This window comes from Phascolarctos cinereus, unplaced genomic scaffold (assembly GCF_003287225.1).
Source record: "Phascolarctos cinereus isolate Bilbo 61053 unplaced genomic scaffold, phaCin_HiC Scaffold_5;HRSCAF=322, whole genome shotgun sequence".
Lineage (NCBI taxonomy): Eukaryota > Metazoa > Chordata > Mammalia > Diprotodontia > Phascolarctidae > Phascolarctos > Phascolarctos cinereus.
Genome location: NW_027555958.1, coordinates 256107419 through 256178812, shown reverse-complemented (window position 1 = coordinate 256178812; position 71394 = coordinate 256107419). Strand labels below are relative to the sequence as shown.

General features: G+C 39.1%; 6 protein-coding genes and 1 pseudogene across 12 annotated transcripts; 5 read left to right on the top strand and 2 right to left on the bottom strand.

Annotated features, from left to right (window-relative positions):
• Positions 1-4922: 4922 nt before the first annotated feature.
• LOC144457679 (histone H3) lies at positions 4923-5570 on the top strand. Its single transcript, XM_078155710.1, has one exon. It carries the CDS (start codon positions 5103-5105, stop codon positions 5511-5513), a length of 411 nt encoding a protein of 136 aa, XP_078011836.1. The 5' UTR covers positions 4923-5102; the 3' UTR covers positions 5514-5570.
• Positions 5571-9331: 3761 nt separating this feature from the next.
• On the top strand, positions 9332-9951 carry LOC110194233 (histone H3-like; annotated as a pseudogene).
• A 16466-nt stretch (positions 9952-26417) lies between these two features.
• On the top strand, positions 26418-27261 carry LOC144457680 (histone H3). Its single transcript, XM_078155711.1, has one exon. The coding sequence runs from the start codon at positions 26545-26547 to the stop codon at positions 26953-26955; it is 411 nt and encodes a 136-aa protein (XP_078011837.1). The 5' UTR covers positions 26418-26544; the 3' UTR covers positions 26956-27261.
• A 2067-nt stretch (positions 27262-29328) lies between these two features.
• HFE (homeostatic iron regulator) lies at positions 29329-38680 on the top strand. 5 transcript variants are annotated; one of them, XM_020966785.2, is made up of 7 exons: positions 29329-29607; positions 30359-30622; positions 32344-32622; positions 33639-33914; positions 34065-34175; positions 34818-34850; positions 38314-38680. In XM_020966785.2, exons 1-7 carry the CDS (start codon positions 29535-29537, stop codon positions 38493-38495), a joined length of 1218 nt encoding a protein of 405 aa, XP_020822444.1. In that variant the 5' UTR covers positions 29329-29534; the 3' UTR covers positions 38496-38680. The 5 variants fall into 5 exon arrangements, with proteins under 5 accessions (XP_020822444.1, XP_020822445.1, XP_020822447.1 ...); XM_020966786.2 differs by having other exon boundaries at positions 29330-29607; positions 32458-32622; XM_020966787.2 differs by lacking the exon at positions 38314-38680 and adding an exon at positions 35952-37255 and having other exon boundaries at positions 29332-29607.
• Positions 38681-40934: 2254 nt separating this feature from the next.
• On the bottom strand, positions 40935-42913 carry LOC110194434 (histone H1.5-like). Its single transcript, XM_020966794.2, has 2 exons — positions 41462-42913; positions 40935-41373 (listed from the first exon to the last, which is right to left on the bottom strand). The coding sequence occupies exon 1, from the start codon at positions 42686-42688 to the stop codon at positions 42044-42046; it is 645 nt and encodes a 214-aa protein (XP_020822453.1). The 5' UTR covers positions 42689-42913; the 3' UTR covers positions 40935-41373; positions 41462-42043.
• Positions 42914-62384: 19471 nt separating this feature from the next.
• Positions 62385-64826, bottom strand: LOC110194448 (histone H2B type 1-B-like). The gene has a single exon (XM_020966810.2). It carries the CDS (start codon positions 64714-64716, stop codon positions 64339-64341), a length of 378 nt encoding a protein of 125 aa, XP_020822469.1. The 5' UTR covers positions 64717-64826; the 3' UTR covers positions 62385-64338.
• Positions 64827-65004: 178 nt separating this feature from the next.
• On the top strand, positions 65005-71000 carry LOC110194439 (histone H2A type 1-J). 3 transcript variants are annotated; one of them, XM_078155713.1, is made up of 3 exons: positions 65005-65576; positions 67086-67200; positions 70028-71000. In XM_078155713.1, exon 1 carries the CDS (start codon positions 65058-65060, stop codon positions 65448-65450), a length of 393 nt encoding a protein of 130 aa, XP_078011839.1. In that variant the 5' UTR covers positions 65005-65057; the 3' UTR covers positions 65451-65576; positions 67086-67200; positions 70028-71000. The 3 variants fall into 3 exon arrangements, with proteins under 3 accessions (XP_078011839.1, XP_020822458.1, XP_078011838.1); XM_020966799.2 differs by having other exon boundaries at positions 66684-67200; XM_078155712.1 differs by having other exon boundaries at positions 65005-67200.
• Positions 71001-71394: the final 394 nt, after the last annotated feature.

The window sequence follows — 71394 nt, the reverse complement described above, 5'->3', positions numbered from 1 at the left end:
TATAGCTCTGATGTTTACAAGGTTAACTCCATAAGGTTTGAACCGGCTACTATCACTTGAATGAATTCCTGGAAGGCCAAGGTGAATAGGTTTTGTTAGGCCCGACAAAATTATACTGTCTTATTGCTAGGAGTTTTTAGCAGCATTACCTAAGGAACCTCCATCAGTGTCTTAGAACCTGAAAAGTGTGTACATTGGAATCAACATCACTCTAAAATCACCCTAGAAAACAAGACATAGTTAATACCTGACACCCCATTTAAGACACCAGGATGTTCATTCTGAGATGCATGTCTCTTTGAATAGACTGAACTGGACATTTTGTGGATAGTGGATAAAGACCCCCTTTTGACAAAGAATTTTTAAGGAAGCAGATGACTTCATGAGGTAGACAGCTAAACCCAAGATTACAAAATGAGAAATCTGTCACTTAAATGGACACTAATTGAATGTTGCACATACGTATTTGGTCAGCACCTGAATTGTACTGGGGAATTAGGGAAGGTTCTAGAGGAGATTAAACATGAATGGATATCTGTCTGGAACATTTAGGCTTGGTTGCATATAATGTTAATAATTATTGTATTGCATTGTATTGATTTTACTTTATTGTTGGGTCCAATGCTTCCCATTATTTGTATCTGCCTGTGGAAATGCTTATCAGAAAATTTGTTATGGCATCCAGAAAAGAGTTCTCTAGGATATACAAAAATACAGTGGAGTTGCACATACCATGGTGATCTGCAACCAAAAGTGGGGACTGTGATAAAAGAGTTTTTGGTTTAACTTGCTTTTCTCCATTTACTTAAGATGAGCAAGTAATGTAACTAGCTATAGTTCCAGTATTAATGATTAGTTTACAAATCCCAACCATACCCCTAGTGTTTATTGATCAGTTTACAGTTTTACCTAATGCTGATCTTCCCCTTCTTCTCCCTTCTATAAAATTTCATTGTGTCCACTCTGTCTATGTAACTTAAACCTATATAAGGTTGCTGAAACTGCACATTTTTGTATATAGTGAATCGATGCTCTGAGCCTATAATAAACCAGTTTTACCATATCTCTGAATATTGATGATTATGACTGGCAGCAATACCTATCAAAGGAGCCTTGGACAACACACCCTTCAAGTCTTTTCTTTCCCTGTATTTCCAGTTTTCTTTCATTTTACTCCCCTCCTGGTACCCTATGATTTAGTGAGCTCCTTAAGGTCAGGGACTGTTTTTGCCTAACAACAGGAAAAAAAAATTGTGTTGCTCAGCAATGGTTTTGAGTAGAACCTGAGTTAACTTTCTATGAGCCAAGTTGTATGGGTGACCCCAGGCACTTTACTAGGAACTTCTAGTACTTTTTGTTAGATTTGGGGTGAGATGATTTACTAGAGTGAAGCAAGATGAACTGGAAATTCTTTGGGCTTTAGTCAGGTGAGAGAACAAGGATGCAAGGGATTTTATACTGTTTCTGGCCTGGTATTCTAGAGGGTGAACCAGAGGGAATTCTCTTTGCTCTCTTAAGGTCCCAGTAGTTCCCAGGGACTTTGATTGGACTCTATAGGTCCTTAGATGTTGAGCCCAGAGAGATGATAATAATGATGATAATGATGATGATGATGATGATGATGATGATGATGATGATGATGATGATGATAACAGCATTTAAATATTGTTTTAAGGTTTATAAAGCACTTTACATATGTTATTTTATTTGCTCCTCATAAAAACCCTGAAGTAGGTACTGTCACCATTTTACAGATACAGAAAGTGAGGCTGAGAGAAATTAAGTAACTTGCCTAGGTAGGACTTGAACTCAGGCCTTGACTCCAAGTCTCTCTCTATTCAATGACTAGCTGCCTGCCTAGCTAGAGAGATGGACTCCTCAGGGTCTAGTAGATGGTGTCCCCAGATCTGAAAAACCTGGGTTAGCTCATGGAGAGAAGATTTAAAAGAAGGCCTTAGCAAATTTTTGGCCCTTTTAGTCAAACAGAGAGGTATGCGGGACCTGGGTAGTAGATGATCCATATATCTATATATGTATAAACTGTTGAAGAGAGTAACATACCATCACCAAACATATCAGTTAGTAAAGATTCCAGGGCCCCAGGACAGCAGGACCATGTGGCTCCGTAGAAATGGAAAACAGCCAAAAGCTCTCCCGTTCTCCTGGAATTGTTTTTTCCCCTCTCCTTTTCTGTTTTTCCCAAACTTCACCTTGACCTTTATTAATTAATTTGTTTGTTTTGATAGAGTGGGGTGTAGTGGGCAGAGTTTGGTTTGGCTTTTTTTTTGGTTTGACTAGGTAATGGGGTGAAGTGACTTGCCCAGGGTCACACAGCTAGTAAGTGTTATGTGTCTGAGGCTGGATTTGAACTCAGGTCCTTCTGAATCCAGGGCCTGTGCTCTATCCACTTTGACATCTAGCTGCCCCAAGTGAGCAGAGTTTCAAAATTATTGAAGAGGCTTTGGTAGAGTTGGCTCAGTTAGTTTTTTATTCTTCCAACATCTGACGGGAAGATGAATCTTGAACACATCTTGACAAGACAAACTTTCAAAATGTCAAGCAAACAAATAAACCCAACTTTCTATTGGTAAAATATGTTTCTGAAATATTTAAAAACTAGAAGCAATTCATGCTAATAGTTTCAGTTAAGACTTTATCTTTGAAGCAGAAATAAAACCTCAGTATTTCCTGAGGGCACAGACTTAAAGTAACCTACTCAATAAACCCTACCTTTTTTTTTTCACCTAGAAGGCATTTTCTTCCCTACTGCTCTAATTCTATCTCCCCCTGGTAGTAAAAGTAGTTTTAAGGCCTTCTGAAAAATCATGAAAAGCATTCCAAGCAACCACCATGAGGAACATAATTAAAACCCTAGGATTTAGGCTGGGATGGACTCAAATGCTTTACAATAAAGAAACAAATCTCTTTATCAGTCTCTTAACGCCTAAATTGTGGTAGAGGAATGACTACATCAGTTTAAAAAGGAGAGCCAACATTAACTATCTGTCTTCTGTTTCCGGAACTTTTAACAAGTAGTTTTCTGTACTTTTCATGAGGGTTTGTGGAGGAGCAGTTTATCAATTCCCCTATCCCAACTGAAATAGCAAACTATAATCACATGGGAGGTTAGAACTCAGGGGTCAGACTTGACTGACAAGAAAGGGAATTTCTGCATTACTGAGTATGATCTCTATAACTAGTCAGAAGATATACAGAACTGAGATAAAATGTGAAATTAAGGACATATTGATGATGTTAAGTATCAACTTCCTGAGAGAATATAACTAGTTATAAGTTCCTATATTCTTATTGTGAATCAGTGTGCATATGTAAGCCTGTGTTAATATTTCTTTCATAGGAATCATAGTCTGTCCTAGTTCAGTGGGGTCCCATTCAAAACTACATTGCATATATATTAGTTGAGGGGTCTGTCTTCAGCCACTGTTTTTTTAATTGAAAAATGAAAGAATTTTTAAGTGAAAGAATGAAAGAAACAGGAAGGGAAAAGTCAATTCTAGAATCCTAAGAGGTAAAAGTTGTTCTTGAAATAAAAAGTGTAACACAGTCTATAATATTGGCTGAAATGGAAAGTCTAATGCATACAGTGAATTAATCAAGTGATCTTTCAGGGGAACAGTAATTTAAATTTTTAATAATTACATTGATCTTTCCAGTGTTTTCATTCTGGCCTATTAGACTTGAAGGCAGTGATTACTTTTCCCTGTCTTACCTCTATATTCCCACAGCCCAGCTCAATGCCTTACAAAAGTTTAATAAATGCTTGTTGTAAAGAGCGCTGAATTTAGAATCTGAGCACCTGTTACCAAACCCTAGGTTTTCAACTTCATCACTTGTATGACCTGGGTCCCTAGGATGAAATACAAAATTCCCTTTGACATTTAAAGCCTTCAGAGACTGGCCTCAACCACCTTTACTCCATTGCATGGAGTATCCTCCAACCAAACTGGTCCTCTTAACTGCTCCTCACACATGACACTCCATCTCTTGAGCCTCATGCTAGAACATCTTCCCTTGTCACTTCTGCATCCGAGTTCGCCTTTAAGTTTACGTTCACCTTTACGGTGCACCTCAGGCACTCCTTTCCATAAGAGACATTTCCTTTTCCCACCAGGTTCTAGTGCTTTCTCCCATCCCTTCATATCACCTTCTACAGACATCACTGGGTAAAATATAGTCATTTTAAGGGCATATTTCTATCTTTCTATGCCTAGCACAATACCTTAATCAACGCTTACTGATTGACTGTTGGAGTAATGTGAATAAATTTTTTATAAGAAATTTAATTTTCTTTCTTTCTTAAAAAAAAACCACGAATTGAGAGGTAGCATGGTGAAAAGGTGGGGAGTGGGGGGAGGACTCTAAAACCCCGGGATCCGTCATGCCTCTGACATATTCTGGCTACATGACTATCAGCAAGTCAAACAGCTTCTTAGAGGTCCCAGTCGACTCTCTAAAACTAGAATTGCTCACACGAGGCGTCCATTAACAGATGAAATCAAGAGTCTATACCAAGGAGTTTCCACAAGTCACTAAGAAGGACATAGGTTTTAGAGGGCATGTGACGAAAGCATAGAAAAGAGGTGGTAGGGAATGAAATTAATCTGGGTAGGGAAGAGAAAGGAACAGATGTAAACATTGACCAATCAGAAGCCGCCGAGTGCTTTTTTCAAATAAAAGCAATTTTGGTTGCAAACTACCCCAAAACTAAGTTCATCTTAAAGAACAAATTGAAATTAAACTCAAGAGGGAAGATAATATTGAAAGGAAATAAATTATGCAAAAACTAGAGTACTGAATAGACATTTGTACAAATGAAGGAAGAATTTTCCAAACAAAGAAAGAACCAGGGGGTGGGCGAATGTAAATGTTTATAAATATAAGCTATAAAGGTGAGACTTCATTAACCAGTGCAACTGTTGCGTTCATCAGTAGAGAGGATTGAAATATGAACCAATTAGGTTGAAGCACAAGTCTCAGAATGTGACGTCAGTCCAATCAGTACGACCCTGCCTCTATAAAAGGCGGCAGTAGGTGCCACCTTTTTGTCAGTGTCTTTTAGAAATTGTTCTAGTGTCTTCAACATGGCTCGTACCAAGCAAACTGCTCGTAAGTCTACGGGTGGTAAAGCACCGCGCAAGCAGCTTGCTACGAAAGCTGCCCGTAAGAGTGCGCCGGCTACTGGCGGCGTGAAGAAGCCTCACCGCTACCGGCCCGGCACCGTGGCCCTGCGGGAGATCCGGCGCTACCAGAAGTCGACCGAGCTGCTGATCCGCAAGCTGCCCTTCCAGCGGCTGGTGCGCGAAATCGCGCAGGACTTCAAGACCGACCTGCGCTTCCAGAGCTCGGCCGTGATGGCCTTGCAGGAGGCCAGCGAAGCCTATCTGGTTGGGCTGTTTGAGGACACGAACCTGTGCGCCATCCACGCCAAGCGCGTGACCATCATGCCCAAGGACATCCAGCTAGCTCGCCGTATCCGCGGGGAGAGAGCTTAGACAGAAATTTGAATTTTTGTTATTCAAAAACCAAAAGGCTCTTTTCAGAGCCACTTACATTTTCCTTGAAAATAGCTGTAATGCGATTTTTAGCGTTGGTTACCTAATCCAATTGGCCTGAGCACGTTCCCCTTAAATTGTGTCTGCAGGCAAACTTTGTGTTTTCAAAGGAGCGTTATGCACCGTTCGACGTTGGGGGGGTTACTCTTCCGGATCTCGCGAGAGCTTTTGGCAGACGTCTTGCCAGTTACAGGTTGAGAAAATACCAAAAGAATATAGGGTGCTCATTGCTTTAGGAGAAATTTCTAGCTTAAATTTACTGTTTCCGTTTCTCGCCATCTTTCTAAAAGCTTGTGATTATTCAGTTATATCCGACTCTGACCTCAGGGTGAGGAACAGGCAGACGTAATCTGATCCATTACTCGCCAAGCTTGCCCAATCAGGCAGGTCTTAAGCGTAGATGACTGCGTATTCCGGCATGGCTAACAAAAGGACAACCATGGCATCACAAAACTAAAAAGTGCAAACGCCTGAATGCTGGATATTTATTCTTCGTGTATGCAAATAACGGCTCACCCTCTAGAGCGTATGCAAATTAAGAATGTTGATTTTTTTTTTCCTATTGGCCAATAATCAACCAATCAGAATGTCCGATGTGAAACTAGTGACGTTAAGAAACTTCTATCCTAGATCTTTTGTATAGAGTCTCTATTTTTAATTTTGCTCTTAATTTAAATCTTTTTTTATTTTGCTTTTTAAAACTTGTATTTTCAGTTCCAAATTTCCTCCCTCCCACCACTGCCCCGCCCAACGGACTTCTTTTCTTGTATTCTCTGCTTTTGTTTCTATCTTCTGAGTATGTGTGGGGGCGCGGGAAGCAGGCGGGAAAAGCAAGTGCCAAAGCTAAGCTTTTATGTCCTTTATCTGGATTGCAGTTCCCGTGGGCTCTTGGAGGGAAACTACACAGAATGAGTTGGCACCAGGGCACCTGAAAGTATGTCTCGAACACTTAACTGAAATTTTAGAATAAGCTGGTAATGCATCCCGTGACAACAAAAATGAGTCGTATCGTTTCACCGGCACCAGCAGCAAGCCATAGGAAAGGGATAGGAATTCAACCAGCCCCCGAGCAAAGTAACACTCCCAGGGTGGTGTTCTACTCCATATCCAATCTATGCTATCACCTAAGAATATTTGAAATCGCCATAATCCTCCTGTGCCCTGGAAATCTTGGACACGAGTTCTATAACCCAAAGGATCTTTTCAGAGCCCTCTAATATAACTCTTGCTTTCTCGTTTTGTCTTAATAAATGTTAGCTGATTCCTAGAAGTAATTTTCCAGCTTTGAGATTCAAAGGATTTAGAACCAGAGGACCTGGGTTCAAATCCTGTTTCATCACTTACTGTGTGACCTTGGACAAGTCACACTGACTTCTTTGTATCCTTGTTCCTCATCTGTAAAAATGAGAGTTCGGCTAGATTTCTCTTGTCCTTTCTATGATCTATGATCCCGTGAATTTAACGGCAAAGCAGAATTCAACTAACACTGATGAAAGAGGGAGGCAGGTAACCAAGATGTCCAACCCTGTCAAAAGTTTTTAGTTCTGAGTGCCTCACTGAGGAAAAGGTAAATCAATTACAGCATATAATTCTATCCTAACAAGTTCATTATTGATTGCCACTCCCTTACAAGTATCAATCTGACCGTTTATTACCTAACATTCCTGCTTCTTATTCATACAGATGACACTCCTGTAGAGAATTTGTCTTGCTTTCAAAATACATGCAAAATCTAGTAGTTTTGCCCAAATAAACTAGCTTTTAATTTAGCTTATATATCAATAGCTGTGTGTTTACATATATAAAATATATATAAAATGTGTGTACATATATACACATACATATACGCATATATGACCCAGGCAATTTTTTTTTTAAGCAATAGCCTCCAAGGCTTCTTCCAGCTCTAAATATCTTTTTTCTTCTTGGGGAAACTCATAATATGGAAGCTTTCCCTCCATAGATGCAGTTAGGTCATTCTGTAATTTAATCCTAAACATTGACTGAGAAACTGGAGTATTACGTCAAGTAGAGAAACTGGTAAATTGGAGAGAGATCAGCCTGGTGAAGGGAATAGGAAAGTTTAGCCTGGAGAGCAACAGAGAGAGATGGGATTCGGTGGGTATATAGGTATCCACATTTTTAAATAGCTGTGGTGTGGAAAGGGGAATACATTTAGGATCTTAGAAACATGGGATATAGATTTAGAGGCAAAAGAAATATCAGAGGGAGCTTAATAGCAATATTTCTCTCCATATGTCTCCAATTTTTAAATAATGAAGTCAAAAGGCATTATTAATCTTTACTATGTGCCAGGCGCTGTGCTAAGTGCTGGGGATACACTGAAAGGCAAAGAGATGGCCTTTGGCCTCAGAAAGCTCACATTCTAAAGGGATGTTTCTCACCTATAGGAAAATGAGGCCTCTAAGAGGTTGAGTGCCTTCCACATTTGTTCTTCCTTGGCCCAAAGAAACAGAGAGTGCAGGATTTGGGTCCAGAGGATTAGCCCTGCCTCTTAATATTTGACTCTTGGCAATTCACATAGTTCAATTCTCTGGACTTCATCTATGAAATGAGAGGGCTAGGCTATATGAACTCTAATTTAAGCTCCCTTGCAGCTCTAAACCTATGAACCTATGACCTTCAGTTACAAAGAGGCAGCTTTAGACTTCATATAAGGTAAAAGTTCTAAATAATAAGTATCTAAGAGTGAACTGGGCTTTTTCTGCAGATAAGGGGGTCTTCCTTGAGGCATCCAACAGAAGTACAAATGACGACTTTTCTGGTAAGCTTAACAGGGAATTCTTGCCCTGAAAGTCTTTTTCAACCATGAGACTGTGATTTTAAAAGATTATATCTGTGTGCCACTTCAAATTTCATCACAACAAACTCGTGAAGAAACTAGCACAAGTATTACTCCTATTTTACAAATGAGGAAACAGATTTAGGTAGCTTAAGATTTGCCCGTGTTCAAATCTAAATCTGATTCTCAAGTCTTTCCATTATAACACTCTGTGCTTTCCAACTCTAAAAAAACCATGATCTTTTACTCTTTAATGCTCTGCCTCCTCATCCTCTCCTGGCTTCCTTGATTTTCTTCAAGTTCCAGCTTAAATCCCATCTTCTACAGGAGGGTTTTTCATCAGAAAAGCTTTTCATTCTAGTGCCTTCCAAATATTGATTATTTATAATTTATCCTCTATATAGATTGTTTGCACCTAGTTGTTTGCATGTTGTCTCATTAGATTATGATCTTTAGAACAGATACTACCTTTTGCCTTTCTTTATGTCCTGAAGTGCTTAACACTGCCTGGCATATACCAGATACCTAATGTATGTTATTGACTTTTTTCTTTTTAAGATTAAAGACTTTCCATAATTGGAATTATGAATTGAAAACAGACCTCCAAAGGAGGAAACACAGTATACATACATACATACATACATACATACATACATACATACATATATACAGAGAGTTCTGTTCTAACTTTTGTGCTTTAAAGTTGGTGGGTTTTTTTTAAGCCCAGTTCAAGTTTCTAGTAAATCACTGAAATTTTCACTTAGAAATTGGAGGAAATCTCCATATCAAGGGTAAAATGTTTCCTCTTTTTAGATAAAGCGATATGGTACAAAATGGATGACATTAAAAAGACACAGCAAGAGAAAAAAATGAACAAAAGAATCGAAACAAAACCCCACAGTTACACAGGGTTAGGAAGGATATTTTACTTAAACTAAGATTTAAAAAAATCAAAGAAACAGGGGGATGAAAAACGGACCAATCCTATCACAGCGCGCGATTTCGAAAGTTTCCTAATCCAATCATGTGGCAGCTTCAGTAGGTCTGGGTCTATAAATACGGAGCAGCAAAACACATTCTCAGATTCTGCCATTTCTTTCTCTCCTGTAAGACAATGGCTCGTACTAAGCAAACCGCTCGGAAATCTACAGGAGGCAAGGCTCCTAGGAAGCAATTGGCTACTAAAGCGGCTCGAAAAAGTGCTCCAGCTACAGGTGGCGTGAAGAAGCCTCACCGCTACCGCCCTGGCACCGTGGCTCTGCGGGAGATCCGCGGTACCAAAAGTCCACTGAGCTCCTTGTTCGGAAGTTGCCCTTCCAGCGGCTGGTGCGCGAGATCGCGCAGGACTTCAAGACCGACCTGCGCTTCCAGAGCTCGGCCGTGATGGCCTTGCAGGAGGCCAGCGAAGCCTATCTGGTCGGGCTGTTCGAGGACACGAACCTGTGCGCCATCCATGCCAAGCGCGTGACTATCATGCCCAAGGACATCCAGCTGGCTCGCCGTATCCGCGGGGAGAGGGCTTAAACTTCCTGATCTTTTGTAAACTTTTCCAAAGGCTCTTCTTAGAGCCACCTACGGTTTCTTCAAGAGCAGCTGCTGCACTCCTGGTCCTTACAGGACGAGTGGTTCTGGCGAGAAAAAACCTGGTTAACAAATGGTTTAATGGAAAAACTCAGTAGCCGACTTAAGTCTTGAACCCTGTTTTTCTTAGGTTTCCAATAGACTTGTAAAATAATGTAGGTGGGAATACGTCTAGGAAGTGCCGAGGCTAGTGCTGAATCAAGTATTCTGTGCAGTTCTCAGTATGTAGCTAATTTTAGAGGCCATCTACGAGAAGTGCTTTAATGTCCTTTTCCCTACTAATCTTTCAACCTATATTCTGACTTGACTTAAAACAGCTCTCTCCAAAGTTAATCTCTTCCGTTTGAGGCAGCTAGGTGGCGCAGTGGATAGTGTTAGGCGTATAATCAAGACCTGATACTTGGGTAAGCGTTGTGAGGATTGAATAAGATGTTTGTAAAGCACTTAGCCCTGTCACATAACAGATTCCAAACGAATATTGACATTGATCCAGGGATAGCTACGTGGCACAGTGGATAGAGCTCTGACCTTGGAGTCAGGAGGACCTGAGTTCAAATGTGGCCTCACACAACACTCACTAGCTGCGTGACTGGGCAAGTCACTTAACTCCAATTGCCTCACCAAAAAAAACAAAAGGAAGATCCAGCCATACTTAATTTAATTAAACAACAGGAGTTTATGCATAAGACATTAGTTATAGAGGATGCAAAAATAAAAGATCATTGTCTCCACCCTCAAGGAGTTCACATTTTTCTATTTGGGTTAAGAGACTTGCAAAACATAACTTAGTACAGAATGTTTTAAGTGCAAAGGAGAAATACAAAATACTTTGAGAGAAATTAAAAGAGGGAAAGCTCCCTTGTAGACATGGCAACAAAAGGCTTCATGGGAAAAAAAATAGCCACTGAGTTGGAGACAAGGAAAGCATAGATCTGGGTGTAACTTCAGGCATGAAAATGGGAGGGAGGAAACCTGGGTCATGAGAAATAATTAACCAGATTTATTAAGCACCTACTGTATGCCTGTATATTGTATCCCCAGTGGGCAGACAAAAAAGACAAAAATGAAACAGTCCCAGTCCTCAAGAAGTTTTGAATGCCAAGATAATGAGTTTATACTCATTAACTTGTATTTATTTTGTATATACTCATACATGTATGAGAAGTAGCATGGCATAGTGAATATATAAAGAGACAGCCTTAAAGACTAGAAGGCCTAGGCAAGACCAGATTCTCTCTGATACATCCTGGCTTTGTGACTGTGGGCCAGTCACTTAATCTCTCAGCACTCCAGATAATGTGTGGACTCTTTGTGACTCCTGAGTTTGTATTAATCTGATCAGCCACAATAGGATATGCTATACCTTAACTCCAACATAGGATGTCATTTTGGTCCTCTTCAAGAAAGAACACCAGCCAGTCCAGGCAATTCTCTAAAACTGCATGTTGAAGAAAAGTTTCAGTCCTACATTGGTAGAGGGAATTTCTTCTCTTCTGGGAGTTCTCTATACCAATGAAATCATATGTCTAGTCCCCATCTCTATGTATGTACAGGTTGTACTACATGATAGAATGTAAGCTTTTTGAGGACAGAGACTGTTTCATTTTTGTCATTTTTATTTGTATGAAGCACCTGGCACTATATTTAGTTTACAGTAGGTTCTTAAATAAATGTTTGTTGATTGATTAGGACTTGAATGGAATCCTAAGACGTTAGAGCCTAAGTACTCTAGATATCACATTGATTTAAAGGTGAGGAAATCATAGGCAATCATTGCTACAGGTTTCTGAGCAGAGAGATAATGTGGTCAGATTGGTGCCTTAGGAATGTTACAAAGGCTCTGAATCTGGAATTTTCAGTATATCAGCTACAGAACTCTGGAGATTCTAGAGACCTTTTCAGTGGATCTGTGAAGACAAAAATTTCCATGACTATGACATTTTAATTTCTAACATGGTAAATATCAATACATAAAACCTGGATGAATGTAAGCTCTTTGGGGTGATCCTCAGTTTTTAAGCGTGTAAAAGGATCCTAATACCAAAAAGTTTGAGAACCACTGCTCTAAGAACATCATCCTCAGCTCCCCATTTTTTTCTCATCCCAAATATACAATCCGTTCTCAAATCTTATCATTTCTACCTTCTTAACATCTCTTCTGTATCTCATTCTCTCCATTCACAGAGCCACAAACTTATTTCAGGCCCTGATCACCTCCTACCTCACAACTACAATAACCTACTAATTGATCTTTCAAATCTCTCTCTACTCCATTCATTCTCTATTCAGCTGCCATGATGATTTTTCTAAGGTGTATTATCTGACCATGTCTTCCCACTCGCTACTGATGACTTCCAAAGGCTATATTATTGCCCTAGCTTGCATTTCTAGCACTACATCATATAGTAATTATATTAATGGACATCCTTGCTCTACCTTTGACCTTATTGAAAAGGCCTCTAGTTTATTGGATTTTGTTTTATCTAAAATGGGATAACTTCATTAGAAATAATGCTGACTGAGGGTTTTAGATAGATACAGCTTATATTAAGAAAAGATCTCCTATGCTTTCTAGCATTTTTAATGGAAATGTGCATTATATTGAAGAAATTAATTTTTGGTTCTATATTTTATATTTGACTTTGTGCTATAACAATTCTGTTAAATCTGAAGACCTTTTCTCTGAGGTTTGGGTGGAGAAGCTTAGGTGTGCTAAAGTCAAAAACTCCCCTCTTTCTGATGTTAGATACCAAGGATACAATGCTGATACTAAAAGAAAAACTCTCTTCTCAATACTCCCATAAAACATTGTCTTGTCATGTCCTGCTAGGTTTGTGGCATATTCCTGAGAAGTTAGGGCAACTTGGGCTTGTCCCATCTTTAACCAATTAAAGTGGCCTTATGGAATTCCCCAGTCCCTAGCAAGTTTGCCCTTATCAGGAACCTCAGGGAATAGCTAGAACCTGTAAATTTACAAAAGCATTCCTTAGCAATGGTGAGAGGTGGTCCTCATAGTATGTGGGGGCTATGTCAGATTTCTTTGATACAGCCAATAATTATCTTTCATCTCTGTCCTGCTGGCCAGTTAAGATGCTTTCTGTTCTGTTCTTTGTTCTACAATTATAAAAATGTAGTGCATCTTTAATTCAGTGTCTCTTAGCCAGAGGCAGGGCCATTTGACATATTATTAAGTCACCTGCCCCTCACTTAACTCCAATTCACTTGCAAGTCATAACATCTCCTTGTTGGCATGATCCTCTTCGAGAACAAAGGACAAACAACAACCAGCCTGTCATAATAAGCGATGTCTTACGCGGAGATTTGCCTCAGTTTGCCTCTTTGTTAAATTTCAAATGAAATAGTATCTTTTCAAAAGCTTTTTCTGTGATTTATTGCTATAATCATAAGTTTTTTTGTTCTTATTATTAATATGGTCAATTATTTTAATAGTTTTCCTAATATTAGACCAGTCCTGCATTCCTGGTATAAATCCAACCTTGTCATAGTGCATAATTTTTGATACATTGCTGTACTGTCCTTACTAATATCATATTTAAGGTTTTTTTAAATCAATATTCATTAGGGATATGGGTCTATAGTTTTTTCTCATTTTTGACTGTTCCTGGTTTAGCTATCAAGACCATTTTGATATCAAAGGAATTTGGAAGGACCCTTTCTTTACCTATTTTTCTTGAACAACTTAATGTAATGTTGGAATTAATTGTTTTTCTTAATTAATTGTAAATGTTTGATATAATTCAGTCATTAATCCATTTGGTACTGTGTTTTTTTTCTTTGAGAATTCATTTGTGCCTTGTTCAATTTCCTTTTCTAAGATTGGGTTATTTAGATTTTCTTTCTTGTCTACTAATCTGGGCATTTAATATTTTTGTAAATATTTATCCATTTTATCTAAATTATTTATTATTGGTATATGATTATGTTCTTACATTATATATAAGTATATAATAAGTTCTTAATAAGTTATTTTCTTTTTTATTGGTAGTAAATTAACATTTTTTCATTTCTGATAATTTGGTTTACCTCTTTCTTTTTAAAAACAAAGTAGCAAATAGTTTACCTATTTGATTTTTTAAAAAAACAGCTAATTTTTAAATTAATTCAATGATTTTTTTCCTTTTAATTTTGTTAATCTCTTTGATTTTCATGATTTTCATTTTGGTGTTTAACTAGAGGATTTTAATTTATTGTTTTTTCAGGGTTTTTTTTTTAGTTGTGTGCCCAATTTGATATTCTTTCTTTTATGGATGAAAGTGTTTAAAGATATAAATTTTCCTCCAAAGACTGCTTTGACTTCATCTCCAAAATATTGGTATATTATTTCATTTAAGTAAATTATTGATTGTTTCTATGATTCTTGCTCCATCCATTCTTTAGGATTATTTAGTCTCCAATTAATGTTAATTGTATCTACCCAATTAAAATTAATTGGCTCTTTATCAGTGGCCCTTTGAATATAATTTTTATTGCATTGTGGTTTATAAAGGATGTGTTTAATATCTGTGTATTCCTGCATTTGTTTGTGAGATTTTTATGCCCTAATACAGGGTTAGTGTTTTTTAAGTTTCCATGAACAGCTGAGAAATAAGTAAAATTTATATTCATTTCTATTCTCATTCTATAATCTCCAGAGGTATATTATATCTAACTTTTCAAAAGTTCTTTTCAAGACTTTTACTTCTTTATTATTGTAGTTTGTTTTGCCTTAACTAGATCTGAAAGGAGTAAATTGAGGTCCCCGGCTATTATAATTTTACTATTTCCTCTGATAATTCATTTAACTTTGCCTTTAGGTATATGGATGCTGTGTCAGTCAGTACATATATGCTTAGTATTGATATTAATTCATTGTCTGTGGTACGTTTCAGTAAAATGTAGTTTCCTTGTTTATCTCTTTTGATTGTTTTTGCTTTTGCTTTGTCTGAGATCATGATTGCTTTCCTTGCCTTATTTTAACTCTCTATGGAGTTGTTTCAAATGTGTGTCTTATAAACAACATGACATTGGATTCTACTTTCTAATCTCTTTTGCTATTTTCAGATTTATGGCTGATTTCATATCATTCATATTCAAAGTTATGATTGTTAATTTAATATTTCCCTCCATCCTATTCTCATACTTTTCCTTCTATTTGTTACTATCTTGTCTTCATAAAGAGGATGATGAAAATAAGTTTGGTCAAATTTTCTTCTGTTCTCCTGCCCCTCTTCTTCTTCTCTGACTCAGAGCCCATTAACAACCTCTTATTCTTTCTTTTCTTTTTAGCTCCTCTTTGAAATTCACCACCTTCATTATAGTTATTTTGCTCAAAATTAATCCCTGCCTTCTCTCTTACTGCCTCCCCCTTTCCATTTTCTCTTTCCCTCCTATTTCTAAATTGAGTGATACCCAATTATGCATGTGTATATGTGCATTTGTGTGCTTCTCTGTGTGTATATTCTTCCTTCATTTGACTATTTCAGATAAGACTAAAATTCAAGTGTTGGCTACTCCCCCAACCTAGCCTCTAAAGATATCTACTTATGCACCCTAATTATAAGATTATTTCCCCCCATATTGCCTTTCACTCCTCCCCACTCACACCTAGTATATTCCTTTTCCCCCTCCCTTTTCATTCTTTATAAGATAATCGAAACGTAACAGAATGGGTTTGTTTGGGGGTTTTTTGCTTTTTGGTGAGGCAATTGGGACTTACCCAGAGTCACTCAGCTAGTGAGTGTTATGCATCTGAGGCCAGATTTGAACTCAGGTCCTCCTGACTCCAGGGCCAGTGATTTATACACTGTGCCACCTAGCTGCCCCTGTAACAGAACCATTTTCTGGCTGTCTGCTCCATTAGACTCCCTTTATGACCCCTGATGATGATAAGGTTCAGAGGGAATTCATGCATCATCTCCCTATATTTGAATGTAAACAATTTACCTTAAGTCTCTTGTGATTGCTTGCTTATCTTCACTTTTTAGGTTTCTCTTGACTCTTATGTTTGTATTTCAAAGTTTTCATGCAGCTCTTGTCTTTCTTTTCATCAGAGATGCTTGAAAGTTCTCTCTTTCATTAAAGATCCATTCCCTCCCCCTTCCCCCATCACGGTATTGCACTCAGTTTTTCTGGGTAAGTTAACCTTTGTTGTAAGCCTATATCTTTTGCCTTCTGGAATATCATATTATAAGCTCTTTGTTTTTTATAGTATCAGCTGTTAAATCATGTGTGATCCTGACTATGGCTCTTCTCTAACTGAATTTTTTCTGACTGCTTACAGTATTTTTTCTTTGAGCTGAAAGTTCTGGATTTGGGAAATACTATTCCTGGGAATTTTCATTTTGGGGTTTCTTCCAAGAGGTGACTGGTGGATTCTATTTCCATTTTCTGGTTCTGAGAAATCTGCAGTTTTCTTTTACTTTTTTTGAAATATGATGTTTACGTTTTTTAGGGTTTTTTTTTTTTGGTAATGGCTCTCAGGTAGTCCAATGATTTCTTCAATTCTCTCTCTTTGATCTATCTTCCAGGTGAGTTGTTTTTGTCATGAGATATTTCACTTTTTTTCAGCCTTCATTTTAAAACTTCTTATTGTCTCATAAAGTCATTAACTTCTGTTTTGTCGATTCTAATTTTAGGGAATAATTTTGTTAGATAAGTTTTTATACATCTTCTTCCAAATTGTTAATTCTCAAATCATTCTTCCATAACTTTCATATCTTTCGCCATTTTTCCCTCTACCACTTTCATCTTATTTTTAAAATCATCTTTAAGGTCTTTTTGAAACTCTTATTTCTTCGAGGAACTCTGGTTGAACTTGTGTCCAATGTGTGTTTGCACACATATTGTGTGTGTGTGTGTGTGTGTGTGTGTGTGTGTGTCCTGAGCTTCCCTGTCAAAATAGCTCTATATAGTTTTCTTTTTTGTTTGCTCACTCTTCCATCCTACTTCTTGATTTTGGATTTTATGTTAAGGCTGGGCTCTGGGCACTTCTGGCATGAATGTCTGAACAGAGATTTTATCCTATTGGGTCTTTTTGCTGCTCTTCTTGAGACATTTGAGCACTGTGTTATTCCAGGATCTCAAGCCAACTCAGGCTCAGGACCAGCAAACTTTCAATACTTGCCTAGCGGTGTGAATCAGGGCAAAGTCTAATCATTGTCCTCCTAGTTTGAGCTCTTCAAGTTCTTGACCTGGGTTCGGGTCTGCACAATACTCCTTTTGGTTTACCAGTAATTAGAAGTTCCAGTAGATTACTGCCAGACTCAGCCAGCTGGAAAGTTCTTACTGGTTTAGATCGACAAAACTGAAGGATCCCCTTTGGTCTGGGATTGCTGTCCTGGCGATTCCTTGCAGTCTTCAGACTCAGTTTCTGGATCAATCAGAGCTACCAGGCACTGTTTGTTTTGACACTTCACTCAGTACATAGTATAGGGTCTGTGACTGTCCCTCACCCTGGAACATCATTCCATTCTGGATTTGTGACCTGGAATTGTCCAGTCACTTCAACTGCTAGTTCCTTCTCCTTCAGATTGCCTTCCACCTACTCTCTCTGTATATATATATCTTTTATGTACCTAGTCATTTATGAATCATATACTCCATTAGAATATAAGCCTGGCACATAGCAAACATTTAAGAAATACTTGTGGACTGACTGTGGCGTATTAAATGATGGTAGAGGGCAGAGACTGGTCTTAGGAAGACCAATTACCAATTAGGGAAATTAAGTATAGAGGATAGAGTCTGGGTTTGAGGTTAGAAAGACTGGTTTCAAGTCCTGCCACTAACATAATACTGGCTGTATGATCATATGAAAGTCATCTATCCTCTCAGTACCTAAAACACTCTAAGACTATAAATTTCTGGGCAACTGCCAGTCTGCGTTGTTATAGGGATATCATAGGTCCAATTCCATCAAAAAGATGACAGATTTTGTCTTGAATGAATGGGAAAATTTTTACGTCCATGAAAATAAATATGAGAAGAGGGAAAGGCAAGTTTTTTTTTACTTGTTAAAACAGGAGTTTTGATAGGAAAATACGTGTTATATTAGGATAACTCATTTTTTGATGGCAGTGGCAATGATTTTTTGATGTAGTGGCAACTTGTCTTTTCTTCTTCAGCATCACTTTTCTTCAATTGCCTAATCCTTTCTCATTCCATCCCCTGAGAAAGCAATTTAGGATTCCAGAGGAATTCGGGGCCTGAAGGTACAACTAAGGGTGGAAATTAGAGACTCCACTATCCCTATACAATGAGGGCTAATGATGGCAGGAAATAAAAGTTATGGTAAAGAGGCCGCAAGAATTCAAAGTCACTGAAACCTAACCTAGTATTGGGAATGGAGACCCATTTGGTAGATTCCTGATCATGGGATATGTTTCCATGAGTCAGAGATGGGCAGAATTGTAGTGCTAAAAGAAGAGCCAAGCAGTCCAAGTGTTCTCAGATAAGGGAAGGTAGCACTGTGATATCCTTCATAGCCATTCAGACTAACTGATTACTAAAATGCCAATAACTGAGAAATGTAGAAGACAGCCAACACTATCTGCTAGAAAACTGCAGAGGGAAATAATGCTTCATAAGGACAATAAGGGAGTGGCAACAAATAGCAACAGCCTTACCCTATCCCTACCCAATCATCTACTGTAATCTACTGAGAAATGTAGGCAGAGCAATGAATTATACAATGAAGATGGCCAGAAGAACAATAGAAAACACCAGTAAGGAACAACCACAAGAGCTTCAGTAGGAGATACACACTGGAGAACCACATTAGAGAAAACACTTGCTGAGAACCTACCTGGTACAACTATAAGTCGTTAAGGATAGAAAGGCCTTTGGGAAAGAATTGCTCACAGCTGGGCATCATTTTCTGTGAGTTCTGTTTGTTTTCTATGACCTATAAATAAACTTGTACATTTTTGTGAGTTGTTTATTTGTAAAGGAAGTTTGTGACAACACACTGGGTGGTGTCAGGAAATTTGCACATTAAATGACATACAAAATCAAAACCAAAGAGCATGTCAATCCTGATGAATGAACTGGAGGTCCCAATGGAGGGGCAGTGGTCCAATATAATCTATCTTCCAGTAAGTAAGCATGAAGAAGTCTCCTACATCTTTCATAGGGGAGAAAGGAAGGATGGCTTTTCTGGCTTAATGGACATTCCCCTCAAGTAAATCAGCTTAGCTAACAGGGAGTCCATGCCTTACTAGCTGTAGATCATAACACCTAAGAGGTCCACCGTGCTAATGGGCCCATTGTAGAATAGGATCATTAATATATTTAACTTAATGCACTAGTTCCTATCAATACAACTTTGGTGAACTAAGGGGATGACCAAATTTTCAAATAAATTTAGAGTGTGGATTCTTTTTCAGGTTGGATTATATGTCCTCTGAAGTCACTTCTAACTCTGAATTTCAGTAATTCTGTAACTGATGTACATTGACATACATTACATATATGTAGTATTGTTGGCCCCAAGAAAATACATCTTATCAAAGCCTTGAGTGGGATTCTTCAATATCTTCTAGTTTTTATGATGACACAGTCCTGACCATTTGGTACTTCCCACTGTATTGGTGAAAAACTCAGTTCTGGTAGAGGCATCATGACTCTTGTCATACACTAAATAAAAATTCACCATATGTATAGCTAGGAGTTTAGCTCACTGGAAGGTATGACCTCTACCAGGGCCTAAAAGTGTTTCATATTTTAATGTTTTAAGTATTACCTGATTCCCCTGGCTTTAAAGTCAGGAAGCCCTAAGACTAAGTTCAATCTGCTGGAGCTCAGAGGGTATGCTGTTGTAGGCATGGTTCTAACTCTAGCACCCTCTTAATTCAGACTTAACGTTAGGACTTAATGAAGGACTTAGGAGTCATTGAACAAAGTAAGTTGACTTTGTTCCATCACCACAACGTTATATAGCAAGGATACAGTGAAACTTAGCTTCTCTAAATGAAGGCCCCCTCCATCTTCATCTGGAAATATATCTGATCAATAGGTCATCAGGGAATCAGAATACGGAAAGGGGCTGGGGGAATATACTACATCAAGGAAGCTACATCAGGGAAATGCTGGACCTATCACTCATTGGACCATGGGTCTTTACAACTGGGAGCCCTCTCCTAGATCTGAGGAGCTGACTTTTCATCAACCATTTTGTAAGCCCCACACATGTTTGGAGGTCATATGAGTCTGCTTTCTTTTTGAATGAAGCATGCTTGTTCTATCATCAGGTGAATTAAGTCCTCTTTTTGAGGAACTACAGAGATCTTTGCAGAAAATCTGTCTAGAATAGCATCTAGACAGCTCTCTCCATTGGCAAGAGAGCTTTTGAGGAAAAATATGGGTTGTCTTGTGTGCCAGAGGAACTTATGGAGGAATTTTTACTAAGGACAATTTGGCTTCTTACCTAAAATGGAGGAGGTAACTCTCAGATAACCCTAAATTCTCAGTTCCCCTTGGAAGGGATTTGCATGCTCTGGGAACTGTTATAAGATTGGCCCTGTGACAGTATCCTCTTAAAGTGAGGTTATAAGCTTATAGAATATACCGATGGAAAAATACTGACAATAACATTTTTGTAAGGTTAGTACAGCTGTGTCCCCCAAATGACATTTTGTCTACCACCAGTTTGTTTTTTCTCCCTCATAACAAACCCCCCAAATTATATTTTGCCCTGACCTCTGATATGCAATTGCATTAGCTCCAGGAAGGCAATCCAAAAGCATAAGAAGCACACCCTCAGAAGGGCACTTTGGAACATTATCTCCCCTCCAGTAGGAGCATACTTTCCTTCAGGAGCATCATCCTGGCCTTCCTAATGAACTCTCTTGTGCTCTGTGCTCCCTAATGCAGCACTGCCCTACATAAATGATAGTCTAGGTTAGTGTATCTGTCTGAGTTCTCTCTCCTCTTCCTCCTCTTCCCATTACTAGCAATAAAGTTTTGCACTGAACTGACTTCCATTGTTTTTACATGTTATTCTCAGCACCTGACATCATTAAGGGATTGTTTTCCTGGATGTCTCTTAACGGCCCATGGGTCTTTCCTTAGACATAAACTGGGTACCTGGACAAGGACTTACCATATTCACAGCATGACCTACACTGGGGGAAGTAGAACACTGTAAGCTCACTTGTAGAAAGCAAGGGTCAATAGGGGAATCCTTCATCCTTCCAGGAGGGACTTCCTTGTGCACAATAACAGGATTTCATTTGAAACTAGACTTTACCTTTGAAAGGTGAGACTCATTCTGTCCTTTTATTTTCTTTACTTTTCCACTTGTATTAAATTTTGGTTTGATTTTAATTGTTGGCATTTTCTAATTGTTTTGGGTTGGAAGAGGACACTGTAAGTGAAAAGGCAAATAGTAACCTAAGACATGGATAAGGATTAGTCCTTTGATTTCATTGATATGCAAAACTTCCAGAAGAGGAAATTTTCTCCACTAATACAGGCAAAACCTTCTTTGAAATTTATAGTCTTAACAGGGTTACCTAGAGCATTGAAGGGGTATGTCACACAGCCAAAATGTCAAAAGTGAGACTTGAACTCTGATCAGTGAGTCAAGTTAAGAAATATTTGGCAAGTGCTTACTATGTGTCAGACACCGTGCTAAGTGGTAGGGATTCAAAGAAAGGCAAAAACTGCCCCTGTCCACAAAAAAGCTTACATTTAAACAATATCTCTATCATGACTGACATATAAGATATTTACAGAGTAGATGGAAAGTAATCTGAGAGGGGGAAACATTAGCGACTGAGAAGAGCTGGAAAGGTCTCCCACAAAAGGTAAGATTTAAGCTGTCTTGAAGGAAGCCAGAGAAATTTAAAAGTAGAGGTTTCTTCCTAACTCCAAGGCCAGTTCTCTGACCATCATGTCATGCTACCTCAGCTTAACTTTGTAAAAGGTTGTTTGTGTAATTTGTATAACTTTTTATTTGGGATTTAGTGTTATTTCCAAACCCACTAGCTATGCTAAATTTTGGACCTCATAAAAGACTATTAATTGTGACATTGTCTAATAACTGTGCTGAATGGACTGCTTGGGACATTTTACATGGAATATAGACTGTTAAGAACTGTGTCTGCACATTGCAGTCACATGGACTGCAATCCATGCAAGAAATGGTGGGAGATGGGTCAAGGAGAGAGAAAAAGTAAGTCATTTTAAAGGTACTTGAAAGACACAAGCCTCCCCAGGTTTCCAGAGAAATTTCCAGAATTGGAAATAGGGACAAATGTGCCTAATGTATCCTTGGAGATGTTCTAAGGATAGCAAGTATTATCTCTCAGTAGAGCGTGATAGAGGTGATCAGAGGAACTCTCTAATGTGCTCTACTAGGTTTTGTAGGGCTCCCATGGAACATGCATAGGAATGAGTCTGTGCCCTCCGTCACTTTCTATATGTGTCCTGGATCACCACTGAATGACTTTCACTTTAGAATGATGCAAAATTCCTTTACTGGTAGAAGGGAGGGCTATGCCAAAAAGGATTGGCCCCTGAGCCAGGAAGAACTACTTTTTAAGTAATCTTTAAAAGGAGTGACACATTTTTTATCTTTATTCTTGGCTGTTTGAACATGTCAGAATTCTTAGTTCTCCCCAAGACTTCCAGTGGGGGAAGAGGATAAGGAATGCTATCACTAATAACTATGGCAGCTTCTCAAATGTGTTAGTGAGAGCTTATGTGTGTTTAGGTAAGCTACAGACTGAATCTCGAGTCCCTAACTGTTTTGTATTTCTTTCCCCGAGCAAAGGTGACCAAACAATAATCCTGAGACTCCTGGCTATGGCAACAACCCCATGAAATTGAGAGTCTGGAAACTCCCTGGGTCTGGGCCAAGGTTGCCCTATAGAAAGTGATCACATCTTCTCAGAGGGGATGACCACTGTCAGGAGGATACTTCAGGTGAAAAGACTAAGAAAGTCCAAACCAGGATATTGCTTGGCGGAAGATAGCCTTCATCCAGTTGCATATGTCTGCACAGATAGTGAAACGTGTCAATCAGTCCCCAAAAGTATTTCATGTTAATGTTTTAAGCATAAACCTTCTAGGGAGATCATAATGGTTATTGTAATTTAAGTATCTGCCAAAGTATACATATGGATTTTTTATTTTGAACATTTTTGTGGTAAAAGAAACAAATAGCTGTTCTTACTTTGTACTTTAAGTATATATTCTATACATGATCCCATTACTTTTTGGGGGAAACCCTAGATATGAACCAAAACTAAGCTTTGTTTTAGATATTTTCCCAAGTTTTACTCTGGGATAGAAGTATAGTAAGCAAGAGTATGAGAAAAGCCTTATTCCTTTGTTTTAGGGTTCCTGCAGGACTGAACCTCATTTGTTTGAATATAGAGCCAGGGCCTGTCAGTGGGAGAGGTCCTCCTCATTTCATAACATAGCTCATTGTCTAAATGTAAGTAGGTATTTCCCCATTTTGTGTGTGTGTGTGTGTGTGTGTGTGTGTGTGTGTGTGTGTGAGAGAGAGAGAGAGAGAAAGAGAGAGAGTGTGAATTCTACCATCAGTACAGATGGGCACCTTGACTAGAGAGTCATTAAGTGAGAGGGTATCAATATTTTCTGGCAAGTCTGTATTATCAGTTTACCTTGCCTTAGTCTTTTCTTGTACAGACCGCATGTATAGGGAGCTCAGGTTGAAATGGGACCTCACGTCTTCAATCTAATGTTCACTTCCTTCCAAAGCACAGCAGTAAGCCAAGCCTAATCTCTCAAAGCAGATGTTTGGTTTTTGTTTTGGGGGGTTGTTTTTTTTTGGGGGGGAGTTTGTTGTTTGTTTTTTGCAGCTTAAGACAATGTCTGGATCCAATGCCTTCCCAAATTCAAACTTGGACTTGATCCTGTTCATCCTTACCCCTTTCTTTTTAAACATTAGCCCTAATTCTAGAGAAGCTAATATCTCCAACCAGTTGGAAATAGCCAAGTCAGCCTTGATGAAAGGCTTAGAGCTGTGGATTTGGAGTCAGAGAATTTGGATTTTGAACCTAAGCCCGTTTCTGGTGATTTTCAATCTTGAATTTCCAACTACATATTAGACATCTCAAACTAGATGTCTTATTGATACCTTAAATTCAGCATGTCCAAAACTTTCCTCCCCCATTCTCTTCTCCTTCCAAACTTTTATATTACTCTAAAGGGAACCACCATCCTCTCAGTCACCCAGGCTCAAAACTTAGGTGTCATCCTCCATTCTCATCCTCCATATCAATCTGTTACCAAGGTCTGTGGATTTTACCTTTGTAACATCTCTCCCATATATACCCCTTTGTGTCCTCTGACACTGCCACCACACTGGTATAGGCCTTCATCACCTCATGCTTGGACTATTGCAATAGCCTGGTGATTGCTCTGAGTGCTGGAAATCTCTCCCCACCCCAGTCCATCCTCTACTCAGCTATCAAATTGATCTACCTAAGACAGGTCTGACCTTGTCACACTGCCCCACCTCCAATTCAGTCAGTTCCAGTGGCTTTCTGTCACCTCCAGGGTCAAATATAAATTCTTCTATTAGATGTCCATAACCCTTCAAAATTTGCCCTTCCCCTTAGCTTTTCAGTCTTCTAACACCCCATTCTTCAATTCACTAGTCTCCTTGCTGTTCCTTTGAACAACACACTACATCCTAAATGCAGACATTTTCACTGGCTATCCCCCATGCCTGAAATGCTCTCTGCCCTCATCTCTGCCTCCTGGCTTCCCTAGTTTCCTCCAAGGCTCAACTTTTACAGGAAACTTTTCTTGATCCCTTTATTCTAGTGCCTTCATTCTGCTGATTATTTCTAATTTAATTAATTCAAATTATTTCCAATACCTTACTTGTTAAACAAAATGTAGCTAACCACAGATACCTAGAGTATTTCACTAGAGACCTTTTTCCAAGTTGATTTCCAAAATGGTTGATCACCATTTTTTCCCCTAGAACAGAAATGAGATGTTATTAAGTTTGCTTTTGTAATTTTGAAGAAAACTATATATTCCTCTGATTCACCCATCACTATTATCTCGCTCAAAAAAGGAAATAAGGCTGGTCTGGCATGACCTATTCTTGATATATCCATGTTGGATCTTTCTCAGTTACTTTCCAGGGAAGAAGGGTGTCAGCTGGTGACTTGGTCAGACCTGTGTTTCAGGGAAGATCACTTAAACAGCTAAGTTTAACTGGAGTGGGTAGAGACTTGCAGTAGGTAACCCAACCAGCAAGTAGCCTGTATTATAGTGTCAGAGGAGACAAGGAGACATATGGAAGAGATGCTATAAAAGTCACAGTATCACAATGAGTGGGAAGAACATATGCAAATAAAGATATTGTAATTCTATATTTTTATTGGTTAGTTTACTGAATGATTATTTTTAACTCATCACAGAGCCCACATTTCTCTTCCTGTGGTTGCTATAAATGTTGCTTCACTACTCAAATTGTGTTTTAATTTCACTACCTTTGCATTTACTTTTGCTTTTGTTGTTTTTCAGAAAGCAGAGTGGGAAATTTCCTGCCAAGATTAAAAAAAAAAAGTCTTCTCCTGTTGATCTGCAGTTCCCAGTTGGCTGTCTGCATTGTGGGCCACAATGAATACTTTTATAAAAGCTTGGTGTCAAGGCACCTATATACCTAGTCGTTGTTCTCATATAGCTGACCGTTGAAATCTTGGGCTAGACTGGTACCGGGCCAACAACAAGTGGTATATTATCTCTCACCACCTTCAGTGGGCCATAAACAATAGGAGGCTGATATCCTTCCCAACATTCAGGCCTGCTGGCTGCCTAAGAATGTGAAGAGTCCCCACAAAATGCAAGGCTGATAAAGATTTTGAGCTGTCAGGTGGTTAGAATCCAAAAGAAAAGCTTGATAAAAATCCAAAGGTTCTTTTGAGATTCCCCCACTCTGAAAGGATGTAGCTGTGCTACTTCCTTAAGTTATAAAAATGCACTGATCTCACCTTCATTGAAAAAAGTTAAGGAACCAATAAGGCTAAAACTCATTTTGTAGGTGAGGTAAAAATAACTTACTTGCAAAATCATAGAGCTAAGGAGTAGCAGTCTGAATTCCAAATCTAGCTGTCTTACTCTAGCCTGATGTTAATTTATTGTTCCTTTTCCTTTCTCTTAGGTGAGGGATAAATGCTTGGATGATTGATTGATTAACTGAAATGAATTAGAAACGAGAAAAATAGAATGAGAAATCTGGTTACAGAGAAGTAATAGTCTAAAATAACTCGATATTTTTCCCAAAGAAATACTTTTATCCAGTTGCAGGAAACGTCAAATAGCATTTAAAATAACATCTGTTCAACTAGACTATGACACAGTACTAAAGGAATTTTGTCGGTATGTCGGAAAATCCCGTTTGCAGGGAATGAACAAAAGAAAAAAAAATCTGAAAACGGTTGGCGCCTTCAGTTACAAACTCGATAATGGACCAATCCGGTGTCAGCGCGGGATTTTTTTGAATATGCTCTAGTCCAATCAGAAGAGGGCCTTGTCTATAAATAACGCAGTATTCTCTTTTTCTTTCTGCTGTAGTGAGTAGCTTTTTCTTATTCGATTGCGATGGCTCGTACGAAGCAAACCGCTCGTAAGTCTACCGGTGGCAAGGCGCCTCGTAAGCAGCTCGCTACGAAAGCTGCCCGTAAGAGCGCGCCGGCTACTGGCGGCGTGAAGAAGCCTCACCGCTACCGGCCCGGCACCGTGGCCCTGCGAGAGATCCGGCGCTACCAGAAGTCGACCGAGCTGCTGATCCGCAAGCTGCCCTTCCAGCGGCTGGTGCGCGAGATCGCGCAGGACTTCAAGACCGACCTGCGCTTCCAGAGCTCGGCCGTGATGGCCTTGCAGGAGGCCAGCGAAGCCTATCTGGTCGGGTTGTTTGAGGACACGAACCTGTGCGCCATCCACGCCAAGCGCGTGACCATCATGCCCAAGGACATCCAGCTGGCTCGTCGCATCCGCGGGGAGAGGGCATAAACTATTGGCGGTCTTTGAAATACCGTACCCAAAGGCTCTTTTCAGAGCCACCCACAGTTTCCCTAAATAACTGTAGCGCTCTTTCCTGTGCTGGTTTTTGGGGGTTTTTAAGCATTTCATTTCCTTTATCTGCTGCTTTCTTGGGTTACTTTGCCACACGCTGCTCAGAAGTAATGGCTGCTTCAGGCATTTTAAAAACATTTCTGAAACTTTGCTTAGCAGCTTAGCAGCTGGCTGTCCATTCTCAGAGTGGTCGACCACTTCAAACAGGCTCCTCAGCCATCTAGAAAAGCTAGCTTCTTTGCCTTTTTGTGTACCACTTGGGGGGGGGGACTAGTAAAGGGGGAGGGAATAAATCCAACGGTGATTTCAGACATGAACACATGTACAGATACAGAATTTACACTCAATATTTGTGTGTGGTGTGCTACTGTCTTAGAAAGCTTATTTGTTTTTGTTTTGCCTTCACAGATGTCTCAGTTTCTACCTACAAATGAGCAGAGAAACTTAATGTCTTTTTCTTTGTTCCCTCAATCTCTCCAAATACATTCTTTCATGCCCACCTAGTTGGGGTGAATTGGATCCAAATCACAGACTTTTAACCCCCAAGATTATTGTCCTTAGAAGTTTAGGCTAAGGCTAAGCTCAACTGAAATTACTTCCATTTAATGTAAAGAGATGAGTCAAGAGTACCCAACAAAATTCCAAATACTACTTACTTTCTAATTTACTTATTATCTAACTTTGAGCTAGTCTTCACCTGCAACTGTTTCCTCACCTATGAAATAAGAAGATTGAGCTAGAAGTCTTAAAGTCCTTTCCAGTTCTAAATCCTATATGACATTTGTTATGTACCTGAAAAAATCCATTCTCAGCATATAGTAACAAATTTATTTGACCTGTTTAACTTTTTTGTAACCAATATATCTAATTGATTATGGATCTAAGAGGGTTATTAGAGTTGAAAGGATTAACAAAATAATTTAGCCTATGGTATTCAAGCATTTTAACATTTTAATGAGTCTCCCTAGTAAATGGGGCAGCTAGGTATCACAGTGGATAGAGTGCTGGGCCTGAAGACCTGAGTCCGAATTTGGCCTTGGACACTTGCTAGCTATGTGACCCTGGGCTAGTCATTTAACTGTTTCCTCATCTGTAAAATGAAGGGATTAAATTAAATAGGATCACTTTCATCCATTCCTGTTTAAATCAAGAAAAGAGGCTACATTTACTAGTTGATGCATTAAAGCTGTTTATTGGCAAGACTATTCAGCAGACAGGTGTGTACTTCATCCGTAATCAGTTCTGGCCCTGAGATTTTGGAATGTACTTGGTCATGTCAAAGTACAGCTTTTACCTGTGACAAGAACTAACAATCCCCCATAATGTGGTACAATTCTTAATTAGGCAGCTGCTCGATAAGGTTTTCTGTGTTAGTACTGTCTGGAGTCTATTGCCATTGGATTTCAGTCTCTTGCCTCCTCACCAGAAGTCTATAGGGATCAGGCTGCCCTATACAAACAAGACTGCAACCACAAACTGTTCTTTGAGCCACCCTTACAGGCCCACCCCAACTCCCCAACTAAATTTGTTCTAGTAGCAATTTTGGCTCTTCAACAGAGCTTGGGCAAAATTCCATCGCTCTGAGACTGTTTTCTCACCTATACAATGAAGGGGTTAGATTAAGATCAGGGGTTCTTAACCTTTTTTTTTTTTGGTCATGTACTCCTTTATCAGTTTTATAAAGTTTTACAGACCCCTTCATAGCATAATGTTTTGTACCTACATTCAAAATTGAAGGAAATGTTAAAATTTCAGTTGGAGGTTAGTGAAAATAAAGATGTCAACCTTTCCCCCATCCCAGTTGACAGAATCCCTGAAATTTGACCCAACGACCATGGACCCTAGGTTAAGAACTCCTGGTATAGATAAGTATCTCCCAGATCTTAAATCCTAGCATTCATTAATATCGGAACTGGAAGGAAATATAGAAGTTACATACTCCCTTTCATTTTACAGATGTTCAAAATATGACCTAAAGAGTATTTGCTGAATGAATGAATTCTGGAGTCCCCTAAACCTGCCCTTCTGGTTCTTTTGCCTTGCCTGAGGATGTTTGACTTGCTCTGTCCCACTGTTTTCCCTATCAAACTGCAGAAGTTAAAAGATGTCAGCTTTCTGCAAATATCTATGCTGCCCATGTGCTCTGTTTACTTGTATTCATCCAGGCTGTGTGTTTGTTCTAGGCTTTGGTCAATGCCTTTAGAAATGTGTACTGTGGGTCACAAGAGAGGGCACAAAGATAAGCTGGGCAAAGTTCAATTGCACGTAACACAGCTCCCGTGTTTTCCTCTGGGGGCAGGACAAAGAGTCCATCCTCTTCAGTGTACAAACCATTTCAGTAAAACATGGGGTGGAGAACATTCTGAAAAGGAATGTCCTCCTAGTCCTGGAATAAAATACTTTAGGTCTCTCAGATTAAGCCCTGTAAACTAGGATTTGGGAGCCAGCAGAAGCAGGAAAGGCAAAGAGAGGGGCATTCCTGTGACTTGGAAATACCGGGCAGGTTCAGGGTTGCAATGAGGACACTATCTCAACTGGCTCTTCTCCTGCTCCTCCTAAGGGTAGTGGTCCAACGGGAGGGACCGTCTCGTGAGTCTGAGGGTAGTGGTCAGCAGGTGGGGTGGGTCAATGGGAAGAAGACAGGAGTGAAGAAGTGGTTGAGTCCTACTTCCACCTTCATCCTCATCCCCACCTCTTTTCCCTACAGAACAGGAATTAGGAGAAACAGGTCGTACTGTCCTTTAAATTTTCCTGCCTTGTTTGGATTTCCCCCTATTCCTTACTCACGGTGGATCCTGTAGCTATCATCTGTTTCCTTCTCAACTCTGTCCCCCTAGTACTACTCTAATCATTTTACTATTAATTATTTTAAGTTAAATTTGCATAGTGCTTTCACATATCTTATTTGATTCTGAGAAAGAAAAAAACTATGAGATTTTACATAATCATAGGATCATTGATTTGGAGTTAGAATGGACTTCACAGGCAATCTTGTCCTAGCCCCTCTTTTTATAGCTGAGGAAAAGACAGGCCCAGAGAGATTAAGGGGCTTGTCCAAAGTCACACAATATTTTGAAAGAGTTGTAACAGGAATTCCAGGTATACTGTCCTCTTTCTTTCTTTCCTTAGTTCCATCTTCTTTATCCTCAAACTAGAATTTATGGCTTCCAGAAAGAGGTCATTGCCTCAATCTTTGTCCCTGTGGATACCACCTAGTAACAGATGACATTTATACAATGATTTCCCACTGGTTAAAGGATCTGAAGAGCAGCTAATTCAGAACTGTTGCACTCGCTCCATCTCTGCTAAGCGCCTGATTCAGTATCTTTGTCATCTCCAGGGTCTCATTCTCTTCAATTTCTCTTCATGGGGGCATCACATCCTGAGTTAGGACTCCCTTCATTTGTAGCCCTTGGCGATGTGGATGAGCACTTATTTGTGTACTATGATCATGAAAGCCGAAAGGCAAAACCCAGGGGCCCATGGATACAGAAGGATGAAATAGATAAGTTTTGGATGAGACTTACTCAAAGCCTGAAAGGATGGGATCATATGTTCATTATCGACCTTTGGACCATAATGGACAATCACAGCCAAGGTCAGGGTAAGTATTTGAAGTACTTTACAATAGCATAACTTTTCCTTTCAGTACCCTCAGAACCAATTTGAAACTAGAGTAGGTGGATGTGAGACTAGGAGGGCAGGAAAAGGTGCAGCTTACATTTCTCAGTCAACACAGAGTAGTCATAATGATTAGTGCTTCTATTCTGAAACAGTCACAGCAGGAGGGACTCCCAATTACTCTATACAGAATGAATGAATAAGCATTAAGTCCTGTAATGCATCAGGCCCTATGCTAGGTGCTGGGGATATAAAAATAAATCTGAGACAATCCCTGTCCTCATGGAGCTTAAATAGGGGAATGGTAGCCAGAGAAGGAAGTTTTGTTCCAGGGAGATACAGAGATGACAAGTGAAACCATAGGAGAGTCAACTGACATTTCCTTTATAGAAGCAACACTGGTGTTAATTTGATTACTGTTCCCAAAGCAAGAGATGGAAAGAGATTCGTTGCTCTACACCTAGGGTGGATGGTTAGAATGGATATGAAGTATGATCTAAAGCTGGCTAGATTTAGTGATTTAGGTGAATTTGTATTCATTCACATACTGATTAAGATCCCTCAGAAGGTCTACAGACTGCTATCCCAGATGGGGAAGGATAGACAATGGAGAGGCAGAATCATAGAACATTAGAGCCAGACAAGAACTTATAATGCAATGATGAGGAAACAGAAAGCTCAAATAATTTGTCCAGATCACACAAGTTAATGTAAGAACTGTGACTTGTAGCATTTCTGGATCAGCGACATTTTGTGTCCTACTTACAAGTTATCTATATACTCTATGTCAAGAATAGAATATATAATGTTTTTATTTTTTCATCTTTCCTTTAAAAAAATATGCTGGTAACTGAACCACAAGCCTTATTCCTAAGGTCCAGTTGTCTTTGAAACCTCCATCTTCTAGGCGACCAAGAAGGGTAGAACTTATAAATAATTATGAAATGGAGTACACAAGGAATTTACTCTTCCACAGTTGAGAAAACAATATAAGTAAATAACATTTAAGAAATAACATAAAGCTTTTTATTTTTATTAGCCCTAAGAGGGACGCAGCCAAAAAGATAAAATACCAAGACAGGAGTTGGGGTTCAGCTATAAGTTTTCTCATTCCCCTACCTCAGCGCCTTCCTCTTCAATTTTGCACAGGAAAAGGATATCTGGGAAATTAAGAAGGAAAGTCCTGGATTGTTTATACTGAAAAAGAAAAAGTGGAAGAGGACAAACTGAGCTCCTCTTTTTTGCTTCTGCCCTTTCTCTCTCAATAAGGCTTTCCATCTTAAACGAAGACAATGCTGTTTTATCCCACCATTATTAAGACATTCATTTTGAATTGTTTCACGTTAGTGATTATATCAATATTCACTTTTCCTTGTCATCAAGCAATGGGATCTCTTTGCAACATTGATACCCAGTGTGAATGTACAATCTCTATCCTTGGCACATGTTATCTATTTGTGATGTTCACCCAAGGATGAAACCTATAAACACGATGAAATTAGCACCATGATCTCACCAGTCCTGTTAGGCATGATATCCCTTGAGATATGTGTGTATGTACACACATACATATATACATACATATATACACACACACACACACACACATATTACATATATGATATAAAGCCTTTGAGGTTTAGAGAGACATTTACAGTAGAACTCTTCAGCTTTGATAACTGGTCTGGGGTTGGGGGTTGTCAGGGTCTCACATACTACAGGTAATGCTTGGCTGTGAGCTCCTGGTGGAAGACAACAGAAGCAGAAGTTTCTGGAAATATGGCTATGATGGTCAAGACTATCTCATCTTCCATCCAGAGACAATGAACTGGACAGCAGTTCAGCCTGAAGCCCAGGGCACAAAGCAGGAATGGGAGATAAACAAGATCCGAGCAAAACAACATCGAACTTACCTAGAAAGAGACTGCCCTGAGATGCTACAAAGATACTTAGAGATTGGAAGTGAAATCCTGAATAAGAAAGGTATAACACTGACAAAGTTCCTCCCGTGTTCTCATGTTCTCATTCTCTCTCTCTCTCTCTCCACATATACATATATATATATATATATGTGTGTGTGTCTATATATATATATATATATATATATATATATAGACACACACACACACATATATATATAGACACACACACACATATACATACACACACACACATATACATACACACACACACACACACACACATATATATATATATAGACACACACACACACATATACATACACACACACACACACACTCCACTTTTAAGCTTAGGATATTTGTGTATTTGAAGCCTCTCTCTCTCGATGACCCTAGTCACTAGGACGGGGCAAACTGATAGCTTCAACCTCCCTGGAAATGCCTAACAGGACTGCTGAGATCATGGTGCTAATTTCATTAAGTTTATAGGCTTCATCCTTGGGTGAACATCACAAACACATAGCATGTGCCAAGGATAGAGATTGTACATTCACATTGGGTATCAATGTTGCAAAGTCATCCCCTTGCTTGGTGACAAGGAAAAGTGAGTATTAATATAATCACTAATGTAAAACAATTCAAAACAAATAATAATGGTAGGCTAAAACAACATTGTCTTCATTTAAGATGGAAAACCTCATTGAGAGAGAGGACAGAAGCAGAAAAGAGGAACTCAGTTTGTCTTCTTCTACTTTTTTAGTATAAATAATACAGGACTTTCCTTCTTAATTTCCCAGATCTCATTTTCCTATGCAAAATTGAAGAGGAAAGCCCTGAGGTGGGGGGACAAGAAAATTTACAGCTGAACCCCAAGTCCTATCTTGGCATTTTATTTTTTTGGCTATGTCCCTCTTAAAATAAGATATATTAATAAATATAAATTAATCATTAATAAATCATAAAATACTATGATTAAAAATTAATAAAAAGCAAAAGCCTTATGTTATTATATTGTTTTCTGAAGAGAAAGAGCCTTGAGAAAGGTTCCTTATCTTTTCCTTTCACCTACCTTTTCAGTGCCCCCATTGGTGAGAGTGACTCGACACACCACTCATGAAGGTGTTACCACTCTGAGATGCCAAGCTCACAACTTCTCCCCAGTGAACATTACATTGAGCTGGTTATGGGATGGGAAGCTACTGAACCAAGGAACTGAGCTGGGAGACATCCATCCCAGTGGGGATGGAACCTTCCAGAGCTGGATAGCCGTGGATGTTACTCCAGGAGAAGAACAGAGATATGCCTGCCAAGTAGAGCACCCAGGACTAGACCAGCCCCTCATTATGACCTGGGGTATGGACCAGAATGAAGACGGCAGAGGAGAGGGAATCTTTCCATGGAGGGAGAAAAAAAGTGATCTGTCTGAGCTGTAGGACCCAGAAGAATTTGGGGGGGGTGGGGCTGGTGGAATCATGAACCCCTAACCTCTCTATCCTGTTTCAGAGCATCGCCCACTGTCTGTCACCCTGGCTACTGGGATCACCACTGGGATCATTGGTAGCATTATCATTACCACCATAGTTGTCATCATCTGGAAAAAGAAGAAGGTGTCAAGTAAGTAGAAAAAAGAAAAGTGATTTTTGCCTAGCTAACTGTAGTAGCTCCTAGGTATACTGACTTACTCGGCATTGTTAAATGGTTCAACATCAGAAATGGGCATAGTCTTATCAATGGAAATGGCATTAAATAAGATGCATTACTATTAGCTTTGCCCCTATACCCTACGGACCATGTAACTTGCAGCTAAAACCTCCAATAGTCTCATTCTACTAGAACGTGAGCTCCTCAAGAATAGGGACTACTCTTTCCTTTTCTGTCCCCAGCACTTAGCACATGCTTTGCACAAAGTAAGGGCTTAATAAATACTTTTTTCCATTTGATCACTCCACTATTGTCTTGCCAGAGCTCCCTGCCCCTTGGCCTAAGCAGCTTATTCCTTACTTGTCCCTGGAGTTGAGTCTGGTGGAGCCATACACCCCCCTTCAACATCATCCCGCCTAGCTTTCCATGGGGTTTACCAGAGCTTTTGCCCAGGAAAGAGAAGGAAAACATATGTTTCCACTAGAATTGAAATGTGGAGGTGGTCTTTGGGGCTGAATAACCCAAAACAGGAAAATGAGGTTTAAAATTAAGGGAAGAATTAACTGTAACTCTCATTTTCCCTGTCCCTCATCACAAGGCTTCTTATCTCCACAGGAGGATTGATCAGGAGCTATATCCTGACTGAAGGTAAGTAAGCAAGACATATAAAGAAGCCCAAGGAAAGATGTTACATACCATTTTTTTTAACATACCTCAAAACTTATAGTATATTCTACTGAGTGGATGGGGAAATTATCAATTGGTAGGTATTTACTGAATACCTACTATAAAAATAAATAACAACAACTAACATTTTTATAGAGTGCTTACTATGTGCCAGGTACCATTGCTAAGCCCTTTACAATTATTAATCCTGTGAAGTAGTAGGTCCTATTATTATCCCTATTTTACAGATAATAAAACTAAGGCTAACAGGGGTTAAGTGACTTGCCCAGGCTCACACAACTAGTAAGTTTCAGAGGCTACATTTGAACTCAGGTCTTCCTAACTCCAGGACTTCTGCTCTATCCACTCCTCACAACTTAACTGCCCTATCAGAGGTTGGGGGCAGGAAGTGTTGAGAAGAATGGTCCAGGGTACTATTCAAAATAAGTTTTTCCAGTCTACCAAGGTTCTTTTTCCAGTGCCTTCTAATAATATTCTGTGCATTGTTCACTTCCTAAGGTAGTTCATTTTCTCTCATAGTATTATCATTATCACCCCCACACTAATGCCAAATTTATATCTCTACCCTTGATCACTGAAATGCCTCCATGGGTATTCCAATAGGACCTCAGATTCAAGATGTCCAACACTTCTCTTACTGACTTCAATTTCTCTCGATGGCACCAATATTTTCACAGTCACTCAGGTTCACTAAAGGGAGTCATCTTTAACATCTCATTCTCCTTTATCTCTGCTATCCAGTTTGTCACCTAGTCATATTATTTTTTCTTTTTAATGTCTCTAAGCTTAAATTCTTCCTCTCCATTCCCACTGCCACCACTAGGTTCATATCACTGTGTGTCTGGATTACTGCAATAATCTCCTAACTTCCTTAATTCCAGTCTCATTAGAGGCTGTTCCACACACCAACATTAATTTTCCAAAACCATCACCCTACCATACTTAAGAGAGCTGCTATGTAGACCTGGACTGATTGTAGGAGGAAGGAGACAAGGAGGGATCACGATATTGAAAGTAACATAAGGTGTCTCAACTCTCTTCCTGTGCTGCATTTCTTTTCAGTAAACTGATCCAGCTGGAGGAGAAATAATAAGAGTCAGACATTCTGCTAATCGTCAGCTGCCAGTCTCCCCTCTACAATCCCAGTGGAAAGAGCCCTGGAAGGTGGCATCCATGCTATGCACCCATCACCACCATCCTTTTCGCCTTCTTCATTACCCATGGACATCAAAGGATCCAGACTCTGAGTGGGTCTCAAACTCCCTTCTGAACAATATTAGAGTTCACGTTATCCCTCAGTGGCAGTTCCCTGAAGATACACATAGGACACTGATTAAAGTTAAACCTGAGGATTGAAGTTGTTATGATAAAACGACTGGCAGTCTATTTCATAGGGTTTCTGAACCTTGATAGAGTTGCTATAGTATTCAGCCACAAACAGCAAGTCTCTGGAGAATTTATTCAATCTCAAAAGAGAATGCTCATTAGTTAATTAACTTTCACAAGTGATCTCACTTATCATTTCTAGTCTTCTTTTATATTTCTGTCCCTTAGGTATTCTCCATTCCAGTCAAATTGGCCAGCTAAATGTACATAGCATCATATCTGCCACCTAGGTGTCTTTACATAGGTTGTATCCCCATACCCAGAATGCACTCCTTCCATCCTCTCTGCCTCAAACAAGTCCCTAATATCCAACCAAGCACAGCTCAGATGCCACCTCATATATAAACCCTTTCCTGATCTGTTTAATGGTATACTATTCTCTCCCTCTTGAAATGATTTTGTACGTCCTTTGCATTTACTTATCTATATATATATCTTCTATACACTTAGTAGAATGTAAACTCCTTGAGGAAAGACTTTTGTTTTTCTCTTTGTATAGTGCCTTGCACATAGTAGCCACTTGAGGTAACCCATATTGATCACTTACGACACTCCCTCTTTGTGATTAAGTTTATGCGAGAGCCTAAATTTTTGATATGAAGGTTATGCAGTGAACATTTAATTAGGAAAAAAGAATTGTTTGTTTCTTCAAATGTTATTAACTTGTTCTTCTCTAATGGGTACTGGTCTTTAACATGTTGATAAACTGACAAATTCTTACTACTGAATTCCGGATTTTCTAGACTAGGGGTCTAGACCATTCCACTTATCTTCTGATGGCCTAAAAGCAGGACTGAAAAAGAATATTGAATACAGGAAGAAGTACCTGGAAAGGGCTGTAAACTTTTTAAAGGGTTCTTAATTTGTGCCAAGCTGAGTAATGTAAAGCTATGCTTGTGATTTACCTCATATGTATATGATTCAAAAGGAATTTAAACCCTGGAATTTCTTATAATTGCAATAAACCGTTGTGCACTTTTGATCACACGTAATGTACTAACAGTGGAAAGAGTGGGAGGAATACTGCTGAAGAAGAGAAAAGGAAGAAAGGTCACGAACCCAGACATGTAATTTTAGAAATAGAACTTGCCCACTCCCACTCTCCTGTTTCTTTTTATTCTTGGGTATTGGTAGTAGAACAAAAACCCAAGACTAAAATCAAAGGGAACACAGGCAGAGGAAGCTGTAGAGGTTTAGGGGCTGTTCAGTGAAGTTCCCCATGTTATCACCATCATATTGTAGAGACCTTCCCCACAACCACCACCACCACCACAATTCAAATACGCATTTCTTGAAATAAGTATAGGGTATTATATAAAAGTCACAGCCATCTTGCTAACCCCCAAAGATCTTTTGAAAATCACATTTATAATTTTGGGAAAGTTGCATTTCAAGAAAAACAAGAAAGTCATTATAAAACAGTTTGTTGACAGTAGCCCCTTTGAATTTACCCCCTATAGTACACTTATAGGTAGGGTCTTCCAGACAATGACTTCCCCAGATTCAAGGGGTTCTATGGGACCACACTCCTAACATTATAACTCACAAACCTTAACTGATACATTGACTTTCAATAGTCACCTAAAAGACAGAATCAGGGCGAAGCAAGGGATAACTAGGTGGCACAGTGGATAGAGCACCCGCCCTGGATTCAGGAGGACCTGAGTTCAAATCCGGTCTCAGACACATCACACTTACAAGCTGTGTGACCTGGGCAAGTCACTGAACCCCATTGCCTAACCAAAAAAAAAAAAAAAGAATCAGGGCAAAGCAAAGGCCTTTACTAAAATAGCCTGGTTAAGAGCTAGACAGCTCCTCTATTAACCTGGGGTGCAATCTCCTATGAAGAGAGCAGCAGTGGAAAGAATGGACAGACATACAGAATATAAAGAGGCATACGTCCAGTGCACATGTCCAAGGCAACTCACAACTCAATTACTAAAAAAACCCCAGTTCTCTTCCCATGACGTCTACATATTTCTATTCCTTATCTTCTGGACGTGTCACCTGCTAAATTCCCTGTGCTCCTCTCCAACAGCTCAACTTCACTCTGGATCTGGATTTTCTGGGCTTACTTCCATGGGCGTGATGTTTCCTACTGAGCATGCTCTACTCCAAGAGATCCCCGAGTCAGCCGGGGGCACACTGGTTATAGTGCCGGACCTAGGATCTGAAAGAACTGAGTTCAAATGTGGCCTTAGACACTTGCTAGCTGTGTGACCACTCTAGACAAGTATTTAACCTCTCTCTGCTTTATTTTCCTCAACTGCAAAACAGGAATGATAATAGCACCTCTACCATGCAGAGTTGTTAGGAAGATCAAATGAGATAATAGTTATAAAATCACTTAGCATAGTGCCTAGGACACAGCAGAAACTAAATAAATGCTTATTTTCTTTTTTTGAGCATGGAGTAGAAGAACATCCTTTTCCCCACTGCTGAAGTCTTAGGGCACAAGGATAACAGTAAAGAGTTCTTCCCTCCCGAGAAGGAGAAACAAATAGCATTATGTATAATTGCTGATAACCTTATTATCTACCTTTCAGACCTAGAAGAATCTTACTAGAACATAAATTTCTAAAAGTTGAAAACCTGAATAGAATTGTAGAAGGGTTAACTTAGCTCTATGAAGATTAGGAAATAGAAATAGATAATAGTATATTACACAGCTGTACAAAGCATTTTTACAAAAATTCACCATGCACTAGGGCATAAAACATCATAAACAAATTCAGAAAACCAAATATTAACTACTATTGACTATCACAATAAAAAATATGATCAATAAGGGGCATGTGAATAAATATCTAGAATTTATACAGCTCTTTAAAGTTTAGAAAGTGCTTACAAGTGACCTCAGTCGATTCTCACAAAGTAGGTGCAATTAGTATTCCCAGTTTGTAACTGAGGAAACTGAGGCAAAGGTTAAAAAATGATACACCCACATTCATGCAACTAGTAAATGTGAGTTTGGATTTAGCTAAGGATGTCCTCATTCCAGGTCATTCCATCCGCTGTGCCAGCTAACAAATTTAAATGGAAGCCAACTATTTCATTAAATAAAATAACAATAATGAAGCAATGTAACCAAAAAAATTCAGATGCACTCCAAACAAGGGTCCTTATGGAGAAAGTTAATCCCTAAACATTTTCATGGCAAATTATACACCAACATACCTGATAAATTAACTTAATGAATATTTACAAAAATATAAAATACCCAGAATAACAGAAGAAAAAAAAACCTAAAAACCTCAAATTAGAAGAGGGGGGGGAGAGGAAGAGACAGAGAGAATTGAATAAGCCATAAAGAAACTCCCGAAGGAAAAATTACTTACCCAGGACTAGCTGTATTTACAAATGAATTTCATCAAATACTAAAGCAACAATTCCAACATTACACATTTTCAAAAAAATAGTAAAAGCGGGATTCCATGAAATAAATGTGGGTTTGATACTTAAACAAGGGAGAGATAAAGCAAAGGCTAAAAAAAAAAATTAAAGACCAAGGTTTCTTAAAACTTTTTCATATTACGGACTCCATTGGCAGTATGGTGAATCCTATGGTTCCCTTCTCAGAATGTTTTTAAATTCATAAAATAAAATAGACGAGGTGTTCTTTTTGTTGTTGTTGTTTATTGCTTTTTGCTACGGCAATTGGGGTTAAGTGACTTGCCCAGGGTCACCCAGATAGTAAGTGTCAAGTGTCTGAGGCCAAATTTGAACTCAGGGCCTCCTGATTAAGGCTGGAGCTCTATCTACTGTGCCACCTAGCTGCCCCCCAAAAACTAACTTTCCTTTTATTATCATTATTATTATTATTTTGGTGGGGCAGGCAGAGCTAGGCAACGGAATTAGGCGACTTGTCCAGGGTCTCACAGCAAGTATCTGAGGCCAAATTTGAACTCAGGTCCTCCTGACTCTAGCTCCCCTAAAATAGATAAAATTGCAAAGGAAACCAATCACACTGACATTATCAAAATATTTTTAAAGGATCATGTGTCCCTGCTTAAGAACCCCTGCCATAGTTATCTCTAATAAATATTGGTGCAAAAATATTCAATAAACTATCAGCAGAGTACGATACAACATAAACAGATTATACACCATGACAACCATTGGATCTATACCAAGAATGTTTCAATATTAGCAAAAACTATAAAGAGAAAGCATTAAAACACACACAAACTCCCAAATTTATATCAACAAATTTATAAGATGTGTATAGATACTTGAAGACATTCATTTTACCATTTCCCTTAGGGAGAATCTGAATTTGTGATTTCCTTGGTTCAGGGAACTCTTCGTGAGGGAACCCATCCTTACTACCTAGTATGGCAAGTAGAGTCTATCTAAAACCAAGAGTTATTAGATGTAATTGAAAAACACCAGACATTTCTATAAGATCAGGAGTAAAGCAAGTGTTATTACCACTATTATTTAGCATAGCTCTAGAAATGACAGCGGTCTATAACAGTAATACAGAAAAAAAGGAAGAGGAAAACAAACATCACTTTTTGCAATAACATTTTATTTAGAAAACACTACAACCTAACTAAAGAGTGAAACAATATCTTCAGTCAAGCAGCAAGATATAAAATAAACTCATAAAAAACATACTTTCTTCAAATTACCCAAAAAAAAACCAAGACAGAAAAATTCCACTCCAAATAATTACCAATATGTAAGATATATGGGAATCCACCCACACATATAAAGAGTACCTACAACTAAGCGCTCTACAAAAAAGAAAAAGACAAAAAATGAGACAGGAATTTAAGGAAAAAATGGTACTGGCTAAAGAGCATCAAAATGAACTCCATCTTGGTTTCCCCTATATTTAGCTTCGCAAAAAATTCATCTGAATCTGTGATTGTTTCTCAACATGTAAAATGGAATCGAACTACTAGATCGCAGCAAAATACTCTTCCAGTTATAGCTCTACGATTCTACCAGGTGTTGATGCCATTCCAAAACTCCCACAAACTTTTCCCATTTCTTAGTTAATTTGAATTCTCTTGACCTAGTAACCTAGGAAAATTAACACATACCAACCCTGGGCTCTTCAAACGTAAAATAAAGTTGATTCCCGGTATTTCTGGAAATGTAGAAAGAAAAAATTCAAATTGGGTATTCTATGAGTGACAAACACAACATGTAAACTTAACCAAGTTCTTGGTCATTACCTACTGGTGACTATCATCCTTCGGCTTCTTTTACAGGAATTATCAGTTCCAAGTTCCTTAAATCCTAGAGGTACCATGTCATCGTCAAAACTTGCTCCAGCAGTCTGCAATCTTCCCAATATTGCATTAGAAAAAATTCCTAATAGCTCAAAAGTTCCAGCTGCAGAGTTACAAGTTATTACAGTGGGAGAATCCAATTTTGTCAGATCTAAGTCAAAGATCCAAGTCAAAGGCAAAAAACTAACTCGAGTTCTCTCTATTTTAAGCACTTCCAATCTAATTTGCTTCTAATTACCAGTACCTAACACTCAACAAAAAATTGACCCCAGTAGTGGTTAAAGACTCAAATATCAAATGTAATAAAATTAAAAACCACAAAATCTCTTAACTCAGAGATGGCGCAAAGTGCCAAGATAATACTAAATTTTGGTTACTCCAAAAGCAACCAGGCAATACAACACAAAGGTGCTCAACAAATATATTATTACCATGGACAAGTTTCCTGCAGCTCTCCATAAGATTCTTAGAGTGGCTCTTAAAAGAGCCTTTGGGGCGTTTACTTGAGAGAATTCGGCAGCTAATTTACTTCTTCTTGGGCAACACCTTCTTGGGTTTGACAGCTTTTGACTTGGCAACCTTAGCCTTGGGTTTCACGGCCTTGGCTGGACTCTTGACCACTTTCTTAGGCTTGGCGGCTTTAGTCTTAGGATTCTTGGCCGTTTTCTTGCCTCCCACCGCTGCTGGTTTCTTTGCCTTTTTTGGAGTCTTCACGCTCTTAGCTGTTAACGAGCCAGATTTCTTAGGCTTCTTGGCAGCAGGCTTCTTATCCTTAACCGAAGGTGACTTTTTGGCTTTGTTCTTGGTTTCGCCTGGAGACGCTTTTTTGTTGAGCCTGAAAGAGCCTGAAGCCCCAGTACCTTTGGTCTGTACCAAGGTACCTTTGCTTACCAGACTCCTCAAGCCTAGCTTGATCCGGCTGTTGTTCTTCTCCACATCATAGCCGCCGGCAGCCAAGACCTTCTTTAGAGCCGCGAGAGACACCCCATTACGCTCAGTGGATGCGGCCACGGCGTTAGTTATAAGCTCTGATACAGGAGGACCCACAGCCTTAGGGCGACTTCCTGTCTTGGTCTTCTTCGCCTGGGCCTTCTCCACATGCGCTGGAACTGGCGCAGTGGCCGTAGTGGCGCTAGGCTCAGCAGAAGCAGCAGGCAGTATTTCAGACATGTCAGACAACGTGAGAAAAGCACAAACGACAAACTAAACTTTGCCGAACTACAAAAGAACGGCCTCGACCAAGGGGGTATATATAGGGCAGGGCTGCGCTGTGATTGGTGCGTTGCTTAGCACACCATGTGCTCCCAGTAGTCTCTGTTCTGGCTTCTAAATTGTGTTTGTTATACATCAAAAAAAGTCCAAATTCAAAATATTCCTTGCACCAAATTGCCCAGTTTTTATCAGAATATCATCCCTGGCCTCTCAGGCTTTACGTTCTTTTTCTCTTGTTAATAAATATAAAATATGATACCCAAAGCTTTCAAAAATACTTGCAACTTTAGGCAAAATTCAATGGCAAGAAACCAAAGTTGCTCTTTTCCTTATAAATGTAAAATGAATAGTTAAAGGAATAAGGTTTGTGACCTGTTAGAGATGATTCTTCACTGCTTGGCCTTTGATTTATCTAAAAAACAAATTATCTTTCTTCAGAGTTTTGCTAAAAATGTCTCTGTAGATGAGGGAAGTAACACAGACTCCTTAAAGGGCAGCCCACGGAGGTAAAGGAAACTTTTAGTGCTCCTACTAAAATAACGTTAAGCTTTTATTTTTTTTTAAGTATTGATTCACTTGATCCAAAAAAAATTTATCTTTTAGGTTCCGATATCTTCGTATTCTTTGTAATTACATTACTTTGTTTCATTCAATCTGTAAGGGGACTTTATCCTATGAAGGACTAAGGTCTTAACAATTAACGTAAAAATTAACAGAATTAATTGATTTTTGTATTTGGGGGCAAAAAAAAATACTAAACTCATCTGATTTGAAAATTAAGTAGAGAGAGCCTTGTGGATAAACGGGATTTGGAAGAAAGAAATTAAAGAAATAGACAAACAGTAAGAATAATAATAACTCATTCTGACCTTTGGGAAGGAGGAGCATCCAGAGAAAAGGAAGGCTGAGAAGGCAAGCACAGGGATGTGATAGGGAGTACCTTGAACTCAGAGTCAAGAGACCTAGTTTCAACTCTACCATTGATGGGAACAGTGTTCTCCATGTAGTAAGTGATGAATTAATATTTGTTGAAATAAACAAAATTGAGTTGAATTGAACCAGTGCCTATACGACCTTGGGGCAGGTCCCCTACTTTTTTCTGAGCCCCTTAAAATTCTTCTTTGGCTATAAAAATGCTACAAGGTAGATAAAGTGAAACTAACTGACATGCAGAGAATAAAAATATTTTTTAAAAAAAGAAATACTCAAAGCAAAGAGAATTTTATTTTGTGACAATTCTCTTCTAAGATAACAACCACTACAAAATGTGGATCTAGAAGTTAAGACTAAGGTTCAAAAATCTCTTCTGAAAATCAGCTCTTCCTCCTGACATCTTTTTTTTTTTTTTGGTTAATGATACTACCAGTCACCCATGCTTAAACCTGAAATCATGTTTACTCTCTCATCCCCCACATCGAATCTGTTCCCAACTTCTGTCAGATCCTTCAAAATCCCTTGTTCTGGCCCTTAATTTTTCTATATATGTCCTTTCTAAATAATTATCTTTGAATTTTTATCTCTGAAAAAGAAAAATTTCAAACTTATAAAACCTAAAATATAAAACTTAATAATAGATTAATTTTCTTTATAAAGCAATCTTGCTTTATATTACCTGACCATTTTCTATTCAAATGTGTGGTTTAGTGGTGGATATTCCTATCATTTTACACAGTAAATAAAATTTTAGCATAAAACTATGCTTAGTATGAAATCAACAGGTGAAAGTCAAACCTTGAAGCGATATTTGAAATGAGCATAAAATACTATAGGGGTGATCAATTTGTGTGTGTGACCAAAAAAAACTGTACTTTTTTTAATAATGAAAGTATAATTTTTACACTCAGTTTAATCATAACTTCATCATAACTTCAAAAGATGAAGAAACCAACTAAGAGAAATTCTAATCCTGGATGTCTCTCATCCTCACCAATATGAGAAAGATGGTTACTACTAGGGTTTAAATAATGATAACATTATGGAGGAAATTTTCTATCCTTCCTAGAGATTGTGATAGCAGACAGGAAAGACATCCTAGATTTGGAAAGGGTGAATTTCAGGGAAAGAATCTTATGCCACGGGCTAAATTTAGCTCAGAAAGGATGAAATTCTGAAAACAAAAAATTTTTAGAAAGGAAAAAGAAACTATGGATAAGAAGGGGAAAAAATGGGAGTTTTCTGAAAAGATGAAAATGAATATGGAAGGTATACACCAACCAGCTAAGGTTTTTTTTTTAAATGGAAGCAAGTACATGTAATAGAAAATGAATATAGAAATATAACACAGTACTCTAAAAATATTAAGTTTTCTAAAGTTCATGATGAACTGAACCTGGTAAGGAAAGCTAAGAATAACAAAAAGGATAAAGTTTTATTTTTGTTTTTTGTTTGTTTTTTAAGATATGTTAGGGAACAACGAAGTATCAAAGAAAGAATGATGGAAGATAATTTTTGTGGTTTTCCAGTTGTGTCTGATTCTTCATGACCCCTTTTGGGTTTTTCTTGGCAAAAATACTGAAGTGGTTTGCCATTTCTTTCTCCAACTCATTTTACAGATGAGGAAACTGAGGCAAACAGGGTTAATTGACTTGCCCAGAATCACACAGACAGATTTGAACTCAGGTCTTCCAGACTCCAGGCCCAGTATACCTAACAACCTTGGGAGATAATAGCTGACAACAAAAAGAAGGCACAGCTGCTTAGAGTTGCTGTTATTTTCTCAAACATGAAGGATGAGTTTGGACTGGAAAGGATAAAACAACAAAAAATAGATAACAGGAAGTTGATACCCTCGATAAGTGATCAGAGAATAAATGAGCACCTAACTACTTTTTGATGACTTTAAATGACCTGGCCCACAGGAGTTACACCCTAGGGCAGTAGTTCTCAAAGTGTGGTCCAAGGTCCCTGAGACCTTATTCTGTGAAGTCAGAACTATTTTTATACTAAGACTTTTTTTGCCATATGTATACTCACTTTCATGAGTATACAGTGGAATCTTCCAAAGGCTACATGACCTATGAATTAAAGATTTAGCTGCAAACATGAAAACTAAGTTAACATCTTCTATATAGAACTTTTGCCTTACAAATGGAAGAATCTACAGACATCACTGGACTTGCTGTTTTGCTTTTATTTGTTGCAATCAGCGTTAACTAATCATCAAAATATCTTTTACGTGAATGCTTGGCAACAAACACAAGTGGTGGTGAAATATTCTAAGTGTTGAATGCCTTTTTTGAATCTTATAATTTATTCTATAACAAATGTGTTGACATTTGCATATGTGAAAAAGCAGTGGTAAGTCAAACTGCTGGTGCCTTAGCATGAATCAAGGCAATGGTACCAAACAATGTTAGTCTCACCATGTTCTTCACCACCAATCAAATGAATAAAGAAACAAACAAGGATAAAATTTAAAATGCCATTTCATTTAAGAATGCATTTGGTGAAGCAATAAAACTTATTCATTTTATTAAATCCCAACCCTTGGGTACAGATCTTTTTTTTAATATTCTGTATGTGTTGAAATAGAAAGTATTATATGCACTTCCTCAGTGGTTGTTTCGAGTGACTAAATTGCAAGCTGAATTTACTTTTTTCATAGAAAATTTTTACTTGAAAGAACGTTGACAAACTATAGTTATACAGACTTAGGTATTTGACATACATTTTCCCGAAAAACAAAGCAAGCCTGCTACTTCAAGGACAATAACTGATAATATTTGTCAGTGATAAAATTCAAGATTTCAAGTAAAAAGCAGAATTTTGAGAAACTTGTATCCACCACTGTGAGCTCAACAGTTTCCAAATACATAGAGACTTTTCTGATGAGATAGGTGGTGATATTAACAAACGCGATATTTGATATTATATATGAAATGTGTTACCATTTGAAGACATAAATATCTCATCCTCCATATGATCAATGTATGATATAACAAAATAATGCTAGAATTAAATTTCTTTAAAAAGATCCACTCAAAGTGGATTTCATCAATGGATTTTAAGTATGAAAAGTTCATTGATGAAGGTTCAGATTCCACATTTCAACTAACCTTTAAGAAACTACCACTTGTCAAGATGAGGTATACTATCAAAGAATATATATAATTATCTTAAAAGGCTAATAAAATACTGTTCCCTTTTTCAACTACTTATCTGTGAAGCTTGAGGCCTTTTATAAGACTAGGGGCAGCTAGGTGGTGCAGTAGATAGAGGTCTGGCCTTGGAGTTAGGAGGACCTGAATTCAAATCTGACTTCAGACACTTGACACTTACTAGCTGTGTGACCCTGGGCAAGTCACTTAACCCTGATTGCCTCACCAAAAAGCGAAAAAAAGAGAGAGAGAGAGAGAGAGAGAGAGAGAGAGAGAGAGAGAGAGAGAGAGAGAGAGAGAGAGAGATTAGGCTTGGTGGTATCAAAGCCATCATGACAGTCTCCCTTTCAGGAAGGCTGTAAGTTTATAGAACATACTCATGGAAAAATACTAACAATAATTGTTTTCAAAGGTTAGTATAGCTGTGTTCCCCAAAATAATATTTTGTCTACCACCAGCTTGTTTTTTTCTCTCTGATAACAAATTTCTAAAATAATATTTTTCCCTGACTCTTGATATGATTTGGCCAGCTTGAGGGTACAAGAATCCCACTCTCAAGGGTACTTTGGAGAACTACCTCCTCTCTAGCAGGAATGCGCCTTCCTACTGGATATGGAGTTTAAAATTGTCCAGCCATAAAGGAAGCTGAGGGGCAGCTAGGTGGAGCAGTGGATGGAGCACCCGCCCTGGAATCAGAAGGACCAGAGTTCAAATCCGGCCTCAGACACATAACATTTACTAGCTGTGTGACCCTGGGCAAGTCACTTAACCCCATTGCCTAGCCCAAAAAAAGTGTAAAAAAAAAAAAGAAGAAGCTGAGGCAGAATTCTGAGCCAATGGCACTTTATTAAAGGGTCAATGGTCCCCTCTAATAAAGTGGACCTCAGATCTTCTTCATGATCTGAGATGTCCCTGTTTCCTAAGACCTTCTTTTTATAGAGTTTGATAACCAAATGTGCAAAAGAGACATGATAAAATACAAAATCTCATTGGTTGATAGACCTTGCTCTTGAAGGCCAAAAATTAAGATGGGCAAGGCAAGAGTCACTTCCAGTGACCAAGTAGTGATAATGTGATCACCTGCTCCCATTGGGCAAGAGAAGGTAGTCCAGGGGTGCAAAAACAAGTTGGGGGCCTTTCCAAAGTATCAAAGCATCTCATCCATGCTGGGTTTGGGTGTGGAATTTAGTAAAACAGGATGGATATCTTTGTTAATATTCTTGTGGTTGCACAAGTGAGCTTCATAACTAGTGAAGAAACAGTGAACATTATATTAAAGTTTCAGGCCTACTGTAAGAATCTATTGTATCTAATTATCCCTATGTGATTTATGTAAAATATCAAACTGATTAATACTGATTGGAATAGAGTAGAGGTCCTGATGAATGATAATGGAGCGCCCCACTTCCTGCTGAATGGACTCATGTCTCTGTCCTCCCCAGTGTAGCACTGTCTTTATGTGAGTTATGCTCTATGTTAGTAAGTATGTCTGAATTGTATGCTGGGTCCTTTTTCTCTCCCCTTCTTCCACTGCCCCATTGCCTGTAATAAAGCTTTGCAATAAACTAATTCCCATGGTTTCATGGTTATTCTCTGCACCCTAACTCATTAAGAGGTTGTTTTCCCTGATCTTGATTGCCGACCCACTGGCCTTTCCCTAGACATACACTGGGTACAGGGACAAAGACTAAACCTATTGACAGCCTGAACAAATCAATCTGTTCTGTGACGTTTGGGTTCAGTCAAAGGGCTGCACTCGAGGACCTAGAGGTCCACATGTAGCCTCCAGGCCCCAGGATCCCCACCCCTGGCCTAACCTACGCCAAAAGCCCAGTTATAGAAGGGTCAGTAGGGGAACCTGAGTTCTCCCAAGAGGGACTCTTTTACGCAGAAGACTGTCATAAAATAAAAGTTTGTTGATAAGGTTTCAGATTGCACGTTGAAACTAACCTTTAAGAAACTATACCACTTGTCAAGTTGTAATGTAACACAATTATCTAAAAGAGCTATTAAAATACTCCTCCCTTGTCCAACTACGCACCTGTGAGGCATGAGGCCAGGTTTTCTTCATCCATTTCAACCAAAATAACAAATTGCAACAAAATGAATGGAGACACATGTATGAGAATACAAATTTCTTCTAAGTCAGACATTAAATTTGCAAATGTAAAACAACCCTACTACTCTCACTAATGTATTTTTAAAACTATGGCTATTTTTCATAAAATATAATGTGTAACTAAGTACTGGGTTATAATTATTATTAAAATGAATTAATAAATATTTTTAAATTTCTTTTTTTATTTCTAACATGGAAAATATTGATAAATATAACCCACATAAACAAAAGCTCTTCAGGGTCCTCCAGAATTTATGAGTATCAAAAAGCCCCGAGATTAAAAAGTTTAAGAACTAGTGGATGTTCTAGATCAGCAGTTCCCAAATCTATTTGGCCTACCACCCCCTTTAAAAAAAATTACGGAGCACCCCCCTGGAAATCTACTTTCTTCAACCCTTTAAAAGTTTTTTTTTTTAATTTGCATCATTTCCAAAAAATATGTAATTTTTTAAAATGACACATCTTAAATTTAATAATTTATTGTAAATTTGTGGGTTTCTTCCTGCATTGAAATCTTGATGATGAAATACTGTGCAAGTGCATAGTATCGTGTTGTAAACAAGTCACTTACATGCACACATTCCTGCCAACGCATGCTGGACTTCCTGACAATGTGCAACACACTTGCCTGCCAACACTTGCTTGTTAAGACCTGTTGGCGAATTTGACCACTGATGGGTTATAACTTGCATTTTGCGCATTTCTTTGGAAAATAATGTAATAACTATAACTTTAACTCTGTTATGCAACACATGAAACATGTAGGAACAGTTTTTCAAAATTTTCTTATCTTCTTTTCTTTCCTTATGCTTCCACCGGCCCCTTATTAGAAAATAAAAAATTCAATGCCCCCAGTTACAACCAAGGCTGCTACTGCCTGCCTCCATGCTTCCAGCACCCACCAGGGAGTGGTATTTTGGGAATCTATGTTAGATGATCAACAGTTGGCGAACAAGTTTCCACAGAGAAGATGATCACACTTCCCATATACGGACTTTTAAACACTTAGTCTAAAGCCTATGATTGATTGACTCAATAGAAAACTGTTTCTACCTAGTTAAAATTTTAGGGTTTAGCATCTGGAGACTTTAAATGCCTATATTTGTAGAGTTTTAGCATAAAAGAGGGTTGTACTTTGTCAAATGCTGTTTCTGCTTCTATTGAGATGATCATGTGTTTTGGTTTTTAATAATTATGTTGATTGTTTTCCCAAGGTTGAACCATCCTTGAATATCCCTTATATAAATCTTACTTTATCATAGTGGATGATTTCTTGGATAAATTACTGTATTCTGTTTGATAGGATTTTGTTTAAAAATTTTGAGTCAGTGTTCAAGTAATGACATTGACCTATAATTGTTTCATTTTTCCCCTGTATTTTATCTTTTCCTGGTTTGGGTTTTAGGGATGGAATCCTAATAAAGCTGTCCCCAGCCCAAGTATTCTAACTTCCATATAAGCCCCACTGAACAACAAGCCCACTGCCCCTACCTGGTCACTGCCCCTTCTTCCCCCCACCCTTGCCCCAATTCAATATCCTAACTTCTTCATATATGCCTCACTGCTCAGTAGAACAGCAGGTGTGTCCATGCACTCATATTTCTCACAGAAACAGCAGGTGTGTCCATTTGATGAGATCCCAGCCACTACCTCTAGCTAGCCACTGCCCCCAGACCCATTCCTCATATTTCCTACAGAACAGCAGGCATGTCCACGCACTCAACCACAACCACATCGTCTAGTCTCAGACAGGACCACAATACTCAGCCAATCAGAAAGCAGCACCACCAGGATGCCCAAGCGGGATGTGGACCCCAAAATAATAGAAGGGACTTTCCCTAAGGAGGCATCTGCACAGTAACAGCAAAAGCTGTCCTTGAGGAGAACTTGCGATGTAGAAAGGCTTATTATGATATCAATATACATATCCCCTCAATGGGTTACAGTTTCACTGAGGCAGGGACCCCTCCCCTATTACCTAAATCCCTTAACAAACCCCTCCTGCCTTTTTAATATTCATAATTTCTGTTATGTAATTGCATCTTTACCCTATAAAAATCTGTCTAGCTTTCACTAAAGTTGCTGGTTCCTCTTGGAACTTAACCCACTTCGTGAGAGGTGTCAATCTCAATAAATGCCTATACTAGGATTAGAGGTGGTCTGACTGAATTCTTTGAGACAATTCTGTCACAACACACCATAAAACCACAGCATTAGAACTACATTTGTCTCAAAAAAGAATACTGGTAAAATGTTTCCTCAACTTTTGAGAATAGTTTGTGAAGTGTGGGCACTGTTCTTTAAAGAGTTGATTGAATCGTTCATCAGAACTAGGAGGTTTTCCTTTGGCAGTTCATTTACAGCTAGATCTATTTCCTTTCTGAAAATGTATTATTTAAGAGCTCTATCTGGTGTGGGTAGCTGAGCAAACTAAAGCAACTCCATTTTATCTGCAGTTCCTCTATCTTGCCTCTGACATTGCTTTTATTGCAGTCCCCACCTTATCTATCTTTTACATTCCTTTCCACTGAAACAACTAAAACAGTCCTATTAGGTCTGGTTACAAGAGAGAGAGCTAACCTGAAGCCTTTCCTGTTACTAGCCCAAGACCAGGCCCTATCCAATCAAGGGATATCACATCCCCTATTCCTACCTTGGAAGCTCCCAGCAACAGGCCTGTACAATCCAGAAGTACCCCATATCCAATTCATCTCCTGCCTAAGTTGAAACCTATATAAGCTTTGACCTTTTGTTCCTCTGGGGAAAGGAGTCTCTGCCCTCAGAAGTGGGGGAAGGGGAGGGAAATTCCTCCCTTGCTGGTTAATTCCATAAACCCTCACTGGTTCCTAAATTTGGGGTTTAGGTTTGGTTCTGGTTCTGATTTGTTGCAGCACTGACAATTTTACTTCTGCTAGTTTGGTCATTTTACATTTTTCAAGCTATTTCTCTATTTCTTTCATATTTTCCGTTTTTAGCATTAGTGATAGATGAGTCATCCTTGCTCAGCTAGGATGGCTCCTTACCATACTCAGCTGCTGCTACTACTGGCTCCCATTTATGGTAGGTCTCAGGACTGCTTAGATGAATTTCCCCAGTCTCACCAGCTGCCTGGGAACTTTCATTTTAAGATTCTCATTCACTTAAGATCAGGAAAGAATAAATAGAAAAGCAACAGTACCTATCTTACAAAGCTGGTACGAAGTTTAAATGAGATAACATGTAAAGTGGTTGTAAACCTAAAAGTGACATATAAATGATATCTATCATCATCATCATCATCATCATCATAGCTGACGGGTAACACACAGAAGGTCTGAAGTAGGAAGATGAAGCCCTCCATCATGCATGCCGTTAGCAAGCCTGCCTCAAACTTCCATCTGTTTAGCTGCCATATGCTTGCCCTGAATGTTTGCTGAGCATGACCCAAGATAGGACTGGAGGAGGTGAAGAGGCTACTACACTGGGTATATTGAAAATTTATGTTATCTAGCTTTAACTGGACCCTTACTGAAGTAAGTAATCCTTGTATTTTTCCCTAAGTGAACCCCTATCTCATTCCCCACAGAAGCTATTTCACATCTTCTCTACTATCTTCAAACCTCTTAGACCTCTCCTTCCCTCGCTATCTCAGCTGAGCACCTCATCTTTCATTTAATCTGTCAGCTGATGATAATGGATAATAGTAATGAAAATTATATATCACTTGAAGGCTCACAAACCATTTTACATATTATCTCACTTAAACTTTATATGAGTCTTGTGAATTAGAGAGATTAAATGACTTAACCAGGCTCACACAGACAAGTGTCTGAGGTCAAACTCAGATCTTCCTGACTCCAAATTTAGCATTCTATCCAATGTATCACCTAACTGTCCCTAAGAAGGACTGCAAGGGTTCCTACTATATGGCAGGATAAATATTTTAATTGGTTGCTGAGCAAGAATTCTGCATTTATACTAATGGGGCAATTTCCACACCTGTGAACTCTCTTCCCTGGTAGCTTTCAAAGAACTTGAGCTACAGGGGTAGCTAGGTGGTGCAGTGGATAGAGCACTGGCCCTGAAGTCAGGAGGACCTGAGCTCAAACCCAGCCTCAGATTAAACACTTGACATTTATTAGCTGTGTGACCCTGGGCAAGTCACTTAACTCCAATTGCCTAAGAAAAAGTTGAGCTGCTGAGTTGAGGAAGGGAATGAGGTGGTGCTGGCCATGTCTCCCCACCCACCTTGGTGCTGTAGCTTTTCTAATTTATTCTTTCCTGATCTTAAGTGAACCAGAATCTTAAGATAGGAGTTCCCAGGCTGAGACTGGGAAAATTTATCAAAGCAGTCCTAATTACCTACCCTGAAATGAGGCAGTAATAGCAGCAGCTGAGTCTGATAAAGAGCCACCCCAGCTAAGCAAGAATGATTCATCCATCATGAAAGCGATGCACCAAAGTGAACTTGGTGGACGCTCCTGGAAGGGAGAAAAGGACTCCCAGGACCTGGGGTCAGAAGGTGCTGTTGCACAAATAAACACACTGACTACACCATTTCTTAGGAAAGAGACAGAGGAGGGCTTCTAGCACCTCTCTCACTAGCAGGTTTGCTTTGATCCAGTCAGACAGAAAGATAGGGATGGAGTCATAATAAGGGATTAAATAAGCTTACTTTATTCTAGTCTAGTCTTCTCAAAGGGAGTTTGCTAATAACGGGAGCACCAACTCCCAATACATTCCCTAATAACCCTTCTCGCAGGGGCTAGCTTGAAAGGGGGGCAACTACCCCCTTGTCTCAATGGGGTCAGTTGAGACCGGCACAACTCGTGCTCTCCCCTAAATCCCCTCAAACCTCAATGGAGGCCGGCTGAGGCAAATACACAGATTCCCCCCTCCAAAGCCTTGATGGGGGCCAATCAAGGCACACACGGCATTCAGCCTGCATATTCACCCCTAAGAGGGTCTCCAGTCACTGACCAGTGGCCACTTGCTTTATAGGGCAACAGACAAAGAAGGCACATTGCCAGCAACAGCCTCACAATTTTACATCACTTCATCCCTATATCTACTGCACAAGGGTGGTAGAAACTGTTTTGAACCATGATGGTAAGGACTTGTATCGAACACCTGAGAAGTAGAGATTGTTATGGCTATGGATCCTGGGAAGAAAACTCTAAGAAAGAATAACAAAAAATACACTTTATGACACACTAAAATTGACCTTACATCTTACAGGTGCTCTTCAGCCTAATGTGTTTTCTACATGTGTTCTTGACTAAGGACTACCTTTGACAATTCTCTCAAGGGTTTCTGTTAGCAAAAGGAGAGCATATCCCCTGATTTGGGAGGCTTACTTTTCAGCTACTGTTCTTGCTGCACCTACTCAGTAAAGTCAAATTTGTAGAAGTGAACTGATATTATCCTGTTGATAGGCACAGAGGAGAGAACATCGAATGGGGATTCAAGAAAAATAGTACTATAGCTGTGTGACCTGGGCAAGTCACTTAACCCCACTACCTAGCCAAAAAATAAAAAAAGAATAATTGTAATAGAAACCCCAACCTATCGCTAGAATCCTGAAGGGAGAGATTACTGCCCTTCTATAAAGTTAACCGGCTAGTCCACTGTGAGTTGAGAGACTGAGCTAAAGGGGATATAAAAATGGAGGGATTTGGGGGCAGCTAGGCGGCAAAGTGGATAGAGCACCGGCCCTGGATTCAGGAGGACCTCAGACACATAACACTTATTAGCTGCGTGACCCTGGGCAAGTCACTTAACCCCAATAGCACCTTAAAAAACAGACTAGCTGGCTCAGATTCTTATAATCTAGCCACTGCTTACCCATGTTCAGACTCCTTAAGAGTCTGCCCAATATGACAGATGTTCTAATAAACCTTGTCTTTGGCTGAAAGAAGGTTTGGGTCAGGCAGGACCCATGTGTTGTGATTTTGGGGTTCTAGCACCTCTAAACCCCCTAAACCTCAACATCTTGGTGGCCCATACAATGAAACTGCCTAACCCCAAGTTCTCCAGCCAAGACTGAAAGGTATGTAAGCCTCCCCATCCCCTATCTTGTTCTGCAGTTGGGGTCACTCACTCTACAAGCACCAAGGCTTGGAGGTGCTTTTCAGGCAGACAGTTACAAGGCCGTCTCCAACTCGGCCTGATGGTCTCATGCTCTCTGTCCACTGGTTTGGGCTGAGGCCACAGACCTGGGTATACCTTCCGCAGTATAGAGGACAAGGTCAGACTCCCTGTCTGGAAGTTTATGCCTAATTTGGTCAATTCTCTCAGTGCTAAGGAATTAGGGAAAACTTGCAGTTGCTTTTTGGTTCCCTGAGGCTTACTTTCTCCCCTCTACACTCCTGAATCCTCCTTCCTGGAGGTTACAGCTAAAAGTTAGAACAGCTAAAAACATCTTAGCAGATTCTGGAGATTTTGTGATCAATCAGGGAGTTTTTAAACACCTCCTTACAACCCCTGTCACTCTCTTCCCTTGAGTCAAGAGGGCATCTGTTAACAACCCTCTCATAGGAGAAGACAGTTTCACCTTTTCCCCCCTCACCTTTGATTTCACCCTCCCCCACCTGGGGAAAAGAAGGAGGGAGGAGGGGCAGCAGCTACAGCATAAGCCCCACTGGCAATGGCCTTGGGCCCTGGGGCAACCTTTGCCTGGAAGGTTATCGCCCAGGTTTAGCACATCAGGCTCAAGGTAAAGAAGCTAGCTTCTGAACTTGGGTAAGTACGCTCTTCTTAAAGTTGTAGTTTTAACCGTTAATGATGAGATGTTGAATCTCTGTGTAAAGTAATTTGGAAATGCATTTAACAAAACTGATTGGTTTGTTTCAAGTTTCAAATTGGTGAACTTTTTGTATCGGTTATCTCAAGCAACTTTTCATAATTTGGTTACCGCTAAAACAATTTGGCTATTGTTGGTTATTGTTTTAATGTACAAACTTGCCAAAAAGCTTGTTTGGGTTTTGATTTGCTGAGAATTTGCAAGTATAAAGAAATCTCCAACGACTGTCTTTTTACACCAGGACAAATTTATATTTGAGATGTAAATCCTGGAAAAGCTTTTCCTAAGCTGTGATTAGTGAAACTTGCTGTTTGAGGTAAAAAAGTTCATGGGATTTTATTTTGAGTTGTCTGATGGATCACAATGATCCATTGATAATCAATGATCCACCATCTGAGAGAAATGCCACAGGCTACTCAGAGAGAATGTGATACTGGTGGGAAGTCAGCATCAGGAAAAGCTGAGAGGACAATGTTAGCCTCAGTCTAAAATAGGATCCTCCTGGCCCAGTTTCCCCATTATGTTTCTTTGAAAAGAAATGTTACCCACCTGGCTACTCCTGAATCTGGCTATGAGGTGGATCTGATACTGTGTGCTTGGAAAATGGAATTATCTGAATCCAAACAGAGCTAACGATGTTTTATCCTCTCATATTTGGGCCCTAAATCTAGTTTCTGCTTTATATCTGGCCCCTGCAGTCTCTTCTGTCAGATTTGTGTCTTCCAGGCTACAGGCCATTCACCTACAGTTAGTAGCAAACAGTGGGTACCAGCCAGTGTCCCCCCCATCGTTCCCTGGATTCAGCTTGTGCTCGTTCCGGTCAGCCTCCTCTTTGGGACCCCCTGGAGGTAGGGACAGCTCTATGCCCCTTGCCAGGAGGAAGCAGTTTCAGAAGCCAAGACCTTCACCCCTTTCGCCAAAAGAATTTGGGTCACATTTGTTTGGGGAGGAATGATGGGGTTAGGAAAAACCTTGGACTTTCCCACATGGCCAAATATCTGGAGTTTTGCCTGAGGCTGTAATCCCATCAACTGGCCTTTCATTGTGGCTACACCCCATCTCCCAATTCTCTATTACCCTTAACTTAGCCTAGCCCTCCATTGTTTTACCTCCCTATGGCCCCCAGCCATTTCCCACCCTTAATCCTAGCTAGGCTCCATTCTCCCTTGGCCATGTGGTCCAAGTCTCAGGAGCTCTATTCACCCCAGCTCACTGGCCACGCCCATCCAGATCCTCCTTTGACCCTTTTTCCAGTCACCCCAAACTACTTGGCCACCCCCTAGATCCCTCCCATGGTCTTTCTGTATATAAGGTCCATCTTGTCTCCATTAAAGTGCTCAGATTCTTACTATCTAGCCAATAGCTCACTAATGTTCAGACTCCTTAGGTGTTAGGAGGACCTGAGTTCAAAATTGACCTCAGACCCTTGACACTTATTAGCTGTGTGACCCTGGGCAAGTCATTTAACCCCAATTTCCTCACCTAAATAAATAAATAAATGAACTCTTCCCTTCTCCCTAGATCTGAAAGGTAAACTACTCTTACAAGCAATCTTCTTGATCCAATCTGGAAGCAGATTGACCCATGAGCCAAAACACCTTGTGCTGGTAGGAGCCATCCTAGCTGAGCAACAGAGTGAATTGTTTATAATAATAATGCTGCTCTCTGAAACAAACTTGATTGGTGACTCCTTTAAGAATGAAGGAAGGAAATATGTACTTATTTAACTCCTCATACATGTTGGGCACTGGCTGAGTAGTTTACAAATATTATCTCATTTCAAAACAACCCTGGGAGAGTTGCTATTTTCATTCCCATTTTACAGTCAAGGAAACTAACGTCAACTGACTTGCTCAGGGTCATACAGCTACTAAGCATCCAAAGCCATGTTTGAATTCAGATCTATTCTGACTCTGAGCTCAACACTTTAACTACTGCACCACCCAGCTGCCTCTAAGGGACAGAAGGACTAAAGGAGCCAGGAACTGAGAGGTACTCCTTGGCCCCCTATGTTCTTTACATTTGTGAGAACACTAAAATGAGTCTTTAATTTTGAGCCCATTCTCACTAGGGACAGTGGATATTCTAGGAGCAAAAATGCCCATCTGTTAGCTGTTTAGATGCCTCAGAGGAAAGTACGTCCTGACCACAAAGATTACAAGACTACCTGCAATAAGTTGATCAAGAAATTTTTTTAATGTAATTTTCAATGAAATGAGAGCTAAGAAAGACTAGATAGGAAAACTAATAGCATGGAACAGTATCACAAACCCTATCCAACTGACAGATTCCCTGAAAATTAGAATAAAAAAAGGAAGCACTGACAATAAGATATGAAATATGACAACAATTTCAAGAGGTTAAAAAACAAGAAAATGTTAAACACATGAAAAACATGGAAAACATCACAGGGAGATAATTTCATAATCACTGAACCTAAAAATAATGAAATAAAGCCTAGATAGTATATTTTAAGAAATCATAAGCAAAAAAAAAACTGAATAGATCAAATAAAATCAGAATATAAAGTAAAAATAGGAAGAATCCACTAGTAAACACCAAAAAAACCCTCTAAAATGAAAAATCCCAGGGACATCACAGTCAATACTCTCTGCTGGTTCTCCTCCTACCTATCTGCCAATTCATTATCAGTCTTATTTGCTGGATCTTCGTCCAGGTTATGCTTGCCAACTATGGGTGTCCCATGAGACTCTGTCCTGTGCCCTCTTTTATTCTCCTTCTACAGTATTTCACTGGCTGATTCTGTCAAATCTCATGAGTTTAATTATCATCTCTATGCTGATGATTCTCATATCTACTTATCCAGCCCTAATCTCTGCTGAACTCCAGATTTAAATTTCCTATAACCTATTGTACATTTCGAGCTGGATGTCCCAGAAACGTCTTAAATTCAGTGTCCAAATTGAACTCATTATCTTCTCTATCCAGTACCCTCAAACTTTCCCTTCTTCCTAACTTCCATATTACTATGAAAGGCACCACAATCCATCCTTGAAGTCATCTAGGCTTAGATAGGTGTTATCAACTCCTCACTCTCTCACTCCACCTTAGACAATCCATTGCCAAGGTCTGACTATACCTTCATAACTTCTTTGTGTGTGTCCATTCTCTCTTCTGACACTGCCTCCACTCTGGTTCAGTCCCTCATCACCTCACACCTGGACTACTGCAGTAACCTGCTGTTTGGTCTCCTTTCCACATATCTTCCATATTTGAGTTCATCTTCCACTCAGCTGTTAAAGAGATCTTCCCGAAAGTGCAGGTCTGACCATCTCACCCCTCCCTCCCTTCCTCCTTTAATAAACTCTAGTCGCTCCCTATAACTGCTAGGATCAAATATAAAATTCTCTATTTGACATTCAAAGCCTTTCATAACCTGACCCTTTCCACCTTTTCATTTTGTTACACTTTACACTCTCCTACCACCTACTCTGTGACACTGGCTTCCTTGCTATTCTTCACACAAGAAAAATCATTGTCCAACTCTGGGCATTTTCACTGGCTGTCACTCATACCTGGAATTCTCTCCCTCTTTCTCTTCCTCCTGACTTCCCTGGCTTCCTTCAAGTCCCAGCTAAAATCCCACCTTTTACAGCAAGCCCTTCCCAACCTCTCTTTGGAGGATCTTATCTCTGTTAATTATTTCTAATTTATCGTCTGTGTGTGCATGTGTGTGTGTGCGTGTGTGTGTGTGTGTAATCATGTTAATGATAAAACAAACACAGACACCCTGGATCTATAATTTCAATTTACACTGTGACATTCTCTTATCTTATTGTATTTATAACCTATCCTATTAAAAAATTCCTTTCTCATATTAGGGCTAAACACATATGGAGACTATAATTTTGGGTTGACACAGATATCTTGAGTTGGGATTGCTCTAAGTGTATAAAGAGTCTCCTTCAGCTTGTTTACCTCTGAGTTAAAAATTATTTTCTGACTCCCACGCATTCATGATTCTCTGGCTTAATGAGAATAAATAAGCACATGTACAGCTTGATTCTATTTGTTCCTTGTTCAAACCTTTGGTAAGGTAAACCCCATTCTGTTTGTTCTTTGGACAAACCTTTGGTTAAGGGGGAAATTAATTCTGTCTGTTTCTTTGGACCAAACCTTTGGTAAATGGTTGACACAGTATTGAAAGGAAAACTCACTATATAACTAGTAATAGATCCTTCTTTAATATGGTTAATGTTATCTATCTAAAAATCAAGATCCAACATTATATGCAATACAGAATGACTACATGCCTTTCCAATAATATTTAGAATAACTCAAGGATAGTCATTATTACCACTATTATTTGATATGATAACACATAGGAAAACCATAATGATAACATTAAAAAAATAAATTGAGGGAATAAATATAGGTACAGAGGAAACAAAGCTATTGCTTTTGCACAAGATATGATAGTTTTTCTAGAGAACTTTGAAGAGTCAACTAAAATTAATTGGAACAACTTCAACAAAATTGCAGGATATAAAATTAACTACCACAAATTATTCTTTCTGTACGTTAAAAAAAATCTGGTTGGATTAGATAAATAACATTCAAAATAATTACAGAATATAGAACAGTGTCTTCTTACCAAGACATATACTGGAACTATATGAATACAAACACAAAACACTCTTTAGACAAATCCAGAACCAAATAATTGGAGAAATATTAATTGTTCTTGGTTTGGCCATGACAATATCATAAAAATAATAACATTACCTAAATTTATTTATTTATTTATTCAGCACCATACCATAAAGGATTACTTTATAGATCTAGAAAAAGCAAAAACAAAATACAAAATCAAGATTGTTGACAGAAGGCAGAACCAAGAAGTAAGGAACAGCAGGAAGAAGTAGAGTTTCTCAAGACTCAAACATACATACATACACATATACACACACACGCACATACATACGTACATACATACATACATACATACATACATACAGTCGATCCTTCACTCAAGTGTCAAACCAGTTATCCCAAAGCACAAGCACTACCATGTCATTAGCCTCTCCCCCATTCAATAAACTCTGGTGGTTCTCTATTGCTTCCAGGATTGAATACAAAATCCTGTTTGGTTTTTAAAGTCCTTCAAAACCTGGCCCTTCCTACCTTTCCAGCCTTCTTATACCTTATCCACTCCCATGTACCCTGCAAATTCAGTAACACTGTACTCCTTGCTTTTATTTGACCTATTATATGTAAAGCACCATTGGGGCTTATGCAATAATGAAAAACAACCACTTCCCTCAGAAGACTTAAATTCTTTTGGATATTTTATTGGATAAGATTTTGGTTAGTTGCACATCTGAAGATATTATAGGAAAAACTTTTTCAATGTTAAAGCATGCTAGTTTTTAGCTTAGCAAGATTGCTTTTCACCTACAATCAGTGCCTTTTAGTTTAAAATATTTATTCTTCAGTTTGTATCTCCTAAATATGAAAGAACAAAACCAAATAAGTACCTGTCATTTGCTCTATGTTAAAATAGTTAAGGTGTCTGAGATTGTGTTCAATGAATCCATCAGATGAGCAACCCATTAGACTCAAGCTGATGTTCTGTTTGCATATCTTTATGTTCAAAAGAACAAATTACAGATTTAAGATAATTGGATACTCATCGAATTATTTAATGATGCAAAAATTCACCAAGGCTAAGCTATAAAGCTAGTATCTTATCTTCTTAGCTGCAGTTATTCTTTGAAAATATGCCAAACAAGCTATTCCCCAATAGATAGTCAAGGAATATTAACAAACAGTTCTGAAAAGAATAGCAAAGTATTCAACCATATGAAAAAATGCCCCAAATTGCTAATAAAAAGTGAAATGTGAATCACAACAATCCTGAGATTTTACTTCACATGCTACAAATTGGCAAAAATTACAAAAAATGGTAATTGGTAATGTTGGAGGAGTTGTGGATAGGCATACAACTAGTACATTTTTGGTGGAGCTGTGAAATGGTACAATCATTTTGGAAAGTGACTTGGAATTATGCATATAAAGTGACTAAAATGTCCATACCCTTTGAACCAGGGACTCTATTACTACCCAAGGAAGCCATAGAAAGTCCCCATATACACCAAAATATTTAAGCCAGAACTTTTTGTGATAGCAAAGAATTAGAAACAAAATAGATGCCTATCAACTGGCGAATGCTAAACAAATTTTGGTACACAAATATAATGTTACTATACTGTTAGAAATGACATATGTGATGAATACAGAGAAGCATGGAAAGATCTATATTAACTGATTCAGAATTCAGTAAGCAGAGCCAAGAAAGCAATAGACACCATAACCACAACAATGTAAATGGAAAGGACAGCTATATACCAAAAAATCAAAAGTGAATGTAACAAAATTGTAAAAATCCAGCAGGATGTAAACAAAGAAATATGAGAAGATACCACCTAACCCACCCCTCTAAGAGGGAGGGAGGTCCACAGGTGATACATTGCACATATTTTTGGACTTCTTTTCAATATATTAATCAGTTGTGCTTATTTTTCATCCTCTCTACAAAATACCATTTGTTATATGGGTTGGGTCTCTGGGAGGGAAAGAGAGATGGATGCTTGGGATAACTATGGTGATGTAAGAAACAAAATATCAATGAAAACATTTAAAATTTCTAAAAATCTTTATTTGCCCTTTAATATTTTTCATGAGGTGATAGGGATTAGGTAATTTCATAAGTATAAGTAGCTCTAGCTGAGGAACTTCCTCCACCAATGCAACACCTTCTCTGAAACCTATAACCTCAGAGAGTTGCTTGAGATCATTGAGAGGTTAAGTGTCTGGCGCAGGGTCATATGTCAACAATACATGTAATAGATTGGACTTGAATTCAGGTCTTCAGGGCTTTGAGGCCAGGTCTCTATCCACCACACCAGAGTGTCTCTTTATAAGATGATTCACGTTATCATCTTCCATTATTCTTCTCCATAAAGTGTTACAAACGAGTTTATATTATAAAGTGGTATTTTCTTTGGCTGCAGTCTCTACACTTGGCAAGTCAAGTGTCTGCTGACTAAACCTCTTAGGCTCTTTGGGTTTTGTGCTATTACAATTTATTTTCCTCATTTAAACCACTGTATGAAATTGTACTATTTGTCTATGTCCTTTTCCCCCATCATAAATAATTTAATTAAATGTCAGTACAGGATTGTTTTAATTGCATATCTTTAGGCAGCTGGCATAATGGATAGGACACTAGGCCTAGAGTCAGGAAGACAAGTTCAAATCCAGGCACTTAGTAGCTATGTGACCTTGGCCAAGTCACTGAACCTCTGCCTCTGTTTCCTCAACAGTAAATTGGTGATAATAATACCATCTATGTTCCAGAGTCATTGTGAGGATCAAATGGGATATTTGTTTTAAAAAAAATGCTCAGCAGTGTCCACCACATAGTAAGTCCTCTATAAATGCTTAGTTCCTTTCTCTTCCTATATCTTATTTTTAATTCTTTATTCTTTTTGTCTTTGTTCTTTCTGATTACCAGAATGACAGTATGCAAGTAGCTAATCAAAAATTACCCCCACATTAGTAAGGAGTCATTTCCTATCTGTTAAAAGCAATTTCATTTAAAAAAAAGAAAAAAAGAAAATATACTGAACACTGAACTCCTAAATGAGTTTTTAATGAAAAGTTTGTTGTTGTTTTACCCCCTGAAAATCTGTTCTCTTCTTACAAACTAAATATTTTTTAGACCAGAGTTCTTGGTCATCTGGTACAACTACCTTTTCAAAATAAGGAAATTGTGTAACTAGAAAACTGAGGCCTAGAGTTGAGTAACTTGCCCAAGGTCAAAGTAGCAGAGTCTGCCCAATTTGAGCCCAAGTCCTTTGATTCAACTGATCTACTTAGGAGGCATCTTAAAATTCTCAAATCCAATCCCTTCACTTTACAGATTTTACCATGTAAATTCAAAGCCTAAATTTCAGGTACGGGACACCTAAGTGCAGCAGTGTGTGCCAGGCCTGGACTCATCTCCCTGAATTTAAATCTGAACTCAGACACTAGTTATGTGACCCGGGGGTGAAGTCACTTAACTCCGTTTGCCCCAGTTTCCTCATCAATAAAATGAACCCGAGCAGAAAATGACAAACCACTCCATTACCCCTGTCAAGAAAACCCAATATGGTCACCCGGTCAGACACGACTTATCAAAGTACAGTGCATCTTAGGAAAACAACTTTCTGCATGACCCAACAATTTCTGCCAGATCAGATTACTGCAAAAGGCTTATTATCTAAAACGTGTAAAACTGAGCAAAACTTCCTGAAACCCCCTCCACCTGCCAAGCTTTGGGGCTGAGTACACTCACCTGTAAAAGGAGAAATTCAACTAAACGTTTCCTAGATTTACTCCTAGAGCAAAACTATTATTACTACTTTTAACTTCACAGTTATGCAGCTCCCAGAACATGCAAAGTTTCTACTAGTTTGAAAAAACTAAAGTAACTTGTTCCGAAGTTAGAGAGAACCACGCCACACGCGACCTTAAAGATTACAGCAATTTTGTGAAAATGGAGGTGGCTCTTAAAAGAGCCTTTGGGGTTCAGCGTGCAGATTGTCTACTTGGAGCTGGTGTACTTGGTGACGGCCTTGGTACCCTCGGACACGGCGTGCTTGGCCAGCTCCCCGGGCAGCAGGCGCACGGCCGTCTGGATCTCCCGGGACGTGATGGTGGAGCGCTTGTTGTAATGCGCCAGGCGTGACGCTTCGCCGGCGATCCGCTCGAAGATGTCGTTGACGAAGGAGTTCATGATGCCCATGGCCTTGGAGGAGATGCCCGTGTCGGGGTGGACCTGCTTCAGCACCTTGTACACGTAGATGGAGTAGCTTTCCTTGCGGCTGCGCTTGCGCTTTTTGCCATCTTTTTTCTGCGCTTTAGTTACAGCTTTTTTTGATCCTTTTTTAGGAGCAGGAGCTGATTTGGAGGGCTCAGGCATCTTCTTTTTCTAAAAACTCTCACAGTAAATTGGGAGAGTAAAAGTTTCCTTCTATTTATAGGCCCAATATGCAAATAAGGACTCAAGTGCCGGTTCTTTCTGATAGGAAGAACAGTAGCGGTGGCGTCATAAACTAGAAAACTGCATGTAAATGAGCAGATTTTAATTCTATTCTCCTATTGGCTGCTTTAGTTACACAGCTTGGTAGCCAATCAGCTGCTCAAAGTTACTGTCTGAAAACCTATAAAAGGACCGCTATTGACATTTTTTTCACTATTTTGGGGACTTTTTACTTTTAATTTGTGGTGTTGTACGGCTTTCGATTTCTCGAATCCGCTAAGATGTCCGGACGTGGTAAACAGGGAGGAAAGGCTCGCGCTAAAGCTAAGTCAAGGTCCTCCCGAGCGGGCCTCCAGTTTCCAGTAGGTCGTGTTCATCGTCTGCTGCGTAAGGGTAATTATGCTGAAAGGGTCGGGGCGGGAGCTCCGGTGTATCTGGCTGCTGTTTTGGAATATTTGACCGCTGAAATCCTAGAGCTGGCGGGAAACGCAGCTCGGGACAACAAGAAGACCCGTATTATTCCCCGCCACTTACAGTTGGCCATCCGTAACGATGAAGAGCTCAACAAGTTGTTGGGGAAAGTGACCATCGCCCAGGGTGGTGTCTTGCCTAACATTCAGGCTGTGCTTCTGCCAAAGAAGACGGAGAGTCACCATAAAACCAAGAGCAAGTGAAGTAGCTAGGCTCGGGGGCCCGGGAGAAATCTCTGAAACCAAAGGCTCTTTTCAGAGCCACAACAGAACTTCAGAAAGAGCTTGTCACATGTAGCCGTTGCTTGAATGAAAAAGAGATTTAGTAAGGTAAGAAATGAAGACTGAATTATTTTCTAACCCAGTTCAAGTTTGGGAGTGTTAAGGGATTATGCTAAAACTCTACATCTTTTATCTGGTCATTTATTAATCCTAAAGGAAAGTCAAGTTTAAGCCTGTAATTTTACTCTTAGGCCTTGATTTCTTTTAACGTGGGCAGCCAATACTTCCACATTTATACGGAACCGAATGTGACAGAGAACGAATGTTGAGTCGTTAAGCAGGCAGTTAACTTGGGAAAAAAGTGCATTGCATATTTTTTCTAACCTATTATATTGTATTGGCACTAGGGACCATTATTTCTGTTGAAACATTTTCCCCCAGTTCCACTCATTAACTCCCCAAATAAATGGTATTAGCATCTTCCTTACCTTCACTTTCTCAAGCCGTTACTAAGGCAGACATTGGCAGGGCGGCGGGAGGGGGTGGACCTTGAAGACCTGCGCAACCCATATCCTGTACTTGCCTATACTTTAGGCGCTCGGGCTGGGGTGGTGGTAGATATTGGTTGCTTAATAGTACAATCTGCCAGTGCTTGAAACTCCTTAAGGTCCAAAGGTCATGTGTAGGAGGTTCTGAAGGGAAATTCTTGACAGGTAAAAATAGGATTGGGTGTTTTTACTTTTTTTTTTTTTTGGTAGTCGTGGTTAAGTGACTTGCCCAGGGTGACACAGCTAGTAAGTGTTAACGTGTCTGAGGCCGAATTTGGACTCAGGTCCTCCTGAATCCAGGCCCTATGCTCTACTGCCCCTGGGTATTCTAAATAAAATTATGATTAATGACCTACAGATTTTTATACAGACATATGAAGTCCAAAATTTCTTCCGACCTTGGTAGAAACGTTTGTTTCTTGCACCACCCCCTATTTTAGGGTATGCTGTGCAAGAACTACGTTTTCTGAGATGAGCTAAGCACAATAAGGATTTTGACTGAATACAGCCAGTTTAGCAGGAATAGAGCTTAAAATACTCAAGCTAAGAAGTTGAAAACAGGATAGGTAGGCAATGAAAGACTAGGTCTTAGAGGCAGGAAAGGAATTGGGACAGTGTGTTGTCTTCGTAGCTTTTTAACCCATTCCCCTTTCTCCCTTACCTTCAGGATGTCAAGTAGGATGACTGAAAAGTACCATTGCTTTGAGGCATTGAAATGAGAAGTCATTGGTGACCTTAAGACTATAAAGTGGTGGGGATACAAGAACAATTGCAAGATATAAGATCCTACAAATTTAGGACTACTTTTTCCTTTCTTGGTACAACTTTTTCTACTCTATTCCCTGCCAACTTTTGAAATTGAGATCTAGAATTAAGACCCTTGGGAAGGTGAGAATATTGGTTGTTCTGGGTACAAAAGTAGTCATCTCTGAGTCTCAAAGACATCTCTCTGACTGGGTCAGTGACCTGAGCTGAGGAGATCTAGATGTCTTCATTTAGTCATCAAATAAAAAAAAAAGTTGCTTCCAGTTCTACCACTGTATGGCTTTTCATATGCATGATCTTTCAGGAGAGGAGATGGATATTCAACAAAATAGGGGACTTCCATGCCTTCCTGATAAAAAGACCAGAGCTCAACAGAAAATTTGATCTTCAAATACAAGACTCAAGAGAGACATAAAAAGGTAAAGGGGACAGAAAGTAACAACATGTTATTAATAAGGGCAAGCTCTTAACATCCCTGCAAGGGAAGATGACGCTTGTAACTCTTGAGAACTGTATTGTTATTATGCCATGTTAAAGGGGTATACATAAAGGGGGTGGGCATAAATTGACTTTGTAATGAGGAAAAAAATCTAATCAAGTGGGTTAAATGGATCCAAGTAAGTGAATTAATCTGATCTAAGAAAATGTACTGAGAGAAAAGGAAAGGAGGAGTCAGATAAGGGTAAATTACATCACAGGAAAAGGCAAAAAAGCCTATTAGAGCAGAGGGAAAGAAGGGAGGGAGATAAATGTAGTTTGAACCTTACTGTCATCAGATTTGGCTTAAAAAGGGAATAACATAATCAGTTAGGTATGGAAATCTCACATGCCCTATAGGCAGTAGGAGGGAAAAGGGAAAAGAAAAGGGAGGGGGCTAATAGAAGGGAGGTGGGACTGAGGGTGACTGGTCAAAAGCAAAACATTAGTGAGGAAGGAAAAGGAGAAAGAAAAGCATAAGGGGGGGTGATGAAGAGAAAGACATAGTTATTATAATTATGAATGTGATATATGAATGTACTTGAATACTATTGTGCTATAAGAAATGATGAATAGGCAGACTTCAGATAAAACTGGAAAGATTTGTATGGTTCGATGCTGAGTGAAGTGAGCAGTACCAGGAGAACATTGTACACAGTAACAGCCACATTGAGTGATGACTGACTTTGATAGACTTAACCCCTCTCAGCAATACAAGGATCTAAGACATCTCAAAAAGCCCACCCCTTTATGTATGGAAAATGCTATCCACATCCAAAGAAAGAACTGTGGAGTTTGAATGCAGATCAAAGCATACTATTTGCTTTTTTTTCCCTTCTGTTGTGTTTTCTTTCCTCTTTCTGGTGGTTCCTCCTATTAATTCTAATTCTTACTTACATCAGAAAAAAAGAAGCAGCTGTCAAAAAGCCATCTTTTTAAAGTATGACTTTCTCTTGTATTCCATTAACACCTAAATTTTTTCTATGTGATTCTCAATTCCTTTATTTCTTTTTTACCTAATTAAATCCCTTCCTAGTCAGGGCTAAATTGGTATTCAAGAAAGGCTTCACAGTTGCTATTCTGTTCTCTAGGATCTGTTCTAGTACCATGTTTACAACCTTCATGCTTAGCTAATCCACAAATGAGTAATAGCTTGGCAGGGGGGGGGGGATGGCTAGGTTGGCAATGACATTTGTTGAAAGATAATGAGACACTGAAGACCTAAACTAAACACCTGATCTTAAGGACCTTTTTATTAGAATGTCAAGTCCATGAGGACAGGTGCTTTTTTTTTTTAACCTTTACCATTTAGCATAGTGCATGGTGTATAGAAAGCTCTCAAACTTTTTTATATACTTATCAAAAGTATAAGAGGGCATTATTCTATATACAAAAAACTATTTGAAGTGCTTTAACTTTCCCACAATTTCTCTTCCTTTAAAGAAAAAAATCATAATTCATATTTATATTAGACTTTAAGATTTACAAAATACTTTTAGGGGCATCTAAGTGGCACAATGGATAGGGTGCCAGGCCTGGAGTCAAGAAAACCTGATTTCAAATCCAACCTCAGCTACCTAATTGTTATGTGACCTTGGGCAAGTCATGTAACCTCTGTCTGCCTCAGTTTCTTCATCTGCAACATAGGGGTAATAATAACACCTACCTCCCAGGATTGTGAGGATCCATTAAGATTAAAATTGTAAAGCACTTGGCACAGTGCCTAGCACATAGTAAGTGCTATATAAGTAGCTATTATTTTTACTTTTCTCACAACAACCATGTGAAAGAAAAAGTACATGTTTTATACTCTTTGTAGTATAGAGGAAGAAACTGAGGCATAGGAGGTTTAAGGGACTTTGCCTAAGGCCACACGGCCAGAATAAAGCCCTGTGTCCAGATCAACTTTAAGTCAATTCCTGCTTCCAAAAAATCATAATGCACTAGTGAGAGAAGAAATGTAGTGTTGTAGAAAACACAGAGAATACCCAGCATTTAATCCTGAGTGTGCCATATTACCTTAGACAAATTGCTTCACCTCTCTGCAACTTAGCTTCATTATCTAGAAAACAATATGTAGCATAATATAATATATAATGCCTCTAAATCTGTGATTCTATGATCATTACCTGTGATGTACATTGTCTGACTTCCGTACTGTTCATGACACACAATACTCTATTTCCTGACTCTGGACATTTTCACTGCCTGTCTCCAGCCCTGCAACTGTCCCTTCTCATGCTCTACCTCCCTGTTACTTTGTTTCTCTGAAGTCTCAGCTAAGGTCCCACCTTAGAAACCTTCCCCAGTTCTCCTTAATCTTAGTGTCTTCTCTCTGAGGTTATCTTCAGTTTACCTTTACATATATCCCATTTGTGCACAGTTGTCTGCATGTTATTTCCCCTATTAGACTGAAGTTCTTGAGGATGGGGACTTTCTCCTGCCTTTGTAGTCCCTCGCACTTAGCACAGTGCTTGGCATATAGTGGGCACTAAATAAATGCTTGTTGACTTAGTTTGAAAACCATTGCACAAACTCCACCAAATTCTTAGCTCATTGAGAGTGTTTGTATCCCAAACACTTAGGATGTCTGGCACATATAGCAGGCACTAATGAATGTTTATTGACTACCTACCTTGAAATAATGTGTGAAATAATAATGAAATGAAATAATACTTGTATAAAATAATAGATGAATGGGAATTATTCCTATTAGTGATGAGAGCAGAAATGTTTTGAAACCATTCTAATTATTTTTGTTCTTTACAGAGGAACCTGACTTGCGTGGGCACTGGAGGTGGAAAAGTTGGTGAGTGATCAGGAATTAGCCACCAGGTGGCACTCCAAGCTCCAGCTGCATATTTCCTACCACACCCACCCCCCCCCCCATCATCTAAAATGAAGACATTCATGTGGAACCAGCTTCTGGGAGAAGACATTCGGAGTTCTCCTACCACATGGATGAGGAGCAGCCGCTTTGCTTTGGCTGCTAGCTGAGAAATCACATTCTGATGAAGAAGACAACACATAAACAATTAAGAATATTTAAGATAGATATGTGGTAAATGGGAGATAATCTCAGAGATAGCAGAGGGAGATTGTATTCTAAATATGTCCCCAGCCAATGAAAAGATACAACTTTAGAAGATGAAGTGACACCTGAGAGGAATAGCAAGAAATCCATCCAGTTTAACAGAGAATGTAGAGGATGGTCAAGTATAAGAAGACTGGAAAGGCAGGAAAAGAGGCCAGATTATGAGTTTATTTAGAGGATTGATATGGTTAGACCTGGCTTTAGGACAATCAGTTTTCCATCTCAATGGAGTGTGGAGTACTAAGAGATTCAAGGCAGGAAGAGCAACCAGCTATTGCAGTAATCCAGGAAAGAAGTAATAAAGGTCTGTACTGGATTAGTAAATGTGTGAGTGAAGAAAGAGGGGGTATTAAAAAATAGATGATGTGAGAACAGAAATGACAAAACTGGACAAAGCTGAAGAAAATCATATAATCATACTGACTCAGTCTATTACAAATTTTTTATGTACTCTCAACTGGGCATTCACTCAGGCAAAGCAATCCTTTTCTATATCCCTAATTGATTCACGGTCCCAATCAGCCCAGTCACTTTCCCAAAGCTTTATATCCTTCCACAAACCTCCCATAGCTCCCCCTCCACCTACCCTCTGAGCTGAGAACTTTGCCTCAAATTTCACTGAAAAAATTAAAATAATTTGTCAAGAAATTCGTCTTCTTCCTTCATCCTCATCTCAAAACATTCATATGCCTTCTCCCATCATTCCTCCTTTACCTTTCTGTCAACATGAGAATGTCAACCATTCTCCTTGCTAAGGTAAACTGCCCTCCACCCAATTCCTCACTTATCTTCAGTCTTTACCTGTTCACTAGCTGCTTCCCTATTGCCTACAAGCATGCCTATGTCTCCCCCAAACTCATGAAACCCTCACTTGATCTGTTTGTCCCTTTCATCTACCACTAATATCTCTTATCTCTTTTGTGGCTAAACTCCTTTAGAAGCCCATCTACAACTGATATTCCCCATCTTTTCCTCTCTTTAGCTCTCCACTGTCTGGTTTCTGACCTTATCATTCAACTAATACTGCACTCTCCAAAGTCAC

Coding starts and splice junctions, on each gene's coding strand:
- LOC144457679 (XM_078155710.1), top strand. CDS start 5,103: ATGGCTCGTACCAAGCAAACTGCTCGTAAGTCTACGGGTGGTAAAGCA.
- LOC144457680 (XM_078155711.1), top strand. CDS start 26,545: ATGGCTCGTACGAAGCAAACCGCTCGTAAGTCTACCGGTGGCAAGGCG.
- HFE (XM_020966785.2), top strand. CDS start 29,535: ATGAGGACACTATCTCAACTGGCTCTTCTCCTGCTCCTCCTAAGGGTA. Junction 30,623..32,343: donor CAATCACAGCCAAGGTCAGG/GTAAGTATTTGA, acceptor GGGGGTTGTCAG/GGTCTCACATACTACAGGTA. Junction 34,851..38,313: donor GAGCTATATCCTGACTGAAG/GTAAGTAAGCAA, acceptor CCTCTCCAACAG/CTCAACTTCACTCTGGATCT.
- LOC110194434 (XM_020966794.2), bottom strand. CDS start 42,688: ATGTCTGAAATACTGCCTGCTGCTTCTGCTGAGCCTAGCGCCACTACG.
- LOC110194448 (XM_020966810.2), bottom strand. CDS start 64,716: ATGCCTGAGCCCTCCAAATCAGCTCCTGCTCCTAAAAAAGGATCAAAA.
- LOC110194439 (XM_078155713.1), top strand. CDS start 65,058: ATGTCCGGACGTGGTAAACAGGGAGGAAAGGCTCGCGCTAAAGCTAAG.